Raw genomic sequence first — 72089 nt, forward strand, 5'->3', positions numbered from 1 at the left:
TTGCTCCATCTCTAGTTCATGAGTTTTCAAAATTTCGTAGATCTCATCTAGAGGAGTTTCATCAAGTTCATAGTTATCCCTTATTGATGCGACCTTATAGTCCCACTTTTCAGGGAGAGCAAGTAGGAACTTCAGGTTTGAGTCCTCCAAATCATATTCTTTATCGACAAGGGATAAGTCATTCAGCAACTTCTGAAATCTGTCATAGATCTCAGTTAAGGACTCATTATCCCTTGAGTCAAAGTGCTCATATTCTTGAGTAAGTACTGTCCTCTTGTTCTTCTTGATAGCAGTTGTACTTTGAAACTTTACTTATAAAGCATCCCATATCTCTTTTGTTATCTTACATCCAATGAATCTATTAGACATAACACTATCAAGACTGCTGTGCAGGATGTGTCTGACCTTAGCATCCTTCATCATAAATGAGATATCTTCAGGAGAGTAGTCCTTCATGTCTTTCTCTATAATCTTCTCTGGTTCTCCTGCAACCAAAATAGCTACCTTCATTGGTTTGTGAGGACCATCATAGATCCTGTTCAGATATTCAGGATCTGTGGCTTCCAAGCACATGGCCATCCTGACTTTCCAGATTGGATTATCATTCTCTTCCAGGATGGGCACCTTGATTTCTTCATACCTACTCATGTTGCTGCTTATCTTTGATGTGGCTGGGGGTAGTAGCTTCGGATCCAGATTCTGTGTTTCTTCTTCTCCTTTGTCTGACATGGTTGATTAATCTTCAAATCTTAAATTGTTTGTACGTTAACAGCAAGCTCTGATACTAATTGTTAGGCCCTTAATCAACTGTAGAGGGGGGGTGAATACAGTTAATATAATCAATTCGACAAAGTTTTAACAAAATCAACAGTTTTTATATTAATCTTATAAAAACTTATTACAATCGTACTCTCTCAAAAGGATGAACAAATATCCTTGAGAGCTGTTAGGTTATAAAACTTATTACAATCGTACTCTCTCAAAAGGATGAACAAATATCCTTGAGAGCTGTTAGGTTATGCGAAAGATATAACAATGTCACAATGGTTATATCATGAACCCAATCTATGCTTTATATATAGCACAACTACCAATGTATAAGGAATCTTATTCTATTAACAAGGAAACCTATACAATTGCCTCTGAGATAAATTCCTTCATCGAATTGAGTTCATGTTTCCTTTTCCTCCTCAAAGATCAACTGATGTGATAAATACTGATTTCATCATCCGTTGACATCATCATCCGTTGATATCATTATCCTTCGAATATTAACATCCGTCTATGTCATCATCATCCCTCGATGCTTGTAATCATCCGTCGATGCTTATAAATATCATATGTGGATGCTAGTAATCATCATCCGTCGATCCTTCTGATAGTTTCTGTTTGATATCATCAATTGCTCCTAACATTTGATTATATACAGTTTAGAATATTATATATATATACACTTTTATGTATAAGAATAATATTTGTTAATTTATATATATAGATTTTTTTATTATCTGGCTGTATCAGGTGGATGTTGTGTTGGGTAAGTTCACTAACCTAAAACTTTATATGGTCTATTACAAAATGGAATGGGAGTTAGTGTAAGAGTTTTGTCTTATAAGAATTAACTAGCGTAAACTTCTGTGCGAGACACAGACCTTCATATATATTGAAATATTATCTCAAACAAATTTGTATTTATACAAAAATAATTTTTTAATACGATAAATGATTATTTTAACTTTTTATTGAATTGTCTTACTTCTTTTTCTTTGCATATATACTATTAAAGTGGTATTACATAACTTAAGTGGTGAAATCTTATTTTTATCGTAGAGTTCGGTTTTAACTTATCCCGAGAATTTTGACACTAGATATTTATTGTAAGCTACATGTTAATAAAAAAATTAAAAATTATATCATTATAACAAAAATATTTGAAATTTATTTGTAGGGATATGCATTGCGTCACTTTGGGGTAGGGGAGTACAATTCACGCCCCCCATTCCTGAACACACTGTTATACCCAAAATTTGGCATTGGATTGACTCGGGTCAAACGCGGGCTAATTACAGTCAAATTCAGTATTGTGTTGTGAAAGTAAGGACGCGTCCAAGCTTACAGGATGCGTCTACTTGGGAAGGGATATGTTATGAGGCGAGAAGAGTGCATGGTCAAGGAAGGACGCGCCCAAGCTTTATGGACGCGTCAATATTTATGAAAGTGCTTGGCAGATGAAATCTTATGGTGATGGGTGCTTTAGGACGCGCCTACTTTAGCAAGGATGCGTCATTGAAAGTGAAATGTTGTGCACGATGGTTAGAGGGTACGGTGCAAGTCTAATAAGGTTAAGGACGCGCCCTATATTTTAGGACGTGTCCTGTGACTTTACATGTTATAAGAAATAATTAAAGCAGAGTTGGATTTATGGAGGTTAGGACGCGCCCACTTTGTTAGGACGCGTCCTGTGTCTGATCTATATACTTTTGATGTTGAATTCAGGACAAAGCTTGCATGGAGAGGAGCAATGGAGGATTATTTTTGCTAATGTATTTGTTGTAGGTACTCTCTGAAGAATTCCCTCCTTGAGACGGTCAAGGAGGGGGATGTCCGTGAAAAGCTTGAAGGCCTCCAGGGGTGTGCCTGATGATTGAAGGCCTCCTCCTGTATTCAACAGGTGTCCTCGTTGGGGATGCAGGGTTTAACTTTGGTGTGTGCTTTGGGAGCTCTGTTCTTGTATTCAACGGGTGTCCTCGTTGGAGAACTTTGGAGTCATCCTGCACTTTGCACCCAAGAGCTTGGGATCACCTGTCCTGCTATCTGGTGGGTTATCCTCATTCGGGGGACAGGGACGCGTCTGGCACTTGGGATGAACCGTGGCTATACCTGCGTTCGTAAATCAAGGGAGATAGCTGTAGTGACGTGTTATCCTTGCGCAGGGAGATGCACTATCCGTGAAGTCCTACGATTGCGGACGAGCCTTGGGCCTTTGCGGTTGGGCCTCATAGTTGGACATTCCTAAAGCTAGCAGAAGATGGATATCAGATGGGCTTCTATTGGGCTTAGGAGTAAGAAGTCTCAACGCATTAGACTTCTTGTTCTACGAGAACTACGTCAGGCTTGATCCCTATATAAAGGGTACGTAGGCACATTGAAAGGGTAAGAAGTTGAGAGCCGATAAGAGAGCCACCACTTACTCTGATCAATCTCAGCCTAAAACAACCATAAACCACCACACACCGCTTAAGTTTCCGGTAAAGAACCACCGTCACAGATCTTAGTTCCGGCGAGAAACCTCAATCTTTGTTGTTACCAGATTCCTCCGTCAACAAATTGGCGCTAGAAGGAGGGGAGCTAATTAAGGTCGCAATCTTAGGAGGAAAAGATGTCTTACAATCGTGATGGAAGTTCTTATGATGGAAGTGACAGCAGGTCTGAAGGGAGAAGGCGGGGGGCGCTATACTCGCCACGAACCTTACGTTCCCAGAAATATGGCGGATCCACCGAGGGCTCCGAATGTGGGGGGACACCTCCCGTTCTCATCAGCAACGCTGATATATTGGAGCAATTGTATCGCATGGGGGATACTCTTAACAGTTTTAACTCAAGACTGAACACGGTGGAGCGCCGAAAGACGAGGAGAGGTCGTCGTTTCCCCCAGTCACGGTCATGCCTTGGGGAAAGCCCCTATAGTTGAGGATAGATACCCAGGGGAGCGGGGATAACCCGCCAATCACTCCAGCGGACGTTTGCAGTATTCTGGATGATGTAGAAGCCTATTGTAGGAGCTTGCGGATGAGGACACTGAGGACGGAGAAAGGACCTCAGCCTGGGCAACCAGCTAGTGCCACACCCAGCATAGGTCTGGCGTACGATGGACGAGTGTCAGCGTGCGGAGGACACTCAAAAACAGGACGGAGGAGGAAGGGATCTTTCAGCCTTGAAAAGAAGGCTTGGCATAAGGTTGGAGGACGACGACTTGAGGATGTTGCTGGTAGAATGGCAAAAGGAAGGAAACACCGGAGAAGCGAGGGCCCGTGATACGACGCGTGTGCCCCCCGCATTCCAAAGGGATGCCGGGGTGCGGCACCGCGAGCACGAGCGTGCCCCTCCGCGAGGAAGGCCCGGGAATTACTACCGGGGATTTCAGAGGAATGGACGAGGGAGAATGGGACATCAATACGGAAGAGCCCCTTACAATGGTAGGAGAGGTGGAGCGCACTCCGCTGGAGAAGCCCCCGCTGTTATTCCTGTAGCTTCCCACAGCGCTACTGATAATGGGTCTGGGGCGCGTCCTCATGACCAGGACGGCGGGCGAATTCAAGTAAGAATGCAGAACAATGATGAAATTCCATGACGCGGTCAAGGTGAACCTCGTGTACGGGAAAATGTACAGGACCAAAACGGTAACATGCCACCGTTGCAGCCCCAGGGCGAGGGGCGGCGAGATCCTCCGCCACACCCGGGGGGTAATCAAGGGGAATTTCAGCAGGTCACAGAGCAACCCCAACAACCTAATGTTCAAACCATTCCTGGGGTAGGGACGTTTAATGTGAACGACCTCAAGCGGTTGCTCAACCATCTTGAGAGAGGAAGAGTAACGGCGACTGCGCAAGCTCCTTCTCCTTTTGCTGCTGTTGTGAGGGAGGCGCAATTGCCCGCAGGATACCGGAACATAACCAATGACTTGCGTTTCCACGGGAACTCTGATCCTGTGGAGTTCTTGGGGCGTTTTAACATTGAAATGGATGTATATCAAGTACCTGATTTGGGTCGATGCCGTCTCTTGGCAGCCACCTTCAGAGAAGGCGCTCAGCAGTGGTTCCAAAAACTTGGTCCAGGTGTAATTACATCCTGGGAACAGATGAAAACTTTGTTTTTGACACAATTCCAAGCCGCGGTGAAGTACAGACCACCTGTTACCACGCTGGCTAATGTGAAACAAAAGGAAGGAGAAAGTTTGACTTCGTATTTCAAGAGGTTTAACGCAGAATCTACTTTGGTGAGGGGTGCAACTGATGAAACGTTGAAAATATTGCTTATAGCTGGGTTGCATGTGGGGACGGATTTCTGGAAACACCTACAAGGGAAGGACCCAGTGTCATTGGCTGATGTGCTCGCGCAGGCGGAGTCGTTCAAAGCAATCGAGCAGTCACTTGCAGAAACAAAAAAGAATGATAATACCTATAACTCCAAGGGGCGATCCAAGAGAAGGGACAGATCCGTGAGCCCGGACTATCGGCGAAACGCCAGAAGCCCTAACAGGGTAAATGCTGTGAGCTCGCGAAGAGAATGGAGCCCACCATCGAACTACGAAAGAAGAGTCAGCAATTATACACCGCTGGCGGCGTCCATTGATCATATCTTCGAGGTAAATAAGGATAGGGGAATCTTCAAGAAGCCCGACCGTCTAACTTCATGGCAAAGCAGAGATAAAAAGAAGTACTGTGACTACCATGAGTCTACTGGCCATGACACCCACTGAGTGTCGTCACTTGCGGGATGAGATTGAGGAATTGATCAAGGCTGGACACCTAGGAGAATGGATTGACAAGGTGAAGCGACGCAGGGGACTTGATGACAAGGGTAAAGATGAAAGACAGCCCCCGCGGGCGGAGGATGTTGAGAAAACAGCAGAGGTCAAGTTTCAGAGGGCCGGCAGTATTAGGGCAATTTTTGGAGGACACTCTTTCGTTGGTGATAGTAATCGAGCACTGGAAAGAAACTGCGAGAGAAGCGAGACATCCACCGCTCACCAACATCCACAGCTTGGAAGACAGACCCCCGAAGGTCTTTAAGGGGGAGTCCGCTGATATTACATTCAAGGAAAAAGAATCTAGGTGGGTGCATCATCCTCACAACGATGCGCTGGTGATTACCATGCTTATTGGGGCAATGAACGTACATCGAGTTTTCTTGGATAATGGGAGTTCTACAAACATCTTGTACTACAGCACCTACAAAAAGCTGGGTTTCCCAGATAGCGACATGTATTTCGAAGATGCACACGTCTATGGCTTTACTGGGGAAGCCTGTGAGAGTTATGGGTTCGGTCAGGCTTCCCGTCACGCTCGGGGAAGGAGCTTTGTCGGTTACTCAAATAATAGATTTCAAGGTGCTAGATCAGGATTCCGCGCACAATGTGCTGGTCGGCAGACCTTGGTTGCGAGCGTTCAGGGTGATAACATCGATACATCACTTGATGATAAAATTCCCAACGCCAAACGGAGTTGGCAGTCTGAGAGGGTCACAGTATGAGTCGCGCGATTGTTATCACAAGGCTGTCAAGGAATTTCGCAGAAGAAGGTATGAAGGGAAAGGTCTCCCATTACGAAGATATAGAAGATATTCATACAAAACCAAGTGGAGAGGTCCATGCCCACTATTTTGTTGAAAACCCCGGGAAGGAAGAAACCAATACCTCTGGGAACTCTTTCGTGACGCAGGGACGTGTTTCGAAAATCCGTAGTATAGAAGAAGTGGTGGTGAGTCATACAGAGGGAATCACACAGAAAGAGGTTAACGGGGAAAAGTTGGAAGGAAGAAGTGAGATTTTGCAAGGTCTCGGCAATAACTTCAAGGTTGATGCTCCTCAAAAGAAGGAGGCGCCCTTGAATGAAGGTGAGGTTGATGCTCCTCCAAACGAGGACGCGCCCTCAGATGAAAAAGTGAAAGTTGAAGACCCCCAAGACTTTGATTTCGATTTGGATCCCAGGATCCCTATGCCCACCGAAAAAACGGGACCGGCCGAAGACACAATATCTATCCCAGTTGATAAAAATGACCCGAGCAAGGTTTTGAAAGTGGGATCTCAGTTGGATGATGAGATGAGAGGAGGTCTCACCCGCTTTCTAATTACAAATCTTGATGTTTTCGCATGGAGTCATTCAGATATGATAGGGATCGACCCGGAAGTAATGTGTCACCAGTTTGAATATCCTCCCGAATTGCAAGGGCATACGTCAGAAACGCCGCCCAGTAAGTGGAGAAAGGGCGATAGCATTAAAAGAAGAAGTAGACCGGTTGTTGGAGGTGGGTTTGATCAAAGAATCGTTCTACCCCGAATGGCTTGCAAATCCAGTACTGGTGAAGAAACCGAATGGGAAGTGGAGGACATGTGTGGATTTCAAGGATCTCAATAAGGCCTGTCCAAAGGATAGCTTCCCGCTGCCAAGAATCGATCAGTTGGTTGACGCGACTGGCAGGGCATAGCTTGTTGAGTTTTATGGATGCATACTCCGGATACAATCAAATTCCGATGTATGGCCCCGATCAAGAACATACATCCTTTATTACGGACAGGGGGTTATACTGTTACATAGGAATGCCGTTTGGTTTGATTAATGCTGGCGCAACCTACCAGCGGTTGGTAAACATGATGTTCAAAGATCAAATCGGGAGAACCATGGAAGTGTATGTGGACGATATGCTGGTGAAATCTGAGGTGACGACTGACCATATCAAAGCACCTGATGGAGATGTTTAATATTTTGAGGAGGTTTCGTAAGAAATTAAACCCGCAAAAATGTGTGTTCGGCGTGGAGTCGGGCAAGTTTCTCGGGTTCATTGTCAACCACAGGGGAATTGAGGCCAACCCCGTGAAGATCAAGGCATTATTGGATATGAAGTCACCTACCAATGTGAAACAGGTGCAGAGTTTGACTGGGAGAATCGCCGCGTTAAATTGATTTATTTCCAAGTCGTCTGATAGATGCAAGGAGTTTTTCAAGGCGATTAAATTAGCTGGGAAAGACTTTGTATGGACGTCAGAATGTGAAGAGGCTTTCAAAAGAATCAAGGAGCAACTGGGACATCCTCCCATGTTGTCAAAGCCGTTGGATGGGGAAAATCTAATACTGTACCTCGCAGTGTCTGAATATACGATCAGTGCAGTTCTGGTAAGAGAGGAAGATGGGCAGCAATCACCAGTGTACTACGTGAGCAAGCGGTTACACGACGCTGAAACTCGCTACACAAATATGGAGAAACTGGTTTACGCCCTGATTCTTGCGTCAAGAAAATTGCGGCCGTATTTTCAAGCCCATAGAGTTGAAGTTCGTACAGCGTACCCGCTGCGACAGGTCCTGCACAAACCAGAGTCATCAGGCAGAATGCTGAAATGGGCTGTGGAGTTGGGACAGTTTGATTTGGAATATGTACCTCGAACAGCGATAAAAGGGCAAGCCTTAGCCGATTTCTTGTTGGAATTTGATTCTGAAATCGATGATAAAGCTCTGGTAATGTTACATACACCTCATGCTGGGGAGTCTTTGGAGGAGCATTCCACATCCTTGGTGGATCTTGCAGTGTCGATGGGGCGGTTAACAATGGAGGAGCAGGTGCGGGTATAGTACTTGTGTCTCCGAAAGGCCACCATCTGATGAGCGCCATTCATTTCAAGTTTTACGCAACCAATAATGATGCGGAGTATGAGGCGCTAATCAATGGCCTGAAAATTGCTTTGGAAATGGGGGTGCGAAACCTAATTGCGAGAAGTGACTCAGAGTTAGTAGTGAATCAGGTAAACGGGGGATTTCAAGCGCGAGGTCCGCGAACAGAATTATACTTGAGATGTACACAGCGCCTGATTGGAATGTTCAAAGAAGTTAGATTGGAATGCGTTCCGCGGGAGAAAAACAGTAATGCGGATGCTCTGGCAAAAATGGGGTCGCAACAAGAAGCTGTGTTGTTAGGATCCATCCCTCTTGAAATCCAGGAGATTCCTAGTATCCCAGAGATAGAAACTATGCAAGTGGATGAGGCTCCTAAGGAAACATGGATGACGCCCATTCTAGCTTACATTCGCAAGGGAACACTCCCCGAGGATAAGTTTATGGCTCGTCGACTCCGTTATCAAGCTGCAAGATATGTGATATACGATGAAGTCCTGTACAAGAGAGGGTTCAACCAACCTCTGCTCAGGTGTGTTGAAGAAGAAGAAGGAAATTACATCCTAAGAGAGGTGCATGAAGGAATCTGTGGCAATCACTCGGGGGGTAGCTCGTTGGCAATGAAAGTGTTGCGCCAAGGGTATTATTGGCCCACGATGAGAGAAGATGCTACAAATTTCGTCAAGGCATGTGATCGCTGCCAGCGTTTTGCAAACTACTCGTCTATGTCGGCTACACTCTTGACGCCTATGGCAAGCCCATGGCCGTTCGCCATGTGGGGAATTGATCTTATCGTAGAATTGCCGAAAGCTAAAGGAGACGTCAAGTATGCAGTGGTTGCGGTCGATTACTTTACTAAATGGGCGGAAGCTATGCCACTGGCTACTATCACCGCAAAGAAAATCAGGGATTTTGTTTTCAATTCAATCGTATGTAGGTTTGGAATCCCTTACAAGCTTGTCTCCGACAATGGAAAACAGTTTGATAGCAAGGAGTTGCGGCAGCTATGTGAGGAGTTGAGAATTAAGAAGGAGTTTGCGGCGGTCTATCATCCTCAAAGCAATGGACAAACAGAAGCTGTTAACAAAATAATAAAGCATACCCTCAAAACCAAGCTGGAGGAACGTAAAGGGAATTGGCCTGAAGAACTCCCGAAGGTGATGTGGTCATACAACACTACGCCGCGATCTACTACGGGAGAAACGCCGTTTATGCTGACTTACGGCTACGAAGCTATGGTTCCCGTGGAAGTTGGATCGGGATCACTTCGCAGGGATTGTTACGGGAAAGAAGACGCTGAGGTTAATCAAAGGCTTCATTTAGATCTCTTAGAGGAGACGAGGGAAAATTCTCAGCTAAGGCTAGCAGCATATCAGCAGCGCGCCGCAAGGTATTATAACAAGAAGGTAAAAGGACAGTTGCTGAAGGTGGGGGATTTGGTACTTAGGAAGGTGATGCCCAATACAAAGAACCCCCAACATGGAGTGTTTGGAGATAATTGGGAAGGACCGTACAGAATAAAGTCTATCCTGTGGAAGGGGACTTATCACCTTGAAGATATGGACGGGAAGCTAGTTCCGCGAGCTTGGAATGCGGAACATCTCCGGAAGTATTACCAGTAAGGCGTGGCTTTGGCCCCTTGCATATGTCTTTTATCATTTTGGTTTATGCTCAGTTTATAGGCTAGAATTAAATAAATTTCTCTTAGCCTAGGGGGGTAGTGCATGTACTACTTACCTTGGGACTAGTTGAAGGGTCATTTTTTGGAAATAATTTCCCCACAGAGCATAGTAGCTGTGGGACTGGTGCGCTTTTGACATCAGAGCGCATTATAAATAAAATTTTGAAACTTTCCTAAGGGATATTTGCTCAGTTTGCTTGGTCTCATGACGCGTCCGAAATGTAGGACGCGCCCTAAGTTAGGGTTTTATATAATGAAACTCAAGACAAAATGTACTATTTTCGAGGACGCGCCCAAGTTATCTTGGTTGATGCTCCTTTAGACTGGGTATTAATGTGATATTGACAACAAAAGTAAAAAAGAAAAAATGCTTATCAAGGACGCGTCCTGCGTGAAGGATGATTTATTTTTTATCAAAGGAGAGGCGCATCTTGATTGATAGTTCTATGTGGATATTAACTGAAGTAGTGGCTGCTAAAAGGAACAATAGAACTTGAGTAAAAACAGTTAGGACGCGCCCCATCGTGCCTTGTGCATTGGTTAAACACACAAGTACAATGTATTGCCGTGCTCATGAACTTTCCAAAAAAAACAAAGACGCGTCCAACTGGAGAGGACGCGCCCACAATGGATATTTGCTTGACAGGAGAAAATGATAACAAATTAGTCAAAGGCGACGCGCCCTAAACACCAGGCGCGCCCATGTAAATGATTGAGAAAAGTGCAAGTGAATGGAGGTCAAAAATAGTTTTTACAACTTGCAAGGCTTCAAAGGGCCCGCGCCTGTAAAGAGTTTAGAAAGAGTACATGAAAAACATAAGACGCGTCCTAGGCAGGAGGCGCGTCTTGGGGCTTGTCCTGGTCATTTGCAGGGGAAGGCTGAGTTTGGAGTGGAGCAGGTTCAGGGGACGCGTCCTCTTCCTCTAAGCCTAGGAAAATCCTTTTGTTCTTGATGGATTCTGCAGCCCTAACCCTGAAATCGTTTACCCATATCTGGGTATCTGCATCAAACTTTGAGAATGTATACTCTGGGTCATTGGCAATGAACCCAGAGCACCATTCTTCAAATCCAGCCTGGAAGCCGTGCTGATAAACCAGTTTTTTCTCCTCTGTCCATCCATGCAGCCTATCATCATTCAGGATGTCAAGCTCCAGCTGCATGGTAGAGTTCAGGGCGATGACGCTGTCCATTTGCTTTTCCATTGCAGAGACATTGCCTTCCAAAACAGCTTTTTCTGTTTCTAGACGCGTCCTCTCGCCCTCCAGGCGTCTGATTTCAGCATCTTTTTCTTTGGTGAGCAGGGTAATGTGTTTTTCCAGGGATTTGACCTTGTCTTCGGCCTGGCTCTTTGCAGTGTCTGTAACAGCAAGACGCGCCCTAAGCCTGGCAGCCATGTTAGCGCTCTGCCTGGCATGCAGGTGAAGCTCGGCTGCAGCCTTGACCATGGCCTCCTCTGTTTGTTGCTCAGTCCTGAAGGTCCAACCTCTCACTTCGTCCTCAGAAAAATCACCCACTGAGGACGCGCCCAGATATCTGAGAACAAAGGACTGATCATCAGGAACAGTTTTTTGACGCTTTGAGGGCACGTCCTCTACCTTCTCAGGAATGTCAGACATGGTAGTGTCTATTATCTTTGGTGGAGGAGAAGGAGTTGCAACAGGAGGTGGGGTTTTTGCCTTTGGATCAACTTTTGTAGGAGCCTGTTTCCTTGCCCTTAGTTTTTTAGAAGCCCCAATTGCGAATCCTTTGGGGAGTGAAGCCATATCTGCGGTATAAACATAAAAAGGAATTAGTTATGTACAAAAGACGCGTCCTGAAAGTAGGACGCGCCCATAACGTGATATAAAAATCTATATGCAGGACAGATATAGATGAATGCAAAGATGTATAAATGGGTGTGAGAATGACGTGTCTTAAAGATGTGATACGTATTACCTAAGAGGCACGCCAGGGGGGTTAGGACGCGTCCAAGGTGATAATGCATATATAAAGTAACGCTTATAGGTCAGGCTAAATATGACGCGTCCTACAGCCGTGACGCGTCTTATATGTAATGATTTCTTACCTTGCTCTAAATCCACTTTCTTGTTGACGTCTGGCTGAATAATTTCTGTGGCTTGGAGCCCTTTGGATTTTTCAGAAGTGGTGAGGACGGGTTTCCCATTGTGGAAATCTCGAAATTTGCAGAGAGAACCCACTCGTGGGGACAAAGCTCCTATTTTCTTCAAATTCTCCTCGGTAATCATATCTTTGAGGTTGAAATGCATTTCAGCATACTGCAAAACCTTCTCTGCTCTCTTCTTCTTCTTTCCTGTAAGCTCTTTCTGGGTCCTTTTGTCTAAAAGAGGGGATGATAGGTTACAACAAGGAAAATAAAGAAAAGGATTATAAAAGAGAAGGCGCGTCCTGAAAGGGAGGACGCGTCCAGAGCATTGAACTCACTTGGTTCCAAATTGAAGCGAACGCGCGTCCTTTTGACGTCATAAATATAGAAAAATGGTTCCTTCCAGTCTCTCTCGTGGCTGATTTTGCCTTCATTAAATCCTTTGTAGTTCAACCATTTGTTGACTACCAGAAAATGGTATCCGGGAATTGATTTCCTGATGCTGTAAAAGAAGTTGAACTCTTTCATTGAGGGCGCGCCCAGCCTCAAGTTATGGTACATAATGTACAGAGCCCAGGCTAGTTTGTATGAATTTGGTGATAGTTGGACTGGAGCCACGTCGTACCATTTCAAAATTCTCTTAATGTATGGATGCAAGGGCGCGCCCACGCCTAGGGAAATCAGCTTTGGAGTAAGCACCATTCGGGGGATCCTTTGATTCCCGATGTTAAAAATGTGTGGCCTCATAGTTCGAAGAGGGCGCGCCCAGATGCCCTCCATGTCATAGTACTTCATGTGCCATTGAATTTCCCAGTCGGTTGCAGTTGAGTCAAGAGCTACGCATGCCAGCTTACCCTCTCTTTTCCTTCTGACATTCTTCTCTGCTTCAGTAAGGGTACCGAGCCTCGCCCAGTCACAATCTATTTCAACATCTGAAGGTTCCCAATGCTCTAGGGGAGGATCAAATTTTTGAGGAGATATGGGGTACGTTTCAGGGTCAGGAATCCTTCTTTCGAATTCACTTACACTGTGTGAGGACGCGTCCCCAGAAGATGACGCGTCCTGTGTGTTTGACGCGTCCATATCAGAAATAGCCATTCCTTGAGGTTTTTGGCTTGTAGTAGGGATAATTTCATCGTCCGTCCAATCTTCGATGGCGGCCCTTGAATGGAGAACTGGAGTTCTTTGCCTTTTAACTCCCTTCTTTTCCATTCTTGAAATTATGGGAACATGGTCCATGGAATCAGAGCTGGAATCAGACATTATTGAGTTTTTTGATTTGAGGGAACGGAAGACGCGTCTTTCTGCTCTAAGGAAGGAATTTGTCCTGTGGATGTTGGGAAAGTCGGGTTTAAAAGCTATCAGATGTGGGGAGTAGATTCTGAGGCGTTTGTTGAGGGCTTTGAATGGATGAAATGGTGAGAAGGAGGACGCGTCCTCCAGCTGCAAAAGAATGAATAAAAAATTTGAGGACGCGTCCATTTTAAAAAAAAAAGGAAAAAGAAAGGATACTGGAAGGGCGTGTCCTCTAAATCTACCGCAGTTGGTGTGCTACAATGACGTGTCCTAATAAACCTTTGGCCCTATATATCTTTGTTTGGGACAGCTTAAACATGTCTTAAGTTAGGAGATACAGGACGTGCCCTATAGGGAGGACGCGTCCAACATGGTTATAATCGTGGAATGTTAATCGACTGTTAACAATTTGGGGGAAATATGATGGAATCCTAGAAATATGTGATTGGAAGATCAGGGAAACTAAACGTGTTATATTTACCTATACATACATATATACATACAAATGAACATGAAGGACAATTGATATGAATAAAAAGCATACGAACGGTTTCTTGCTCATTAAAATCAATGTATTAGGCCAAATAAAGAAATAAGTGGAGATTTATGTACCTTTTGAGTTGAGGAGTGGATTGAGCTAAAGAAGTAGGGAAATGGTTGGATAGATCGCCGGAACTTAGACCTCGAAACTCCTGCTTGAAAAGGCGGCAATGGCGGTTGTGCGAGAGAGAAAAAGAATGGTGGTGGTGGTATGGTGCAATTAGGGTATTTATAGAAGAAGGACGACTCTAAGGACGACAGCTGTACACCACATGCGGAAGTTGAAAGTAAGACGCGTCTTCCTGTCATGACGCGTCCACATATTTTGAGCCAAATTTCGCTTGGAAAGAAATTCCAATTTTGTTTTTAACTGCAAATGGAATTTGGGGGGTAGTTGTTATACCCAAAATTTGGCATTGGATTGACTCGGGTCAAATGCGGGCTAATTACAGTCAAATTCAGTTTTGCGTTGTGAAAGTAAGGACGCGTCCAAGCTTACAGGACGCGCCTACTTGGGAAGGGATATGTTATGAGGCGAGAAGAGTGCATGGTCAAGGATGGACGCGCCTAGGCTTTATGGACGCGTCAATATTTATGAAAGTGCTTGGCAGATGAAATCTTATGGTGATGGGTGCTTTAGGACGCGCCTGCTTTAGCAAAGATGCGTCATTGAAAGTGAAATGTTGTGCACGATGGTTTAGAGGGTACGGTGCAAGTCTAATAAGGTTAAGGACGCGCCCTATATTTTAGGACGTGTCCTGTGACTTTACATGTTATAAGAAATGATTAAAGCAGAGTTGGATTTATGGAGGTTAGGACGCGCCCACTTGGTTAGGACGCGTCCTGTGTTTGATCTATATACTTTTGATGTTGAATTCAGGACAAAGCTTGCATGGAGAGGAGCAATGGAGGATTATTTTTGCTAATATATTTGTTGCAGGTACTCTCTGAAGAATTCCCTCCTTGAGACGGTCAAGGAGGGGGATGTCCGTGAAAAGCTAGAAGGCCTCCAGGGGTGTGCCTGATGATTGAAGGCCTCCTCCTGTATTCAACGGGTGTCCTCGTTGGGGATGCGGGGTTTAACTTTGGTGTGTGCTTTGGGAGCTCTGTTCTTGTATTCAACGGGTGTCCTCGTTGGAAAACTTTGGAGTCATCCTGCACTTTGCACCCAAGAGCTTGGGATCACCTGTCCTGTTATCTGGTGGGTTATCCTCATTCGGGGGACAGGGACGCGTCTGGCACTTGGGGTGAACCGTGGCTATACCTGCGTTCGTAAATCAAGGGAGATAGCTGTAGCGGAGTGTTATCCTTGCGCAGGGAGATGCACTATCCGTGAAGTCCTACGATTGCGGACGAGCCTTGGGCCTTTGTGGTTGGGCCTCATAGTTGGACATTCCTAAAGCTAGCAGAAGATGGATATCGGATGGGCTTCTATTGGGCTTAGGAGTAAGAAGTCTCAACACATTAGACTTCTTGTTCTACGAGAACTACGTCAGGCTTGATCCCTATATAAAGGGTACGTAGGCACATTGAAAGGGTAAGAAGTTGAGAGCCGATAAGAGAGCCACCACTTAGTCTGATCAATCTCAGCCTAAAACAACCACAAACCACCACACACCGCTTAAGTTTCCGGTAAAGAACCACCGTCACAGATCTTAGTTCCGGCGAGAAACCTCAATCTTTGTTGTTACCAGATTCCTCCGTCAACATTTGCTATCAAACTCTTATTAACTCCCCCAAGGAAGTACATAAAAGTAAGTCCAATAATATTTTAATTTTTTGTCCTGAACTATAATTTGAGATATTTTGAATAATTAGATGTTTTAACAATGTCTGGTGGTCTTAATATACTAGAGCATTCATCACATTTCACATGCCTCATGTCTAGGCTCAACTTGGCATGACTTATTTTAATTTTTTCAATAAAAAATTTGCTTCCCTCTCTTTTTACATGTATTTTCTCTCTTATTTTTTCCATTCCTTTCAAATATAATTCAAATATAATATTTTTTTAATTATAAATTACAATTATAAGACATTGTTGTTGAAGTAGGTACATGATAATATTATCATAAATTACTAGGATATTATATTTTTTAATACTACAAGTACATGGCGTAATCCATGCTCGATCAAACAATATTGTCCACTAATTTGTTTAAGGTTAATTCATGACAACAAGGCATGTTATGACATAACCAAAAAAGCTGAAGTAATCCGGTTAACATTTTTTACTTGCATGATTGATTAAGAGAAACAAACGTCATTTAATTAACGATTTTTTTATTGTGTGTATATAATAAATACAAAAAATTTTAAATTTAAACCATTTTAAATTTTAAATTTTTCTATTGTTTGATTAATTGTGATTAAAAAAAATTGTTTGATTACTATACTCCATTAGCCCTTAGGCGTCGATGTGTGTGTTTGATAAAAATTAAATTATCCTATTAAAATAGGTGGCTGGCGATTGGCGAACGCAACCAGACGTCTATATATAATACTTCGGCGGACCTAGGTGAGGCATGCCGTTGCATAGTTTAGTCAACCTCTTTTTAAATTATAATTTCTAGCTATTCATGATCGTGCGTAATTTATATTTAGCAAGTCAATTAGCTATGTACAGTTGATTTGTGAAAACTACCGAATGGATGGCTGACACGTCATTAAATTAGTAGAATATTTTCTTATTTTTAGAGGAATCGCAGATCTTAGATGGTTATTACAAGAACATTTTCAGTGAGGGTATCAAAAAATAGTATCAGATTGTCATGTGACATGTGACACAGTTTTTGTTGGCTATTCATTGAAGTTTAAGAGCATCTCCGGCTATATGAAATTCTTAGTTAAAAAATTTAACGCATATTATAAATAAAAAGTATAAAGATTATGTAAAAAATTTCATCTCTAATAATACATTCTCCTTATTTAAAATATAGTCAACATCTTGAGATTGACTATATTTGTTGAACCACTACAGACCTCTAAGAAATCTGTAAAAAAATATAATCATTTATTATCATATTGAAGTAATATATTATATTTATAACAACATAAAATTTTAATAAAATACTATTTTTAAAATATAGCTAACCAATATAGTTAATATCATCGAAATAAATTGTCTTACAGGTGCAACAAATTTTACATATTTTCCTACAGGTCCAATTTAGCCAATCAATTATAGTTAATACCATTGGAGATGCTCTAAGTGATGCCAAATAAAATAGCCAACTTTTTACACTCTTCCGAAATGAAAACAATGTATTAATTACTTACTAAAGTCACTTACCTTCATATTTATTTTTAATTTTACTTATATATGAATATTTCGATAAATTTAAGTGCTAATTATTATAGTAAATATTTTAAGAAAGTGCTGAAAATATAATTAAATAAAATAATTATAATATATTAGTATTATTAATAAGTTGGACAATATTGACAATTTTAATTTAGCATGCTCGTTAAAAGATGCTCCGAGCAATATCAACTTGCCACCTTTGTTTACCTGGCTGATATGTGGAATTGTGCATGCACAGACAATAAAACATCTACGTAAATTCCTAATTTATTTTTTTGAACAAGTCATTCATTGAAATCCAAACAAAACATCATGATGTTTGCCATGATAATATACGTGTTTAAATTCAATACATGTACGAAAGTTACTGTCAATATTGTACGTCTAATCAAGTATGCATGTAATGTATATTTTGTTGAGCTTGCTCGTCCAAAGTTTTTTCAAATCAAGATTATTTTGTGATCAACGAAGGAGGTTGTATCATAGGAGGGCATACGCTGTCATTGTTAAAAAATGTTGTTCAGTATTAATATTGGAAAAAATTATAATGAATCACACATGTTCAAGAGTCAAATTAGTGATCGCGCAAAACTTAATTAAAACATTCAATATAACAAGACTCTAGCTATTATTAATTAAATGTTTTTATATTGAAACCCAATATATAACCTAGGTAATGTATAATTAATTTAACCTGATAACCATTTTTCTCTATATTCAATTCTTTCCACGAAAACTGTTATATTGTTTTCATTAAAATTGATATTAACCTTTGAGCATTTATTAAAATTTACTGATTTTTTATAATCTACAAATAAAGTTAAATAACTTTAAAGTAATAGGTTTGGAATCATGAAAAATATTATTTTAACGAGTTTATTACATTATCGGGAGTAAAAATACACTGCAAGAAAAACGTGCATTTCCTACCGACGAATCAGTAGGAAATGCACCAAAATCGGTAGGAAATGACTCATTTTCTGCCGTTAAAGAACGGTAGGAAATTCCTGGGTGGGAAATGAGTATGATCACAGTCAACATGTGCCCCATATGTTGATGTGGACAGCCACATGTTGAGGACCCACATGCCAAGTAAGATGTCACGGGGAAATATAAATTTTCTATTTCCTACCACTGGTGGTAGGAAATAAAGTGCAGTGGTAGGAAATTAGGCCACTTGGTCAGAAATATACTAGAAGGTCATGTAAACACCATTTTCTACCAGTCATTTCCTACCATCCTCGGTAGGAAATACCTTATTGAAGACGGAAGGAAATAGTTTGAAGATGGTAGGAAATAGCTTGAAGATGGTTAGAAAAAACCTTTAACTCAAATATCGGTAGGAAATGGTTGGTAGGAAATGTGTCGATAGGAATTGTTCGGTAGGAAAAACCCGTGATATAATATATACATAATGTTAAGATTGGAGACAAATATTATTTTAGCAAGATTATTATTTTATTGAATTCAAAGCCTAATAAAAAAATAATAATTTCTTTTGTATACCATTTTACTATATTAAATATATTATTTGAATTTTACAAAATTAATCAAATTAACCTAGAAAAGTCAAGAAACACCATTTAAGTAGGATCAAACCAAAGCGTGCATATATTAAAAGAACAATGATTTCATCAACTAATGGTTTTCAGCTAAATTCCCCTGGTTCAGAAGTTGAAACTGAATGCACACTAGCTAGATGTGGTCTACTAACTATTTGTCATTATGCCCATGCCGGCTTATTTTTTAAAGTTTTTATCATACATGCATCAAAGACAGAGACGAATTAATAAATAAAACCTTGGCGTCGTTGACGTTGATATTGTATTACATTATTCGGATCGGACCGGGTAATAAGGGAGTATCTGCAAGGGTATGAGGCTATCTATATATATAAGCCATTCATTTTGCTAGATCGTGCAGCTCTCCTCTATATCTCTTACATATCTTCCGGTTTGTTATAATCTCCATTGATCTTAAACACACACATTCCTAGCTTTTATGTTCTGTTTAAAATATATTGTGTCTAGCTAGGGTTTCTTTTAGTTAGGTTTTGTTTTTCACTACTTCTTTAGGATTTTACAACTACATATATGGGCAAATCCAACACATCTGCAACACTAATTCCAATAGTAATGTCAATGCTCAGTTTGGCCTACGACAGAGGCTGAAATTACTTAAAACTACTGCCCTAAAGCAACCAAACCCTAGCTAGCTTAACTGTGTTCTTAATTTGTATTCATTTCTTTCATCTTCTTCTCCAACCTCATCCGTATATTTACATTCATGGATTGCGAAAAAGGGAACTATAGTAAGAAAAATCTGATCACCAAAACATGGCAACGCTGTCGATCCATCCCCGGAAGCCGAGGCAAATCATTAGCAACACTTTCAAGTCTTCCTGATCATCCTCTTTCAACAAAAGAAAACAAACCTAAATGCAAAGTTGCTCCGCATGGTTGTTTCTCGGTGTACGTTGGACCCGAGAAACAAAGATTCGTAATCAAGACCAAGTACGTGAATCATCCGTTGTTTATAATGTTGCTTGAAGATGCCGAGAAGGAATATGGCTTTATTAGCGACGGTCCTATTTTGCTTCCGTGTGATGTCAATGTTTTTTACAAAGTTTTAGCAGAGATGGATAGTAATGTAAGTGCTAGTAAAGAGTACACAAGGTCCAAATCATGTGGACTTGCATACGGGTCATATAATCCGTTTAGTCCGACCCGGCGATCGTATAGAAGTGGCGAAATGGGTAAGGGTTTTGGCTCGTATGGCCTGCTCACTCCATCTCGGCTCATTAGAATGAATTAGTTAGATGTTTGGGATACTTGTCCAAGAAGAACAAGACAGATATGATGATGTATATATGTTGTTGGTTGTATTTTGTAATATATGTAATTTGTATTTCACCTACATAATCCAATGTTATATTTCTCAATAATACAGTTCGGCTTTGTCTTTCAAACGTCACGTACGTTATAATAATTTAATTTACGGAGCTCTCTCATGTATCAAAACTGAGATGGATAATATTGACAATTACGCTATGTTATTATATGCAGGGTGATCAGTGATGATGCATAATTAGAAGAAGGGTGCACAAGCCCGTCTCAATTATTTTGGAGCCCTTGCGATAAATAAAATTTTAGTAGACATATATAAATATCGAAAAAATACATATAATAAACTACTCTTTTCGTCCCAATTTATCTGTCTTTTTTAATATTTTACGGTCAAATTACCGAATTTTGATTAAAAAAATCAGTATGTTATCGAAAATATTTATAAAAATTATATCATTAAAAATTATGTATAATCTACTTTAATATATATTTTTCAGTTTTTAAATAATGAAAAAATAAATTTATATTTACGGTCAAAATTACATCAATTTGACCATTAAAAACCAAACAAAACATATAAATTGGGAGGATGGAGTAAAGTTTATTAAAAATGTATTACACTGAAAAATTTATGACAAAGTATTTTAAAAGTGTTTCGAAGTAATCACATACTAAAATATATATATATATATACATTTGATTTTTTTGAAGTTATGTGGCTTAGGGTCACTTATACACCCTAATCCTAGGTGGTACCTTCTTCATATAGCCGTCCAATAGCATCTATCTTTCAAAGATATCATTGTTAGGTGAATTTTAACAAAATATTATTAATGAAAGGTATTTTTGGAAGATTATAAGGCACGTGTCACAGCAAAAAAAAATAGATTTTCATGATCAATTGATTATAACTAATACAATTCAAATTAACAATCTTACATACTCAACTAATTTTAACTAACAATTTTATTTATAATATTTTAACTAAATCAGTTTACCATTCTTGGAGATGCTCAAAATTGCATGGACTTGACCCATGGGTAGCTTATAGGGTCTCAATTTGTTTTTTTGTTTTCTTTCAGCTACTTTGAAATTGTCACAAAAACATATTTGCACAAATTTTATACATAAATAGGTAATTTCGTTTCGATATGATAGTGCAATAGAAAAAGAAAACCGAGGTTTTATATTAAAATAAATTGCTAAAACTGGGGATATATGTAGGTACCGGCCAGTTGACAGTTGTTGGGAAAAGTTGGTAATTTTCTAACCATATCTCTCTAGTGACGAAATAAGAGTTGGACCCCGAAACCTAACCTCCAATGACAAAGTCTTGCTTAGCACACATTTTCATTTTTTATATACCAAAAAAGTGACTGCCCAAACATTATAGATACGTTTGTTAGAGTTATCAGAGTTCAGGCCGACACAGAAGTTATGTGTGATTTCTGTCATTTTCAACATTTTCATAATTTATTATGAACACAAAATATAAAGTTATGCTCTAAAAGTTGGGCGATCATGATTCACTATTCAATTCATAAATAAACTTTCGAGTGAGTGGAGCGTTAAATTACTGTTAAATTACTAATATAAGATCCTGAATTGAGTCTTACTCTAACACCTTTATTATGAACACAAAATATAAAATTATACTTCAAAATTTGGGCGATCATGATTCAATATTCTATTCATAAACGGATTTTTGAGTGAGTGCAGTGTTAGATTACTGTTAAATTACTAATATAATATCCGGAATTAAGTCTTACTCTAACACCTTCAAATTTCAGAATGATTGGTTTGTTGACAATATCGTTACGTAAACAGTAGTAAATCTTCATTTTTATATAGGATTAATTTGTTATCTTGTAGTTTATTTGTTATCATTACGGGATGTATGAATAATTTTGCAGATAAAAATATCAATAAAGATATGTTGGAAGAGAAAATGAAACATAATATTTTTCATAATTTGTTATTATTGACAGTTATCATGGGGTCGAATAAGTCTAATCGGCTTTTGTTAAACCATGGGGATCCAACCCAGCATCCACAACCAAGTTTTGTCCAGTGACAAGCTCAGAATCGTTACAAGCAAAAAACAAAACAGCATTTGCTATGTTCTCTACTCTCAACGCTCCACAACCCTTTAAACGATTGATCTCCATGAAAAAACTCTCACCCTCTTCCACACTATCAAATTTCGACGCTCTGCACGTCAGGGGTGTTGGCACACCCCCTGGGGATACGCAATTTACGCGTATCCCATACTTTCCCAGGCCTTTACTGGCGCACTCAACTAAACCCAACACCGCCTTTTTCGACATCACATAGTCGATAGACTGTGGCAGAGCAAATGAAGCTAGCACACTCCCTGTGCATATTATGCTCCCTCCTATCACGCCTCCTCCTACCATAGCCCGCGCTGCGTGCTTAACGCACGCTACCATGCCACGCGTGTTAATTGCAAAAATACGGTCGCTGGAATTTAGATCAAAATCAAGAACGGTTTGACTAAATGTTTCGTTTATTATGCCTGCGTTACTAAACATGATATTAAGCTGACCGAAATTTTTAACCGTAGACTCTACCAGTGCCTCCACTTGGTCCTCACAAGTTACATCACAATGCATGTAGGTGCACTGTCCGTTACCGATTGATTTCGCAACGTTTTGGCCTAATATATCTTGAATGTCGGCTATCACGATTGCGCGTGCACCATGTTCAGCAAAGAGACGAGCAGTGGCTTCTCCGATTCCGCTTGCGCCCCCTGTGATTATGGCTACTTTGCTCTCAAGTTTTTTATGATTCGGAGAATTAGCTAATTTTTCTGTCATAATGTTGGTCTGTGTTTGATTATGTGTTTGATTATCTGCTCGAGCATTGTTGTGTAAAAGAACTGATAGTGCTTACTGCTATTTAGCTGGCGTATCAAGAAAAAAAACATGGCTGCTGTGATTTGAACTTATGTTTAATGTTTACATTTCAAAATGTGTCAAACATGCTCTAAATGCTTCACTTGCGTTGGTTAGGTTTGGTTTGATTTAATTAGGTTTAATGTTTATATTTTAATGAATAATCTAGGTGCATCATAATGAATACAATTTACCTACTAAAATCCAATTGTCGTATGCTATAAGAAGATTTTGTTTGACGTAACGATCTATTTTTAATTGTTATCGCTAGACAATGTGCTTGTGAAAAAAAGATTAAGACAATTAATCTAAATCTTTATGTGCCTAAAATGGTCCAAACTAGTAAATGTTCTTTTAAGAGATAATCAAGAAAATTTCATGTATTACCATTTTGAAACTCTTATTTTACATTGAATCTTCAAACGCAGAGATTGTAAAATCTGAAGGCCAATGTATTCGAATTAGCTAGAACAGAGTGTCTTGATTCGTCCGAGAGAAAAATTACAATAAAAATATTAGAACATAAAATGCATAATAACAGTGAAGAAATGCAGCATCTCCCAACATTTTCAAGTACTAAATGTATCAAGTTACTAGATGTCCATTGATTCTTCGAAACTTTTCATAGCAGAAGCTGGCAAACCAAGAAGCACATTGATGCTTTTACGCATATTTCCGTGTGACAGAAACAAGATCACTTCTTTCTCTGGCAATGCGACAGGCCCTGATAGAACAGGCTCGCCCCATCCAAAATCGGTTGTGTGAAAAGCTAGCCTAGACCACGTAGTGATCAAAAGAGTTGCATCTAGAGAAGGCCTTGCTCTTGTCACTTCAAAATAGTCTATTGCTGATTTCATGTAAGTGTCTGTAACCAGATTTACTGCTTCATGGACTAGCTTAACTGTAAACGACAATGGATTCTCCACGAGCTCCCCTGAGCTACACAGGGAGTTTGTTAACACAATGCCATTGCCAAAGTACCCTTCTGGAAGTGGTGGATTGAATCTAGAGCGTCCATCAACCGCAAATAGAAGCTTTGTTTGTTGATCAGGATTTAATTTTAAGGCCTGACTTCTAGCCCTCCAGACAAATGCTGAAAGGGCTTCAAAGGTTGTGCACTTTTCAAGAGTACCATCTTCCAGAGCTTTCTTTTTCAAGTAATCAAGCTTCTCAGGACTAAAACAGAAAGATCTGTAATGCATTTCTTCTTTATAGAGCTCAGCAGTGTCTGAAATGTCATTGATTTGTGCAAATTCATTGTGGGAAAATTCAATTTTTGGCATGTTTCTGGCTTTCAGTATGCTTCTGTCAAGAAATGGTACGACTTTCATGGGTAAGTTTCTGGCAATCTCACCCCACGAGTTCACAAATTCCATTGCACCAAGCCCGTCAAACATACAATGGTTCATGCATAACCCAAGAACAAATCCTCCGCATTGGAATTTAGTCACCTGGAAAATTAATTTTTGAACCACTTGACATCAGTAAAGATTTAGCAAAAACAGAAGTGCTTAGTGACTTGGTTATTATGAACATTAGTTAGTAGCGAAGTAAGGAAATAAGTTACCTGAGCAACCAAAGGAGGAATCTCTAACACATTTTTAGCGCCAGGGACATTATAAACTAGTTTACCTAGAGTGACAGGATCAGGCTTTGTAATATCACCAATCTCTTCCAATGCACCGTTAGCCTCTGCCTCAACAAAAACAGCACCTTCACTGCTACAATCTATTATAAGTTTTCCCTCCGGGCTAATTGTTAACCGCCCAGCAAGGGGGTAATAGTGAACAAGAACCTTTGCTAAAGCATCTTTAATCACCTCTACAGCATTCTCATTCCCTTTCTCCTCTGACTTGAAACAGTAAATGGTACGAACAATTACAGCAATGTTCTGATCAAGATTCGACAGGAAGTAAAGACCCTTTTCAATCTCCTCTGCAGGAGGAACTAGCATTGGCTCACCTTGTTTTACCACTAGTTCAACCAAATCAGCACCGGAGTTTCCCATGACTCAGACTCCTGAATTTCCAAACCTGAGTTAAGATGAAAGAAAAAGATGACAAAGTGCAAGATAATGAACAAGAAAATGTTGAGAAACTTATAATGAGGAGTGAAGTATACAGTTTGTGCTTGGAGTGAAGTAACAGAAAAAGTATAAGATATTTTTGTAAAGAGTTTGCAGTTGTTTATATAGGAAGATGTTGATTACAAGCTTTAGAAACCTCGAAGTTTTGGTTAACAAAGATTTAGTTATGAAAGGGACAAGGTTTGCTACATTTTTAGAGCTTGGTCATCCACAATGCTATTTTAATGTAGGTGTTTTTGAGGGAGAAAGAAAAAGAGATTTTCAAACATTTCCATTGGAAGAATCTGATAATGTCATATGGTGATGGTGGTGGTAGGCTACTTGCTACAAACCAAACATACCAGTCAGAGATATGCTGGAGTGTTTGGTAAGGTTGGCATCCAAATTTTGTTGATTAACCTAACTGATGCATAATGCAGAAACAGGTACTATGATGCACAGATTATAACTTCAATTAAGCAAAGAATTTATAAATACAGCTTTATACGCGGTAGCCAGTACTAACCTTGTAAATGGAGATGATTACAAGTCACCCATGCCGGAGTTCAAATAGTCAAATCTGGAAATTTAGATTTCCAGAAACAGATGTTTTCCAATTTGAGGAGAATGAATATCTAAAATATGATGAACTTTTCTTACAGTTAAAACCACTCAGATATATATTTTAGCTGAGACTGCCTAGTAGGATTAGACAATGTGTTTAACTCGATGATTGGAAAACGTCGAGAGGGTTGCAGCAATCACAGATTGAACAAATCTTAGCAGAAAGAATTCCTGCAATCTCTAACCACAGGTCTACATCTGTATTTTAATCAATTATATACAATGCATGAACTGCAGAAAATTAGTTCAGCTAAGTTTACCCAGATTTGAGAACATTTTAAAATCTAATATCCCGAACAAACAGTCTTCTTGACAGAAAAACGAACCAAATCTTCATTTTCAGCTCCCTGATGAAGAACATGGACCCTGGTGCTAAACTACTAAAAAACAGATTTGAGATGCATAGAAGCACAACCTCGCCACTAAATCAAAAAATGCATAAGATCCGATCTTTATTAACACATTCATACATGCAAGTCTAATACAGCACGTCAGCACCATTTAGTCTGCACTAACAGCTGCTACTTGCAACACAAAACAGGTAACTAAACACAAGCAGCATAAACAAAATATAGGAGTAATAGGTCTTAATACCAGAGCACATGAAAAAGTGGATATAGCATGAGATGAATGTTGGACAGTTTTAAATTAGCCTCCCTGCTACAAATTCATGAACTCATAGTATAGACAGTTTAAGGAAAAATAAAATTGATGATGCAATCCCTTTGGCATCCAAAGGCAAAATCTTAAGGTTAAACAAGTGAGACTAATGCTATTAATTATCCTAACTAGGCAACTATGTTGGATATCAAAACCAAAGAAATACCAAATGAATATCACATTTGTGAAAATATCAGCTAATGATAAGTTAAGTACAGCTAACAAAGGAAGGCGAGATATCAAGACATGCAAATGAACTATAGTAGCATCTCCCCTGAAGTCCCTAATCAAGGAGCAAATGTCTTTTGAAACCAATAAACCTAATTTTGGCCTTCACTAGGGGGACCTTTCCCATTGACTCATTACACAACTTAGATTAACTGGTTCTTCCTAAACTCTGTGCCGCCTAAGCATTGTTATCATCTTCTCCATCCCCTTCCGCATCTTCTCCGGTATCTTCCTCCCCGTCATCATCCTCATCAGTCATGTTGCTTATAACATCAGTAATAATTAACTTCACCTCAGCTTTTCTGTGTGTAAGATCTAGATCGAAGTGGGTACCTAATTAAGAAAATTTAGAAAATCAAGATTGACAAGTTAGCTGATGACTCGAGGAGGGTACAAAAAAGCACTTGTATAACTCTCGCTTACCAAGCTGTCTCAGTATATCAGATAAAGTTGCCTGCATAGTCAGAGATACAATGATGATATAATTAGTGAAAATCTACGAAACCTCACATAGTAATAATCTTAATGAGAATCTTGTTACATGCGAGCAAAGCAAAGATTACTTACCGTGTTAAAATCAACTTCCTTCAGAATACCTGCAACAACTGCATGCATCTCCTCTTTACTGGGTTCAGGCTTTGCCTTTTTGCTACCCTTTTTGTTTCCTACTGTCAGCAAAAATTGATATAAAATATTACTGAATGCAAGAAACTATTGCAGGCTCAAACAGCAGAGTAGTGGAAAAAATCTAATGAATATTTGTTATTAATCACAATTTACATCATGTATGAGATAAGAAGTTTTTGATGCCATGTCTTTTGTTCTCAAATTTTAACAATATGTAGCCTTGGAAAATTAGTCTATCACTGTGCTTCAAATAAATAGATGGTGGTATACATCATTCACCGCAAGAAAAAACCAAAAAAATGCAATTTACAGGATACAGAATGTAATGTCATATAGTGCACAGATATAAATCTGCATAATGGAAAATGAATAAGATACTAGAGATGTCAGTTATCTTCAAAAACTACATTCAAAGATGTGATGCATCAGAATTCTAAAATGTTGCTTAACAAGAAGAGTTGAAATGGAGCTATTGGTTTGGGGGGGTAAGAACATAAACTTGCACAGTCAAAAGAAGACATTAGCTAGTAAGTTAAGGAATATATAAGCAAATAACACACCTTGATCTTTTTCCGGCACCTTAGTCGACGACTTACTCAATTCTTTTTTGCCTGAGGTTTTGACTTTTGCAGGTAAACTTTGGTCCTTCTCATCTTCCTTATCCAGCTTTTGTTTCTTAGTTGAAGACGCCTTGGATTTACGAGATGAGCCAGAAGCTGCACTAGTGTCATTCTTTTCAGCAATGTCCATGGACATTGAAGATTTCTTAGTTGACTTCGGACTTGTTTTGGATGATTTTGTAGGGCGGGCTCTTTTGACAGATTTTGATTTGTCAGCAGTTTTAACCCCGGAATCATTCTTACTAACTGCCTTGGAAGAACTCTTTGTAATTTGCCTTCTTGGTTTACCTTTTACATTCTCTTCCTCCTCTTCAGACTTACTGTCCTGACCGTTCTCCTCTTTTGCATCTGAATCATTTTTCTTTTCCTCTTCTTCCGACTTAATGTCCTGATCACTCTCCTCCTTTACATCTGCATCAGTTTTCTCTTCCTCTTCTTCAGACTTAATGTCCTGATCAGTCTCCTCCTTTGCATCAGCATCATTCTCATCATCATCCTGAGAAACATCTCTGCTTTCTGACTGTTCAGCTTCTTCATCATCTTCTTCAGCATCCTTAGACGGGTTCTTACGTTTCTTCCCAGATACAGACTCTAGCTTTTGTTTCTGTTAAAAAGGACAAGATTATTTCTATCGTTGGGTTTATTATAATATACAAAACAAATAATCAGAGAAGGCTTCATGCACATCTAGCTAAAATAAATATGGTGAAACATAAAAAATTAACTAACCTAACTAAATTTGGAATTCAAATGTCTAAAAGGAAATTACAAATGCTATGGTGAAATATTAACTTCAAATTGTAAAAAATAGACAAGCTATTGATTTAATTATAATTTGCATTACTATATATTTTAACTACAATTGTCTTCGTTTCTAATTATTCATTGGCATCATACAATTAAAAAAATAGGGTAAATGAAATTATATATCTGAAGCATATGGCTGATTACAACTACAAAGTAACCAGCAATTCTTATAGATCGCAGATCGTTTCCACTTTTCAGCATCCTGATCCTTGCACATTTGGAAACACAAACAAAATATATTTATACATAAAGGTAGTACTCTATTTTGAATTAATGGACATTCTAGGAGTAAGACATTGTTTTTACTTATACAACGTTATCGATTTTTCACGCATAGTTAAGTTTATATTTTTTGACTACACTTGTATTATCTACACATCTACTCTTCATCTGTGTAACTAGTACTGTGTAGATATATAAGCTTTTCAAGGTTAAAAATGTATAAGAAGCTTGTATTAAATGCAAATTCAACAGTTCTTGTTATGTTAAAAAACGTCATCAAACGTCTATTTATCCAAAACAGAGGGAGTATGTTATAATGCATTGACAAGCTTACCCCGAGAGGGGGCAGAAGGAAGGAAAAAAATACACTTACATTATGACAATCATACAAACCTAATTAAGACAAGCCAATCATGCCAACTTGACATTTGACACTTTGGTGAAGATACAGATTAAAACTCTTACAGTGCAACACAATTAAGGCCTCATAATTTTTTGTGCATTCAAACCATAGAATTAGCTAGGGTGCAACATCAAGGTTCTCAGGTGACAATATAAACAGAAACCAAAAAACATATGCAAACCTTGGATGCTGTCTTTACAGCCTTCCTCCCAGATCTCGATGACTTGCTAGATTTAGCCTTCCTCTTCAGCTTTTGAGCTTTCTGTAAATAATAAGCACAAGAATTATAATAAACAGACACAGACCCTTATTTATTCTTTTATTTAGGTTGCATTATCCTGTAACTGCCTTCAATAAATCATGTACAAACAGACAGGGAAAAAGGTTAAGCAACAGAAATGACATCTACACATATGACATGCTTGGAGTGTGCGTGTGTGTGTGTGACATAGAGGGAGGGGGAGCGCACTTCACTGTCAGCTAGCAATAATTCAGTTGTAACATGTGGAGATTCCAAAAACTCTAATAGTTTCACAGAAAGATCTTCCTGAAAAAACAGTGAAGTAATAATTAGAATACTACATCAGTGCATGTAACCTTAATTTCAGAACACCTTGTTTGCTAGGACTCACCTTCTTAGCAGTGCTTTTTCTAACAAATGGTATATTAAGAATATCACAAAAAAGCGCCAATTTGTCCCTGACACACTTATCAATCCTCTCCTTAACTTTGATCCTCTGCTTTTCCTGATGAAGGTGGTCAAACAATTTACTAAACAAGTAACACTACACCAATTAAACCTCAAAACAGACATCTATAGTAAGCTTAAGTAACAATTCCAAGCCAAGCCAAAAAAATACAAAGTGACTCCTCCATCTGTCCATCTGATACTAAACTGACCAGACATATCTATAGTCTTAGCAATAAAATATATACAACTTCTCTGGAGCATACCTCATTTGCATCCCACACAAAGCCAGAAAACAAACCAATGTTTCTTTTCAATAGATGCACCTGCAATATAGCCTAATGGTTAATAACAAGGTTCCTCATAATACATTAGCTTAACCCTAAAATAATATTGATTTGTTAAAAACATGTGCATCTATTCAAGGACTATTCAGTAAAGAAGAAAATGATAATCAATATAAGAACTTTCAATAAGAAATAAAAGGACTACCTTCATCCTGTTACCATAGAGAACATAATGAAGTAGCTTCAAATTTTCATCAGCCCTCATCTTCGACAGCTTGTAGGCCACTGAAATGTTAAACAACATCAAAGTACAAAAATTAAACCTCTTTATGCTACATTATTGCAATTGGTATTGAAAGGATCAAAAACCAATGTTCATTAAGCAACAACACAGATGCCTAACTTTTACATGTAGATGGTAGTATATAATCTGCAGAAAAAAAATCTCAAATATAAGAAACTGAGACACGGAGAGGTTTTTGGTTACAGTACAACTTTGATTATAAAAGCCTACTTTCATATCAACTATATAATAGATAAACCAGCTACAAGAATTCACAAGCAATCAGATACTTAGATAGGTAGGAATATTTTAAAATTACAGAAACATGGTATGAAGGCACAGTCAATAGTGTTACACAAATACATACAAAAACTGAACTATACCAAACATATTACCTTTACAAAACAAATTACTGAACATTGCAAAAAAATACAAAATTCATCAAGTAGTACCAAAACTAATGAATTTCGATAACAATTAAACAAACTACACTAAAGCAATCTTAAGCATCATAAATCATCAACAAAAAATATTAAAGCATACCATTCGGAATGTCCTTAAGCGGAATCCCTTTCCCCTGCATTTCCACAAAAGAAACTCAAATCAATTACACAGGACTAATAAAATAATCCGTAAATCTAATAAATCAAAGCAATTACTAAATTTAATCAAACACCTTCTCAATCAACACAGCTTTCCCAGCAGAGCTTTTCAAATCAGACAGTTCCATATACCTCTCCACCGTCTTTCTCTCCCTACTCGGCCTTCCATTCGGAGTAATCGGAGCCTCACTCACACTCGATCTCCTTCTCCGCTTCTTCACCTCTCCTTTCTCATCTCCCCCTTTCTCCTCCTCTTCCTCTTCCTCTTCCTCATCTCCCCCCTTCTCCTCCCCTTCCTCTTCCTCCTCACTCTCCGCCTTCTCGCCATCACTTTCCGCCATCTCGACATCTTTCTCCTCTTCCCCCTCCTCTTCACCTACCAATTCCACATCTTTCTCCGCCTTCTCTCCACCATTCTCACCATTCTCAACTACCCTCTTCTCCTCTCCCACAATTCCATTCTCAGAAGCCATTTATCAAACACTTCAACTACAAAAAAAAAATCAAGATTTCAAAATTCAACTTCAATGGGGTGCTAAAAATCGAGAGGATCTAATTAAACACCCAAAAGGGTACTCAAGAAACCCTAAAAGATTGAATCTTGAGCGAGAGAGATGGCGCTCTAGGTTAATTGGAGAGAGATATAGAGATAGGGTTGTGTATGTATAGATCTAAATATATATGGAGAGACAGAGTGAGAGACGGCAGCTGGTTAATACGAAATTTTCGGGGGGCTTTGAGTTGGGCGGGTTAATTTTGCATTTTTCAAATTTTTCGTTCCAATTTTTTCCCGGCATTTGGTGCATGAATATTCGATTTGGATTTTGGACCGTCATAAATCTAATTCAATATAATTATTTTAATTATTTTTTTACATATCAAATTATAAATATTAGAGCGTATGTCGGCGCTACGCACGTGATATTTAATATTTCCAGAATCAATATTTTATTTTTTATAATTTGAAATTTTCATAATTTCGGAGCTTTTATATTACTTTTGTCACATTATCAAAACTCTGTTTAAAAAAATATTATTTGAATAATAATTATTATTATTATTATTATTGGAATGAATAATACAGAAACATATGCACAAAATCAATAATTTATTATATGTATGATATTATGGAAATTGACTAACTAATTTACCCATGAAATTGTCTACTTTTGATATGTTAACATTAACCTAAGATTTTTTTTTGCCACAAAAGGAAGAAGTATTATTAATGCTGCAAATCCTTTAACAATACATTGAGAAATTCATAATGGATATCTACCAACTCCCAACTACGATCAGCAATAGAACTGGAGTATCTCGCTAGGTAGTGAGCTACCGAGTTTGCGGATCGTTTCACAAATTTTAGAGTTACTTTATGAGCCTCTAAGTCAATAAGAAGTTTCTTGCAATCATCGATCACTCTCCCAAGATATGAGAAATTAATCGAGGAACACCTAATGGCTTGGATTGCTCCAAGGCAGTCCGATTTAACGAAAACTTTCTGCTAGTCTTTGGATTTAATCCAGCTTAATGCTTCCCTTATACCAATGGATTCAGCTATTTATGGATGAATTTTTTCTTGTGTACAACTTGACCTGGCTTCCATCATTAGACCTTCATGATTACGGGTGACCATAGCGTGATTGTAAGAATTAGAATCCTCGAACAGGGTCGCATCAGTGTTTATCTTAACTGTACCCATCTGTGGTTGCTGCCAGTGCGAGTCACCATCCGCTTGAGTTATAAACCCAATAGATTTATCGAATGATCTATCTTGCGCACTCTCCCAGTCGTTAAGAACATGTATTGTTGATGCAACTATATCTTTGGACTCTCTTCCTTTTGGCTGTCATATCACCTCATTCCTGTTTTCCAAATGGACCAAGCTACCATGAATACCTTGTTGCTCATATCTTTTATACCTTGCTGAATAACTCCTTTTAGCCATGTATCCAGTTGTAAATCTGTAACCATATCATACTTGTATCCAATCTGACTTCAACATTGAGCTGCTACTGGGCCTGTTACTAAGGCATGAAAGGTAGTTTCATCATAGATGTTACAAACATGGCAGATACTGCTTACTTCCACCCTCTTAATAATTAAGTTTTCTCTTGTAGGAAGACAACCCCTTGCAGCTCTCCATATGAAATGCTTAACCTTAATAGGTATTTGTAAGTTCCAGATTTTATTCCAAAAAGATGAGTTGTTATCTGTTATGTTTTCAGTTACAGCTTCTCTTGCTACTCCATATGCACTCTTTACTGTGTAATGCCCCAACCTGTCTTTCCTCCAGAACCAAACATCATTGTCTGCTCGTCTAACTGGTATTGATAAGATTAGGTTAGCATCTCTATCATCAAAAATATCTCGAACCAAATCTACATCCCAGCTGTCGTTTGACTTTGACATCTAACATGAAATCTTTTGATCTATAATAGCATCATGGACTGTATGAATATACGGGTCATTATCACAGGGCAACCATTGGTCCTTATTGATATCTACATTTAAACCATTCCCTACTCGAACTACAATCCATGTTTTTAACAATTCTTGAGACTCGAGTATACTTCGCCATATGTAACTGGGGTTGCTTCCTAGTTTTGCTGATAGGAAATCTCCGTTGGGGTAGTATCTAACTTTATAAATCTTACTAACCATGCTGTCTTGCTTCGTAATCAGTCTTCACCCCTGCTTCCCAAGGAGAGCCAAATTGAAATCATGGAGCTTCCTAAACCCCATGTCACCTTCCGATTTCCTTGCACATAAACATTAACCTAAGATTAGTTAATAAATGTGTATACTTATTAATTTATATGATATCAACTACATTTTTGAAAATTTATTTTATTATAAATATATCTTGCGAGTTACGGTTGCAGTTGCGATTTTGCGATTTTCAAGAATTTAAAACCGCATCTAAACCGCGAATTAGCGGTTTTTAAAATTTGAATCCACAACCAACCCGCGTTTCGCGATTATCCGCAAAATGTGGTTCGGTTGCGAGCGGTTGGATGCGGTTGAGCGGTTCGTTTATACACCCCTAATGTTCACTATGAACATTGATCTTCACCCAAACAAACTCAGGAAATTCTCACACACGCTCTATATGTTCCATCTAGACAAATTCCTTGAAACGATGATATGTGATTGTATAATTGTCTGATATGTTAACTACAAAGTATGACTGTAATTGAACATATATTAGAAAAATGGTAGATGTGATTAATGGTAAATGTACATGACTCCTTAAAGTTGGTTTATGTTGAAAATAGTGGAATTTGTTAAAATAAATGATTATTATTCTGAATGAACAATTAACTAGTGGTAAAACAACTTTAAAACAATAAGTAATTATAAATAACATAACTCTTATCACATAACATAGATATAAATTATAAGAGATATAAATCTATATATTCTCCTAAGATCATTAACACAGGCATAATCTATACTTTCTCCTAAGATCATTAACACATGCATAATCGATGTTGATAAAAAATGTTGGAGGAGTCACATGTGCTGATTTGTAGTGAACATGAGTCAAAACATACATTACTCACATTATATATAATTCTTAGATGAACTGTTTTTGCAACACATTAGAAGTTTAAGCAATAATAAGTTTTAATTACCGATAAATGCACAAACATCAAAATTGCGGGGTTTGACTGTAAACATTATCACAATAGTTGGATAAGAATTGCATCATTGGAACAAAAGGTGCAAGATTGTGGACATGCTCATCCCAAACCACAACTAAAACATGATTGATGTAGAGAGTAAGTTAACATTGCATTAAATTTATAATCCGCACTACCTTAAACAAATCTTCATGATTCAACATTAGTTGGCCAGTAGACATCATCTCAAATGTTGGAATGACAATAGTTTCCGAACTCTGGCCATCATCATTCACAGACGACTTGTAACCATCTTCTTGAAGCTTTGGGATAAATATTAGGTTATTACGTAGGCTCCATATGGTTGTTACAATGAAATATATGAAAAACCATCAGGAAAAAGTACAAAACATACTCTTATATGTTTTCAGTTTAGTGCTTGTTAAAATAGCTATGACAAACTTCTCCAATTCAACAAAATATTCATTATTAACAATAATTTTGGCAAAGTCTCCCCAAATAGCAACTCTATCATGAACACTACATTAAAATATAGGGAAATAAAGCATGTGGATTCATAACAATTTAATCTAATAACCATAACAAAGTAATCAATTACTCAACATACGTAGCATCATTTAACTTAAATCGGAAAATCTCACTGTCTCTGTATGTAAGTGTAATAATCCTCGTCTTTTTAGATTCATCAACTACGCCAATAACATCTAAATCATTTTAAAAATCAAAATATTACAAAGTCAACTTAACATGAATACGACAATACAAAAAATAGCATGAAACTAATTATTTATATAAAACTAATGATTTATATAAAATACATGCGGCATACTCCAGATTTTTATTAGGCTCGCACATAGCAGTCTGGCTTTAAAGATCTCCAAAGTCAAGGAATTCAAATTTCTGCATGGGTATCATCGAGTTATCAATAGTAAGTTCAAATTTAGTTCCATTATTGAACCTTATAGTATGCTTCGATGATATATGCTTCAAAAGGCCAATCGAATCCTTGACAACAAAATCTTGTATGACGTAAACACCATCCTCTCTCACGTTCTTTCCAATAACATCCCAAATGTCATCATAGGCAAAAGCATGGACGCATGTGTTCTAAAAAAATGAAATCATCAGTGATTTATGTTATCTAACAATGATATGTTATTTTTTTTTCAAACAATAATATAAAGAAAATGAATCATAGATTTACAACTTTGGAAAATGATAATACTCACGTCACCGTCTAAGAAAATAAGATTATGACTTTTGATAGTTTTATTATCGGGAAAAGCAGTTAGTGTTATGAATATGTTGTAGTCTTGATGATAACTCACGAAAACACCTTGAGTAGATTTGTTTTTATGTCATTTAGAAGCCTTCAACGGATAACCACGATTTATCTATTCGTTGAAGGAGTAGCTTATGTTAATAAGTATGTAGCATATTTTGTACACTATGATAGTTAAGGAATTTGTTAGTTATTGTAGTTTCTAAGTCATGTCGACTACTATTAATATATATAAAATAGGTGGGCTAAGTGTAAATATAAAATGTCTTGTAATTTTGTATAAGTGAAAGAGTATCAAATGCTAAGGAAACATCTTCAACTGCTAAACTACAAACTTCAATGGATGACTTTACAAGCTTCAACAGATAACTCAATATGCCTTCAATGGATAAGCTAGTCAAGAGGTCTTCAACTGATATCAAATAAAACTTCAACGGATGTTAACAAGAAAGCTTCAATGGATGACACTAATACAGTGTCAACGGATGACAACAATAAAGCTTCAACGGATAACATCAATGAAGCTTCAACGGATAACATCAATGAAGCTTCAACGGATGATCAACAAGATAGCAGCTGATAGTGACTTGACAGACACTGACAGAGTCACATGAGTTGATAGTGCACAAAAGGAATGTGTCAGCGTGCTTACATATTTTAGAAGAAAATGAAGCATTTCCATTTCCATGCAAGACAAGGACGTTCAAAGATGTTATATCTTTCTTGGATTGCATTGGACAGAAAAATGAAGAAGCATGTGCATGGACCTGGCTGATAGGAATATTATTCTTGTTTTATTGCACATGTAAACTTGGTTTATATATAAACCAGGTGTAACAAGTAGTTTAGAACAACAAGCACAACAAGTAGAACAAGAAAGAACTAGAGAGTTTAGTAAGTTGTATCCTTATAAATTACTCTCAAGTTCTAAGTTGTACTAAATCACTTGTAAGCAGTTGTTTGCATTTTGCATCACAGAGATTTCTTCAAATATACATCTCTGGTGGAAAGACAAATTCACCAGAAATTTTTTAAACTGTGTGTTTATTTACTTTGTGTTAGCAGAAAATGAAAAATAAATATTGAGTTTGATTTAATATATTTAATTATAGAACATTACTTGACATTGTGTCACACCCCCGTTTTGTATTTTAATATTTGAAAAGTTACTAATATTGAAAAAATGAGTTAAGAAAAATAAATTGATTAGAATAACGGGTGATGACCATAAATATTTTTTTTAAACTCATGAACCAAAATGTTCATAGTTCAACTCGTCCAAAATAACCACTGTACACTCCATTGTACTCCACTGGTACATAACTATCTCACCAACACTCTTTTATCAGTTAAGTATCAGGCGTGATACTCCATGTCGAGTATCATCTATAATACTAAAATTGTTGAATAAGATTTGCACTTAAATCCGGGATCTGGCGCCTATAACCTAAATTAAAGTGTCTTATATTTATCTTTTTCAATAATTTTAAAACCCAAATAATAAAATATTGAAACCTAAATTTGAAAAATCTCTTTAAATGGGTTAATGCTTAAATTTTTAAAATTGTTGATTTAAGTTCCACACTAAAATTAGGGTGTAGGCTCCCGGATTTAGGGCCTAGGTCCCAAACCCTGAAGCCTTAACACTAAATAGATTTGTCTTTTATTCATTTTTTTAGAAATTTCTAAAAGCCAAAATAGGAAATTTAATCTTAAAATATTAAAAATTATAAGAAAATGTATATGCTTAAATTTAACGATTATCAAATAAACATTTAAAAATTTAAAAACATAAAAAATTACATGATACCCACTGATAACACCCGATACTCCACCGTTAATGAGTATCACACCTGATACTTCACCGAGAAGGAGTATTAGATCGGATACTTCACTGATAAAGAAGTATAACGCGACTCACGCGTGACACTTTACTTGATATGTCATTTAACCTAATACTTTTTTGTTCACCGGAAGTGGAGAAAATGTGAGGTATCACTTGATACTTTAGCTGACGTGAATAAATTTAGTTTGTACATATCGTGTATGTTTTTTATTATGTTTCACGCATAATTGTGGAGACGTTACATATATTTGGTAACTGCATGAATGAGTTTAAGTTTATTAATGTTTGTTAAACACAACATGAATAAGAGTGTATAAGACTAATTTGGAACGTTAGAGAATTATTGTTATAGAACACTAGGATGTAATTTTCACATGTTTCAGTAACAAATATTATTTATTTTAGATACATACGTCAGTTTTTTAATTTTTTATGATAATTCTTATAGATCTACTAAATGTAAAAATAAATTTACGTAATTGATTTGTTATTTAAATTTTGATTATTTTGTCTCGTCGTGACTCAGTAAATTTCAATCCCTGTCACCCATTTTCCCAACGTAAAATTCTTTTTGTTTTTTTTAATATTTAATAAAATTTTAAAATATATAAGTTTTAAAAATCATACTTATATATAGATATTCAGAATTTGACTCAGTAATTATAACATAGTAGGTTATTCGACGTCTACTCACATCGCCGTCTCGAATCTTATTGATGAAATATATTTCAGATTAGTGGAGTAATTTTGTGTTACTGAGAATAATGATGCGAAAAACTTTAAAATTGTTTTTATTATAAATGTAATTGATTCATTGAAAAAATATATTATATTTTTATCGCGTACACCAATATTTGAGAGATAATCATTTTTATATTAAGTGACAGAACACCATTAAATCTACTATACACTTGAAATTTGATTCCAACGCATAATACTAATCATATATAAATTATTTAAAATGTTTAACACCTAAAAATTATAAAAAAAATTGATTCTATGATTAAATACTTTTATATTAATATGATTCTATAACATAATAACTTTTAACTATTTCATTAATTTTTTGTAATTTTTGAAGGAAAAAATTAATGAAAAGAGGGATCTTGAGATTAACTTATGAAATAATCTCTAAGATCATGCAAAAAATACACGCGGATAAAGATTGCCATTTATTATTAGACATTACCTTATCATATTTTTTTGCTTTATTTTTAAATGAGGAAAATAACAAATTAACTTCTTTTAATATAATGTCTCATGGTGAGTATATGTCTCGATTAGTTTATTGCAAGAAAATTATTTATGTAAGCGTATTTTAAGAATTAAACTAAATAAAGAAAATTTTAAATATTTTAAATAAAGTCAAAGATTTAGTTTTCAGTAAAATATGTTTAAAATATCATTTTTTATTATACATGTAGTCTTAAAATCAGATGTTTGGTTAAACTTGAAAGATATGCTAATCATCATATCCTTGTTTATTCTCTTTAGTAAAACTAAATAGTACTTTGATGACTGAGTAGTATTACCTAAGGCTTAATTTAATCAATAATATATATATTTACCCAAAGTCCTTATGTTCTTCAATAATTAACATTCTTCAATAAAAAAATTTCGAAATAAATTTTTTATTTCATTCATTAATGAAATTACAGAAGCGGACCATGTTTCATTATGACAATACAACAAACATATTATTTTTTAGCATAATGAACATATATATCATTCATATTCTGGAGTTTTACCTGCAGCTACCAACTATGTTGCCCACTTCCAGCAGATTACAAAGTAAGTGATTGAAGCATAAACAATGGGGAGTCGGTTTAGACAATTAAATCTTTATTTTGGAGAGAAGAAATCCAAAAATACCTCATGTATGATGTATCCCAACTGTTTATGCTACAAACACTGAGACCGCTCTTTTGAACTACATGGGTTTTCCTCTCAGAAATATTTTAGCTTTATCTCTTAGTAGCATACCAATAACAAAATGACTCTTAGTCTATTGAAGCATCAATATTTTTTTAAGATTTCCATGTGGAGGTGCTGACCACCTTTGGTTGTTAACTTGAGTTGTGTCCCGATGTATTTTTTGAAATCTTTGATCTGAGCTTTTTTATATACCACCTAATTATATCTCCCATTATAATTTAATTGGACCGGGTATTAGGTATCCATTTATTAGGTTCATACAACAAATTAAAATCTAATTGAGTTTCTTATTTGATCACTTAATTTAACCCAACATAATAAATAGAAAATATAATTGATATATTTATACGTAGCATTAAAATAATAATAACAATCTCCCGCTTGGCTGGGCTTTATATGAATCCAGAATCAATTATACAAAACTTTAGTGTGCAACTTTATATTTTTCATCACTACAAGAAAAAAGCTAATAGACATCGGTTTCTGGCCAATGTCTTTGTGTTTTTTGACCGATGTCTTAGTCGCCGATGTCTATTCTAGACATCGGCGAGAAACCGATGTATGTACTAGCATAAACATCACTTTTTAGTAATTTTCTGATGTCTAAGGTCCCAATTTATACAAAATATGTTAAACATAATTATTTTTATGTTATAATTACATTAAATATATGATATTGAACAACTACTAACATAACAAAAAAAGGCTTAGACATCAGTTTTTAAAACAGTAGTGATGTTTCTGTAAACCTTAAACATCGCCTAAAAGAGATGTCTTTGAGCTTTTAGACATCATTTTTAAAAAAAATACTGATATCCAAAGGTGTATTAGACATCGGTTTTGGACGATGCCTATTTTCTTCAAGACATCGATATTTTTCCAAAAAAAACGATGTATTTGTGCTTCTTAGACATCACTTTTGCCCGACGTCTTTGTCTATATAGACATCAGTTTTATTCTTAAAAAATGATATTGATTAAGATGTTAGACATCAGTTTTGGATGATGTCAATGTGCCTAAAGACATCGATTTTATTAAAAAAATTGATTTGTATTTTTTTCTTAAACAGCAAATTTAACACAGTAAAAGTGATGAATATTTTTATTTTTGGGTGTTACACTACTTATATACTAAAATAACCAAATTACTTTTGCTCCAAAAGTATAACTAAAACTGAATTCGTTATTAACAACAAAAATTGAATGATATCATTCTCATAACATTAAAATAAATATAACTTTCATACTATTTTGTCATAACCAAATTGTCAACACATTGATCCGTAAAACTATACGACTAAAACTAACACATTTAAACCTAACTAAATATCAGCCCAAACTTATTAATTTTAGAAATAGGACGAATAAATTCTTCCATCAACTTGTCCCACCCTGTTTCTAGACCAAAGTCATCTACAACTGCACCATATGCATTCATTGTGTTTTGTCGCATAATTCTAAATTTTTTATCCGGACCCAATGCTCAAAATGCTCTACCTATGCAATCAGAACCTGATGAGAAAACATAAAACTAAACTACAAAGCAACTGAGGAGCATATCAGTGTTTGAACAACTATGAAATATACTAGCACTCACCAACTTTATATACTAGCAATTACCAACTTCATTAACTATCCGCTTTATTGCCATCTTTTCAACTCCACAAGCCCATAATCGGTGACCAAGCTACTCTCAAAAACTTTAGATGTCAGCCCCCACCAAATTATCAGCTGTAAAGAAAACTATCCAATGACCAGAAGACGTAAACAATAAACATCTCGTCAGCTAAATTAAATTTTGACTTTAGTCAACTCAAACAAATGCAAGCAACAAAAATACAAATTCAAAATCTTGCAGAACATAGATCACATGATTGAATCCCTTTTAACGTATGCGTAATTTATATCAACAAACAAGTCAAGAATGTATAATACGTAAGCCATTATTGGCTGAGAAACTAACAAAGGAAAAACTTGTTCCAACCAAAGATAATGTCAGAGCCGTATAAAAACAGTAGCAAGGCGAAAGAACAAAATTTATACGTCAAAAGCAAAATCACTAAGCAAGCAACTACCGATTCGTTGATGGACCCAGAAATGGAGTTCAAAAGCTGCTGGCACTTCTCAAAATGGTTGTTTAATTCATTGACATTTCCCATTTAACCAAATAATTCACAAATCAAATACAATTACGTAACCAAAAAAATAGCATTTCGATATCCGCAAAAATAACAGATGACAAACCAGAGCAACAGAATGCTGATTGCGAGTCCCGTTCTGAAAAATACTTACCCTCAGGCAGCTGCTAAATGTAGAATCTCTCAGCATATCTGGAAGGCAACTTCTCAAAGCATCGCAAGCCTTGCACGACAAATAATAAGATATAGACAGCTAGAACAAAATAAATATATTTACCATTAAGGAACAACATTCTCGTATCTGGGTGGGAAGCCACACACTGTAAAAATAATAACACGAGTAAAAGGAAAATCAGAATATTAATGGATTATGGCAACTAATATCAAAATCAGCTAGTACGATTCTGTTGTCAAAAGGTTCAAGTAAATATTAAACAATTCCTAAAATAAATTAATAGTCACATAAGTAAAAGGAAAATCAGCTAGTACGACTGTTCAATCATTTCCGTAAATTCAATCCACTAAACCAAATAGCAGAACTTAGTTTATTTTTCTCAATTTCTAGAGACTAGACTATGTCTATACATTTTGGTTCTGGTTAATTTAACATGAAATGAAGAACTCAGTCACCTTAGCATCTTCGATTTCTTTTTCATCAATTGTGATGTCACCAGACAATGGTTTAAGCATACCCACAAACGTTAAATCTAATTTCTCAAAAGCCACAAGTTGAGCATGCCTTCCCATTGCAAAAAAATATATTTTCTCAGAGTCCATTTAAAAAAACATTATCTTCTTAAGTTCATATAACCTCGGGTAGCATAAAAATATTAAAGTTTGACCTGAAGGCAACCATTTCCAGGAATGTTTTGTGCAGATGGAAAAAGTAGTAATTAGCTTCAAGGTATCAAATAAAGAGTGACAAAGAAAATTGGATGTACAATTATACCGGTTTCTTCTTTCACTTCTCTAATGGCTCCATCAAATATTTCTTCAGACTGCATAGTCAATAAAGAGAAGGCACTGTTAAATAGCTCAGATTTTAGGATAGTTATTATTATAACTCATCAGAATTGACACAACTAATCAAATATCAAAATAGAAAAGCAAATTACAGACACTGTAATCAGTCTCGACCATAATCAGTCTTAGATATGATTTAAAGTTTTGGTAGTAGTTATTGATGTATATGCTTAATATTGTAATTTAAGTTTGACGGATGACATGTGACCACATGTATAAGCTAGCTTGACCTAAAAAGAGACTCCAGAGAAATGCAAAGAGTCAAAATTAGTAGTTTCATATACTCGATGAATCTTAAAGCGAGCACGATGCAAGTGGTTAGGGCTTATCTTTTATCGTTCAATACTCAACTATAAGGCATTAAGCCTAATTATTCAAAAAAATATATATAGAATCTTACATTGCTACAAGCCCAAATGTAACAACTATTTAGCCTTGTAACAACTAAAACACAAATTAATAGCTAAAAATCGACAAATACGCAATGTAAATATAAAAAAAATCAAAAATAAATGCAAGAAAAACATACCCCATGGATTCGCTTTCAGGTAACAGGGCATTTAGGTCCACTAGCTCTCTTCTTAGTTGTCTGATAAACCAGCTTACCTCCTAAAGTTTCATCAAATTTTAAAATATCACCATTTACATAATCTGAACCTTAACATTTCCCAAATCTAAACAATCACTTTTAGAACTAATTAAAAAAATAATTAATAAAGATATATACATAACAATAAAGTATATAATATAAAATCAAACAACATAAATATTCTTAAAAATCAATAACTAGTAAGTAAAAAAAAAATCAGAAATAGAAAAGGGGTTTTTGAAAAGAGTACCAGGGGTTTTGACAATTCGGTATTGGTTGGATTTGGTGGCATAATTGTGGCGTTTGCGATGAGTAAGACCCTGAACCATCCTTCCTCTGCTTTTGCTTTTAACGGCGACTCTGGATGAGATAGTAAACCAAAAGAGTGTTTTATAAGATATACAGTGGCTATATATATATATTCACTATTGTTTAAAAGTAAATTAGGGTTTCGATTTGAAAAAATCCCAATTTACAAAATTAGGGGTTTGATTTAAAAACTGCCCAATTTACAAAGTTTGTTTCGATCAAAACATCAACACTAGTTTCATTCCACGTTACCGATTTGAGTTTCTAATCAAATAAGCTTACCAGAGGTAGGTGAGAGGTTGAGCACAAAGTCGAGAGAGGGAAGATGTGAGCACAGATGCGAGGGAGAGAGAGAGAGGTTCGAGAGAGATGTGAGAGAAGTTGAGATGGTGAGATGGAGATTGTGAACGGAGAGAGGTTCGAGAGAGAGAGAGGGGTTCGTTCGAGAGAGAGAGATAGAGGAGTTTGAGATTCAATTTTTTAATTTTTAGTTTTTAATTTTTTGTCTCAAGATTGGAATGAGGGGAATAAAAATTTGGTTAAGGGGGGGAAATTTTGGGAGGGGGGATTTTAAAATTAAAACTGAATGAAATTTTGACTAAGGGGGGAAATAAAAGGTGGGCACGATTTTTTTTTGGTGAAGTTTAGACATCGGTTTAATTATAACCGATGTCTACAAAGAACAAAGACATCACAAAAACACGGGATGATGTCAATACCTCTTTTAACATCAATGGCAAAGTTAACCGATGTCTAATGTGTGATGTCTATTGACATTATTCTTGTAGTGTATCATCCTTAGATTTTACTCAAACAATTCGGTCCGTCTACTATATTGCATGAGATTCTGGCGGCATTCGTCACAAACTTTACGTGACTAAACCTTCCATGGTCACCACAACATATCTTGAGTTTCACGATTGAGTTTATCTAGTAACCAAGATGACGCGTCCTCCATCATTCCCATGTTATATAAGAAAGCCATGTAGCCTGCTTAGAAAACTTATACTTCAACTTACAAAACAATACACTCTATAATGTTCTTTTTCTCATGTACGTCTGGCTGCCACACTATGCATAAGCTCATCAATAGCCAAACCACCATTGTTCGCAGCTTGGTCTAAGGTACCAAACGTGATTTCCTTTATAAGATCCAATATACAATATATGATTTAAATTATTACTGGATGTCTGTCTAGTAATATTCTTTATGAGATCCTCTCAGTGACCACCATTCTCATGTTATATAAAAAAGCCATGTAGCCCGCTTAGAAAACTTATACTTCAACTTAACAAAAAAAACACTCTATAATATTCTTTTGCTCATGTACGTCTAGCTGCCACACTATGCATACGCTCAACAATAGCTAAATCACTATTGTTCACAGCTTGGTCTAAGGTACGGAAAGTAATTTCCTTTATAAGATCCAAATTTATAATATATGATTTAAGTTATTGATGGATGTGTGTCCATTAATATCCTTTATGAGATCCTCTCAATTACCCTGCATTCAAAATTTTAGCAAGAAGTTAGAGACTTTTTTCCACATCAAAACAACCACAAAGAGAAGTGCCTAGATGTTGCAAGATAATGGCCAGTGAACACTAAATACTAATATATAGCTTTCATGGTTGACATGCCATAAGGAAATTATATGCCACAGACTCATTGTAAAATAAAGTGAGTTTGATTCCCCTTTTAACTTAAAAAACAAAGCCTTGGACGAGGATAAAATGGTGACAATATGTAAATGCCATCTCCTTAAGGACATTAACATTAATTATGCTACAGAATTTTTAGTTGTTCTTTCATTCTTCTTCTTCTTCCCTTCTGCTTTTGATGTGGAGGTGGGACATGAGAGGGGTGAAAACCCAAACACCAGGAGATATACTACATGTTGAAAGAGCAAATGAATGAAAGTTTTAACACCCTAAGGATGATATTACATTCACATTCATGTGTAAAAAGCTCTTAAATTCATAGTCATATTTCAATTAACTAACAAATGTGTCAGCTATGCTCGGCCAATTTATGAAAATTCGAAAGAAGAAAACTATTTATCAAACAACTTTCCAAACTAGGAAAAAATAATCCTGGCTAATGATGATTAACAGCAATAAGTAAAAAATCATAACATTACTGGATGAACGTACCAAGTATATAACATACCATGTTCAAGCAAAACTACGATATCACTCATTGTCGTACATCATTTCCCGATTAAAGTCATTTCCTAAATTTCTGGATTGGCATCTAGCTCTAGCATTGATCTAAGTCTCTCTTGCAAGTATACTGTAGATTAGGCGAGTCCTCAACTTCCGAATTCTTGGACCTAATTTGAATGTCTTTAGTAATAGATTCATCGCAACAGAATTCTCCATAATTATCCAAGTCCCCGCATTTACTTTGAGCATGTAAGCTAATCTTGATATCGATCTTACCTAATAAAATAACATATATCAAGAACAATACTGGTATAATTTTTACCTAGTACCGGTATTTATTTGGCCAATTAAGTCCCGAGGTTGTTCACTGTTGGAGGCGCTGGAATCTCTCGCGTTGTTGGGGCCTCTAATATAACACAGCCGGAGACGAATGCTAAGTTACAAAAATAATTAAAAAGGTATCTTAATACAACACAGTATGGTTCACCGTGTTTAAAATCAACCAATTGTATCATATCAAAACACCAACCTTTACCATAATAACCAGAATAAAACCATCGTCTAGATCTACATGAGGCCTGTAAAAATACTATACTTCAACATATTTAAATGTTTATTTATCTAAAATTAATATAAACCAATAGGAAACTAAAGCACACCCAACAATTTGCCATATTATTTTTATTTTTGTCAAAACAGCTTGCCATATCTTGAAATGTCCAAATCTACCGAAACATCTTTTTATTATTATTAAAAAAAGTATGCCACGTGTTAGGTCACACAACACTATAGAAGGGGGTTGAATATAATGTTTATACAATCAAATCGATTTCGAACACAAGTATGTAACAGTAATCAAATATATTCAATATAATAAACTCTTTTACAATAGAACAATCGTTCTCTCTCAGTGATGAACAATATTAAGAGCTGCTAGGTTACAATGTATAATCTTCCTCGTGAATGATAACACATATAGTGTAAACCCTAAGCTGTGTTTATATATTACACAGTTACAAGATATCTTCTAATTGATATGGAATATAATTTTGTCTCCTAAAATATGTCAATCAGATATTATCTTCTACAAGTCATCTAGTCTTCTAACTCTTCATGCATATCTTCTATTGTTTTAGTCACGATCATTTCCTGTAAATCAGTTGCTTCCCTTATCTGAAGTATCTGTACTTAAGTCCTGATATAAATCCTGACGGCCTTAAGTTCTGATATAAGTTCTGACTTCAGTAAGTCCTGATTTCCAGTAAGTCCTGATATTAAGTTCTGAAACTAAACACAACAGATTAGACATGACATCACAAATATTTCTAACAATCTCCCCCAACTTGTAAATTATGAAAAATATACAAGTTAATAGATTTGATGATGTCAAAAACATTTAAGTACAAATGCAATGAGAGTTTAATTAGACAACTAACTACAACTTACAGTCCTTGTAGCTTTTACCAAATTTACTGAGTCAATTTAAATCTAAATTGATTCTTGACAAAGTTTGATATTAGCTTTTCTTCTGCATTCCTCAGGACTTGAGCTAGTGTAGCTTTGACTTGCTTCAATTCTTTACCCTGACTTCCAATCTGGTAGATTGCAGTCATAAGTGCTGAGATATGGTTTCTTTCTAAACCATCAGCAAGTATGATTACTCTTGGATGAGTTGAATCTTCATTATAGCACAGACATTTCTCTTTCAGAATGACTTCAAGTTTAGCAGAATCCTTCTTCATTGGAATTTCACTTCTATCATCTTCAACTATATTTGGAATGAATTTTGTAACCCTTGATCCAGAAATTCTTGCTTTATCCCTTATGGTCTTTATTATGAAATTTGACCATTTCCTAGTAATCTCAGACTTTATCTCCAAAAGATAATGAAAGAATTGAAGTTCTTTCAGAGATTTGTTCAGCACATCTGATTCTGACATAATGTATGTCCTTCCATCTTTAAGAAATATAATCAGTTTTTCTTTGACATTACTTTTATCATGAGCATCCAGTACCACTTGAACAGATATAACCTTATCAAGGTGTTTCTGTGTAACTTCTTCAAGAGGTTTGTTAGTCAATAAGAATGGATCTCTTGTAAGTACTTCAACTCCTGTCTTGATCTTGGCTTCTTCAGAACCTAATCCAGCTCCGTCTCTTGCTTCTCTGGCTTTCAATCCAACAGTCATGAAATCAGATAGCAACTGGCTTTTCTTAGGATCTGATGGATTAACATTCTTCCATAGGAGTTTTTTCTTATCAGTAACTATCAATTTGTTCAAATCAACTTGAGCACTGTCAAAGGTTGATGTCTTGATGACTTGATCAGAATTTGTTGTTTCTTCTGTAGCTTGTTGTTCTTCACTCTGAACAACTTGAGCTGTGTCATAGGTTGTCTTGGATTTTTCAGTTATCTTCCTTCTTTTCAGAGTTTGAAAAGTTTCATCTACTGCATCAGCATCATCAAATACTTGAACCAGTTTGCATACAAGTTTCATCAGGATTTGAGGAATCTTCATCTCCTGTGGCTTTGTTGGTTCATCAATCTTTCCTTTCCCTTTATCCTTGGGATCAATTTTAACTTGTGATCTTGTCTTGGGCTTTGAAGCCTCAAAGCTTTCCTTGATCACAATGCCTTTTACCTTAGGCCTCGGAGGTTCCTTTGCATTAGAAGCTTTAGACTTGAGATTTGTCTTCTCAGCTGCAAATCTAGCTTCTTCCTCCTTGAGTGTCTCTAAATCCATTCCAGGATTATGCTTGAGAAATAGTCTTCTAGCAATTTCCTCATCAAGTGTCTGAATCTTGGGATCTTTATAGTAGACTGTAGTCTCCCTTCCCTTGAACTTCAGAGTTTGCAAAAACTTCTGAGAGTCTTGACTATCACCTTGAATGAGAAGATTAGAACTTGATATCAGATTTTGATTATCAGAACTTGCTATCAGAGCTTGAGCATCTACAGCTTCAGAACTTGTCTTCTTCTGTATAGAAGATTTGCTAGAGTCAGAAATTAGTTTCCTTGAAGAAACTTTGTTGTTTTGCCTGCTTTGCCCTTGACTTTGACCCTTGCTTGGGTTTCCATGGTCATATTCCTTATCATCTTTTTTCTTCAGTACTTGACTAGTTGAGCATTTGGACTTCATTACCTTCTCCCCCTTTTTGGCATCATCTGGTATGAGTAAAGATAGAAGAAGTTCTATTGAAGATTGGATTTCATTCAGTTGAGTCTGTTGAGAAGCTTGATTCTGCAGGACCTCAGTCAGTTGAGCCTGTTGCCTTTCTTGAACCTTCTCAATAGCTTCTACTTTCTCATGAATAGGTCTGATAAACCTGTTCTTATCCAGCTTGATCATCAGGTCCAGCTTATCAGCATTTTCCTGTAGCTTATCAACCTTAGCACGAGTAATGGAGTGTTGACCTTGAAGGCTTTTAGTACTGAGAGCTGTGACTTTAAGTTGAGCTTTAAAGTCAGAGTTTGTCATCAACTCATCAGCTTTAGTAATATGTTCTGATATAACTTTAGAGCTTGGAACAACATCAGATTCATTCCACTTCTTGGTCCATTCAACTCCTCTGTGAGTTTCTTCCCAAGGAACAGGAGCATCTTGTTCAACAAACTTTTTAATTAATGCATCATTTCCAAGAACTTGAGTTGGTGTGTTAACTGGAGCTGACTCTCCAGAACTTGTAAGAAACTCTTCATCTTCTGACAACACAAGTGTGTGTGTGGTTGTTGGAGATTCTGGTACAACTTCATTTGTTTCCACATCCAGAATGGGAGTATTTGGAACTTCAGCATGTAGTGGAGAAACAGGTGTAGTTGTCACTTGTCCTTGTGGAGCTTCCAGAAACAGGACGGAAGGTATGATCAGCCTATGAAGGTCAATTTCAGGACTTAATCCTGAATCCTAAACTTGAACATTTTCTTTTACTGGAGAGACATGAGGTGTGATCACTGTATCCTGAACAGTGTCTTCAGCCTGAGGTGGAGGTGGCAAAACTTCAATCACTATTGGCTTTGATGAGATCAGAGATTCTTGATCCCATTCCTCAGCTTCATTAGTATCCTCAGATGGAGGTTGTGCCAGATGCCTTCCTGCTCTCTTCTTCTTTGGTCTTTTGGATGGTGGAGGTATTGCTTGAACAGCATCAGAACTTGAAGTTCTTTTCCTTTTGAAGATTTCAGAACCCTCAGCTTCAGTTTCCTGCTGAGAAGTTATCTCTTTCTGAAAAATGTCTTTTTCAGTTTCTACCTCCTTTTGAAAAATTACATTTTCAGATTCTATCTCTACAGGTTCTGATGTGGGAACCTGTACCTGTTCATCTTCATCTGATTCATCCCTTAGAATCATCCTTCTTCTCCTTGGTGGAGATTTAGGAATTGATTTTGCTATTTTAGGTTTGGGTCTAGATGCTGTAGCAGATGGTTGTGGTTGAGAGGATTGTGCAGGTTGGAAATAAGTTCTGATGGTAGGTTGTAGTTATGAGGCTTGAGCTGGTTGAGTATTTGTTGTAGGTGCTGATGGAGGTTGAGATTGTGCTGGTGCTAGAGGTGGCCATTCAATCGGGCCGTGCGGGCCGGGCCGAATAATATCTAGGCCGATTTGATTAGAGCTTAATTCGTGAACGGACCGTTATGAAGTGCGGGCCGTGCCGGTTCGGGTCGAATAACGAGAAAAGTGAATCGTGAACAGACCGCGAATTGAACGAATAATACGGTCAATTGAGAAGAGCCATACATGTGCGAATTATTCGCGGTTATTCGGTCGAATAATACTCTTTATAAGAAGAGTACGAGTTGCTGACAGAGTGAGTGACAGTTGAGCAATTTATTGGTTTTTTTAATGACTTAGCAGTTAGCACATAGCACAGTTAACTGAATTTGCAATTCATTTATGTTTGTTTATTCATTCTCTGTCCGATCTTTTTCTTCTTATGTACACCTTCTTTAACTTGGATTAATTTATTTTCATAAATTAACTGATTGATGTAACTAATTAATAGAAAATTAAATCAATTTCTTGATCCGGGTCTCCAAAAAAATTGTGTTAATTTTCTTTCCCGAATTTGTAAAACTTTAAAATAAAATAAGGAAAAGTGGACGGTACCTCTATAAATTTTATTAATTCAAAAAAATGTTACAATTGACAAATTCTAAAAATACATGGCAAAAATATTTTATTAACTATTCAAATTCTTCTTCTTCTTGTGGATCGTTCGCTGACGTGCCGGATTCCGATGAAGTATCCATCATCATCCAAGTATCCTCTTCACCGTCTGAGTCATCTTTTTTCTTCCCTTGTTGTCTCTTTGCCGCTTGATCCCAATCCTTTTTGCAAACACATATCTTGACCACATCCGGTGCAAGACTTGATCTCTTCTCGTCCAACACTCTTCTACCGGCACTGAAAGCGGACTCGGAAGCAATGGTAGAGGCGGAAACTACTAAAATGTCCCTTGCAATTTTAGCTAATACCGGAAATTGGTTCTCATGATTCTTCCACCACGTTAGTATTGAAAAATCCTCATCAAACTCATAGTTATATGAAAAAAACTCTCTAATCATGCTAAATGAAGTTGTAGGTGTAGATGCATTTTCGGGAATTCTACCCTTTTGTTTTTTAGTTAGGATACCAAGCAATGTGGGATTAAACCTACTAGACTGACTAGTCTTAGGTGGTATAATATTTTGAGTTCTAGGAGTATATAGATCTATAAGACGGTGTAACAAGTCTAAACAATTTTGAACATAAAGCACGTGATTATATGAAACTCCTAATACCGAGTAATAATGTTCTAACATATTTTCTAAACCTTCTTTTCTAACACCGGGATCAATAAGACATGCAACACCATAAATAAAAGGAAATTCGGTAAAATATTCTATCCACTTTTTTTTCATATCAACAATAATTGCACCAAAACAATTATCTTCTTCATATGCTTTTAAAGTAGTAATAATATTAACACACTCAATAATAACAAGATGTACATTTGGCTCGTAAACGTAAGAAAATATCTTAGTACCACGTGCATAACAATCAAGCAAATCTCTTACCCTAATTGCCAAGTCCCATTCATTTTCGGTAATAAGTCTATCCTCCACTTGATTTCTTGGATCAGAATTATATAACTCGGTGATAACTACCTTATATTTAATTGCCTCACATATTAATTTATAAGTCGAACTCCATCTCGTGGGATAATCAATTCCCCACTTTTTGGGTATTAATCCATTTTCTCTACACAATTTTTTATATTGTCTCTTTAATGTGTGTGCGATACGTAGATACTTAATTATTTTTCTAATAGGTGCTAAAAATTCGGTTATTTGTTGAATACCCTTTTGAGCCGATAAGTTGATTATGTGTGCACAACATCTAACATGCAAGAAAAGACCATCTAAAGTAGTAGGAATATCTTGTGCAATATAGTAAATAGCTTTATCATTTGCCGAAGCATTATCTAAAGAAATAGTAAACACCTTGTGTTGCAAATTAAATTCGTTAATTGTTTCGACTATTCGTGTCTTTATGTTATAACCCGTGTGTGACCCATAACATCAAAGGCAATTATTCGTTTTTGTAAAAAATAATCGGAATCAATCCAATGAACGGTAACACAAATAAAAGGCTCACCGCAACTCGAACTCCAACAATCACTAGTTAAAGAAACCATGCCATCATAATCACGAAAAAATTCAATTAATTGTGCTCGTTGACTATAATATTGTTTTTGTGTGTGACGTTTTAGCGTGTTCCTAGGAATTCTTTTAAATGCCGGATTTATTGATTCTTTCATCATGTGCTCTAAATTCGGACTCTCACCGTGAGAAAAAGGTAACTCGTCTAGTGTAACATAAGTAGCAAAAGACTCGATCATTTTATCTCTACTATAGTGGAAATGCATACCTCCACCGGGAGTCGATGTCACGAAACCACCAATTTGTGTTTGTTGCGGTGATTGTCCACGTGCCTCTCCACTTTCGTGACTTTGTTTAGAAATTCCGTGATTAACTTTCAAGTGTCGATCAAGTGTACCCGTACCGGCCCCTTTAGAGTGAAGAAAAGGAGATTGATTTCGGCCACTTTGAATACAAAGCAAACAAAAACATTTAAATCTGTTGGGTTCTTCCGTTGCTTGTCTCGAAAAATAATTCCAAACGTGCAAGGATTGTCTCGAAGAAGTACAAGTGGTTCCTGCATATTTTTAATATAAAAAAAATTAACAAAATATTTGAATACAGAAACTCACAAATAAGGGGATAAAACATTAAGTGAGTCATAAATGAGTAAATAAATTTTAAACCCACATAATATGAGTGAAACCGAATGTTAATGAAAATGATCCATACATTTAAAATTAAAAATAATATAGACAGCTAATTAAGTCCAAAAATATTAATGAACAATCTTTATAAATACGCCCTTAGATCTCAGTTACCCAAACACTTGCAATTGCAATTTGCAAATAAATAAAAACCTATTTCAAAACAGATTTAAAAAAACAAAAATTCATAGATTTTTTACCAGTTTCGGGTCGGGGGGGTCGCATCGTATGTGCTTGACTCGATCCTTGAGATGATTGTGTGCCCCTTCCTTCTTCCATTTGCTCGAATATGCTTGCCTGATTTTTTTTCGGTTTCGCCAGAATATTTCGCCGGAAAATTGGCTTCTTCATATTGTACCGTGTGATTGTGAATTTGTGACTTGTTTGTGATTGTTGTGAGTCGTGAACTTGTGATTTGAATGTGTGAAACTGTGAATGTGAGTTGTGAGTTGCCAACTTGCAGTTGCAACTTGCAGGCTTGCAGCAGTTGTTTGCGAATTGTGATGTAACAATAGTTGCAGCAGTTGCAATTATTTATAGGTAACAATAGCTGAAGAACGTTAGATGACCGTTGTGTTGTTGTCGTTGGAGAGCAGAACAACAGGGAGGCAGGTGACCGTTGAAGCTTGGAGGCGCGTGCACTGCAGGCGAGAGGCGGGTAACGATTAACCGCGGGCCGGTTAACCGCGAATTAATCGGTTATGGTGCTGTTGGTTCATGGCGAATTAACCGGTTCGGGCCGGTTCGGTTCCGGGCCGGTTCCGGTTTTTGACAATTTTATTCGTATTCAGTTCGTATAACTTCACGGTTTGTGCGAATAATTAACCGTTCGTCTGGCGTGCCGAATAAGACGAATTTCAACGATCCGAATTGTGAACGGGCCGAGCCAAACCGCTCGTTTGGCCAGCTCTAGCTGGTGCTATATCAGGATATATGGTACTGTATGTGTGAGGATCAACATTTACTAAGAATTGTTTGACTGGTTGAGGAATTTGGAGGGGTCTTAGTACATTCTTCTTATTATCAGTAGATAATAAGTCAGTGAAAGTTCTTTTGTGTAACTTAAAGGGTTCAATCAACTCACTAAAGATGTGTGGTGTATTAGGACAACATATATTATAAATAAGTTAACAAAATCTAGCAAAATAGACTATATTGCTATCTTCTTTCATCCTATCACCAATAAACGCTAAAACAACACTTGCATAATCAAAATGTGTTTGATTCAAAAGGGCATACCCGATTTGCTGACTCATTATGGGTATATCATCAAAGTTTGAGCACTTGTTGGCAAAAGCTTTTGTAATACAATTAAAGAAAAAACTCCACTCCCTCCTGATGTGGGGTCTCTTCAATTGTCCCAGCTTTGCCAAGGAATTTTCATAGCCTAGATTTTCCATCATTTGTTGAAGAGCTGGCTCCTCAACTGTTGAATTGAAAGTGCAATCTTCTGGAAAATGCAGTGCTTTTCGAACAGTTGACAAGGTCACCACATGCTCATCCTCCCCTATTATAAAGATAATACTCGGGGACCCAGCTTTCATAAACACCAGTCCTCCAAAACTCCAGTATTTGCTTGCCTGAGAGAACCTGTGGTTGGGTCAGTGCATAGCCTATTTCACTTCAAGCAAGAAAGTCTTGGATGAAATGAAGTTCTGAAGAAGCCTCGTACTTAGAAAGAATAGCCATGTAGTTATTAGGAACAAACTTGGCTCCATCATAGATTAGATCTTTGGGTGCCATTTATGTAAAGAAATAAGTGAGAAAATGTGTGTTCACAAGGTGTTTGTTAAAATGCCTCTAAGAAAGTCCGTCAGAAAATAGAGAGTAAAAGAGAGAGAGAGAGAGAGAGAGAGAGAGAGAGAGAGAGTAAAAGAAATAAGAGAGTAAGTAAGAGAGAAAGTAAAAGATTTGGGTAATCTTTTGTCTCTAATATTTAAATTCTTTGCACTCAACGACTCTTTTTGGAAGTAAAACATACACTTTACACCTGTCATCCAGTAAATATTCAAAGCAGTAGTTAGTGGGCACGGGAAATAAGCAGTAATTATTGCACACATGCATATACAAAAACCAACACGCAACCCATTGACCAAATGATTAACATTGTTTTTATCTCACTTAATTATTTTTTTTGATAAAATATAACCATTACAGTAATACTAAAAATAATCCAAGTAATTATTTAATGCCACGTAAGCATCAGAGTTTTCATCAAGATTTGTATCAGAACTTGACTATTATCAGAATTTAACGTTCATCAGAACATGGCTTCTGTACTCAAAAAAATGAATGTCTGTTTCTGTGATTCTTCATACAAATACTGACTGGTTTCTTCAGAGTTTAATCATCAGAACTTTCATCATAACTTGTCCTCAGAATGTATGCAAATAATACTGAACTATTTGTCAAAAACAACTTAATCACCACAGTAATTTTCATCATTCATATGGAGTGAGAGTGTATGCATTTGCAAATAATCAGAAAATGATTAAAGTCTGATAAACATCAGTATATCTCAGAAATAAAGCATAAATAAGAAAAGCGCTTAAAATCCATCTTTAATTTTGAAGTCTACTATAGAACAAATTTATGCAAGAGTCCACCTCAACTGTTTGTGCTCATTTTATGCATCTTTTGACATTCTTTTTACAGTGGCTTCTCAGTGTAAATGAGTCACAACTACTATCAGAATTTATGCTATTATCAGAGTATTTCTCCAGTAATCAGAGAATGTGAAAAGTCACCAAGAAAAATTTATTTGCTTTTCTAATGCATACAACTTAATACCAGCAATGCACTTGGGTCTTCCCTTTCACATATTTACTCTAAATCTCAAAGGAGTACTTGACTTCAATTTTCTTTTTCTCTTATTTTCTTCAGATAAGTGAGGCTTATCAAGCATGTAGTTCATCCTTAATATTTACTGACATCAGAATTTGACAGATAAGAAGCAAAAATCTAGTTTTTGACTTAGTAATAAGATACACAAAGTAAATTTGACTAAGATCAAAATGAGAGTTTGCTTGTGTTATGGATTTCCACATAAATAACTAATTCAAACATGGGATACACATTTTGTTAAAGACTACTAAGTCAGCATCTAACAAATAATCCTTATTGGGTTGAATAGTCACAGAACATTCAAAACACTATGAGAGTATATAGAATCACATCAGATAACAATCAGTAATTAATATATTACAGTATTAGCACAAATTACATAGAGATAAGATAATCTGTAAACACTGATCATAAAGTCTGATGTATGAGAACAAAAACTAAGTTGATTTTGAGAAAGAACCTGAAACCATTCCAAGTTCATTTACTAGTCTTGTAAAAGTAGCTTCACATAGTGGTTTTGTGAAGATATCTGCTAGTTGTTGATCTGTTGGGATAAAATACAATTCCACTATAGCTTTCATCACATGTTCCCTTATGAAATGGTACCTTATGCTGATGTGCTTTATCATTGAATGTTGAACTGGATTTCCTGTCATAGAAATAGCACTTTGATTATCACAGTAAATGGGTATTTTAGAAAATTCTAAACCATAGTCCAGTAGTTGATTCTTCATCCAAAGAATCTGTGCATAGCAGCTTCCTGCATCAATATATTATGCTTCTGCAGTTGATGTGGAAATTGATTTCTGTTTCCTGCTAAACCAAGAAACCAATCTGCCTCCAAGAAATTGGCAGCTTCCACTAGTGCTTTTCCTGTCTATTTTGCATCCTGCAAAATCTGCATATGAGTAACCTATTAGCTTAAAGTGTGATTCCCTAGGATACCACAATCCTAGATCATCTGTACCCTTGAGGTACTTGAAAATTCTTTTCACAACTATTAGATGAGGTTCTCTTGGATCAGCCTGAAATCCTGCACAAAGACAAGAAGCATACATGATATCAGGTCTACTTGCAGTTAAATAGAGTAAAGAGGCAATCATACCTCTGTAGTTAGTAATATCTATTGATGCTCCTGTATCTTTATCTAACTTGGTTGCAGTGGCCATGGGAGTGGATGTAGTTAAACTGTCTTGCATTCCAAATTTCTTGAGTAAATTTCTGGTGTACTTGGATTGATTTATGAAAGTACCTTCTTCATTTTGATTGACTTGAAGTCCCGGAAAATAGCTAAGTTCTCCCATCATACTCATTTGATATCTTGACTGCATTAGCTTTGCAAACCTTTCACAGAGTTTGGCATTTGTAAACCCAAAGATGATATCATCAACATATATCTATACCAAAAGTAAGTCCTTTCCATGGTTGAGGTAGAACAATGTTTTATCAATTGTGCCTCTGTTAAATCTACTTTCCAGAAGGAATTGAGCTAAAGTTTCATACCATGCTCTTGGAGCTTGCTTAAGGCCATAAAGTGCTTTATCAAGCTTGTAGACATGATTTGGAAATTTTGGATCTACAAAGCCTGGAGGTTGTTCAACATATACCTCTTCTTCCAATTCTCCATTGAGAAAAGCACTTTTCACATCCATTTGAAAGACTTTAAACTTCTTGTGAGCAGCATAAACTAAAAAGATTCTTATGGCTTCCAATCTAGCAACTGGAGCAAATGTTTCATCATAGTCAATACCCTCTTGTTGAGAGTAACCTTTAGCAACCACCTTGCTTTGTTTCTTGTAATTATGCCATCACTGTCAGTTTTATTTCTGAACACCCATTTTGTGCCAACAATGGATCTGTTCCTTGATCTTGGCACTAGGGTCCAGACTTTATTTCTTTCAAATTCATTTAACTTTTCCTGCATTGCTTGCACCCAATCAGCATCTTGAAGAGCTTCTTCCACTTTATTTGGTTCAGTCTGAGATAGAAAGAAATGATAGAGACATTTATTTGATGTTGTTGTTCTAGTTCTGACACCCGCTTCAAGATCTCCAATTATTAAGTCAGATGTGTGTGATTTAGTCCACTTCCTTGCAGATGGAAGTTGATCTCTAGAACTGGATCCTCCCCCATGATCCATGCTATCTCCATCAGCATTTTCTGATGCTCCCCCTGAAGTTATGCCCTCTGAGACTTCAGAATTTGAGTTGGATCCTTCAAGAATTGAAGAATCAGAGTTTCCAGAATTTCAGAATTTGGCTCATTAGAACTTGAAGAACCAGTGACAGGTTCTGATGCTTCTTGAGAGTCTTGATATGTGGTAGGATCATTAGCTTTCTCCCCCTGAACAGGTGCATTTTCCTTTGGAGTAATTACCACAGTTTCAATGACATCAGAATTTAACCTGTCAGAACTTACAGGATCAGAATTTAGATCATCAGAATTTACAGAATCAGAATTTAAATCTTCATTTTCAAATCTCAGCTGATCATGATCATTGAAATCTTCAAGTCCAGTAATCTTTTTATCATCAAAAGATACATTGATAGATTCCATGACCACCCTTGTTCTTAGATTATAGACTCTGAAGGCTTTTATGGAAAGTGGATATCCAACAAAAATTCCTTCATCAGCTTTTAGATCAAATTTTGACAGCTGTTCAGGATGAGTCTTTAGAACAAGACACTTGCATCCAAATACATGAAAGTATTTCAAATTTGGCTTCTTTTACTTCACCATCTCATATGGTGTTTTTCTATGCTTGTTTATGACTGTGGCATTCTGTGTAAAATAAGCAGTCTACACAGCTTAAGCCCAAAAGTAGGTTGGTAGCTTTGCTTCATCAAGCATAGTTCGTGCAACTTCAATGAGAGTCCTGTTCTTTCTTTCTACAACTCCATTTTGCTGTGGAGTTCCAAGTGCAGAAAATTCCTTTTTTATTCCATGCTCTTTGCAGAACACTTCCATGATTGAATTCTTGAACTCAGTGCCATTATCACTTCTTATTATTTTAACAGATGATTTGACCAACTTATCCAGCTGTCTGACATGATCAGTTAGAGTGGATGCAATTTCATTCTTCTTGTGCAAGAAATACACCCAAGTGTATCCTGTGAACTCATCCACTATAACCATAACATATTTATTCTTTACAATGGACATGATATTGACTGGACCAAATAGATCAACATGCAGTAAGTGATAGGACTCAAGAATTGAGGATTCAGTTTTGCTCTTGAATGAAGATTTTTTTGTTTTGCCTTTTGACATGAATCACAAAGGCCATCAGAAGTAAATACTGATTTTGGGAGTCCTCTCACAAGATCTTTCTTTACTAGCTCATTTATGTTGTTGAAATTTAAATGAGAGAGTCTCTTGTGCCAATTCCAGCTTTCTTCAATTGATGCTCTACTCAACAGACAGATTGCAGAACCTTCAGAGTTTGTTGAAAGTCTAGCTTCATATATGTTACCATGCCTGTAACCTTTCAGAACCACTTTGCCTATAGAATTACTTACAACTTCACAGTGTTCTTCAAAGAAATCCACATGATAACCTCTGTCACAGATTTGACTCACACTTAGCAGATTATGTTTAAGTCCTGAGACAAGAGCTACTGTTTCAATTATGACATTCCCAAGATTGATATTACCATATCCCAGAGTTTTTCCCATATTGCCATCTCCATAAGAAACTCCTGGACCAAGTTTCTCCATAAAGTCTGATAGTAGGGCTTTATTTCCAGTCATATGTCCTGAACATCCTCTATCCAACACTAGGATATTTTTCCTGTTGCCCTGCAATCACAAAGACCACTATTGGTTAGTTTTAAGGACCCATACTTGCTTGGATCCTTTGGCCTTTTTAAGTTTGTTAGCATTTACAGTGGATTTAATTTCAGAGTTTGTGCTAACTTGCTTCTTATCAGACTTTATATCAGAATTTGCATCATAATTTACACTAGAAGGAATTACACTAAATTTCTTCAAAGAAGGTTTTATTTGATAATAATCATAGTATAAACTATGATATTCCTTACAAGTATAAATAGAATGCCATAAACTACCAAAATGAAAACAAGGATTTTGTGGTTTAAACCTAACAGACTGACTCTTGACTCCTGATCTAGGAGGTAAAGAGTTTATATCTTTATTTTTCCTGCAAAATGAAGCAAGATGGTTAGAGTTTCCACAGTTATAACATTTCTTTCTAGGAGCATTAGGAACATGCATATAATTATTGCTTTTATTCACACCTTCCTTTCCATTCCTATTTTTCCTAGCTTCCTTTACCTTGTTCACATTTCTAATCTCTTTCAGCTTATGCTTAAGCTGCTTCTTTGTCATTAAACCTATGTTTACTGAAGCTGGATTGTCCTGTTTTAATTTGTCAGAAGTTAACTTTTCTTTGACTTCTGTTTTAGAATCATTCATCTTTTCAGACTTTGGCACATCAGTTTTTGCTAGAAATTTAACAGGATTAACTTTAGGCTTTTCAGCTTTCTTGGTAAAGTTTGGTTTAGATGACACAATTTCCTTTTCTTCATTATCATCTAGGTAACCTAGACCTTCTTTCTAATTTACATTTTCTAAGATTTTGTGAGTTGTTCTTCCAGAGTTAGTCCAAGTTTTGATTATCTCCTTTTCCTTTTCCAGTTCAGATTTAAGAGATTTATTCAATTTTAGCACTGCATCTCTAACATACAAAGCATCATCTCTTTCTTTCTGAGTTTGATGGAACATAACTAACTCTTTTTCTAAATAGTCATTTATGTTTCTAAGAGCAAGACTTTCAGATGTTAATCTTTCATTTGTTAAAGTATGATCTCTAAAACTAATTAACATGGTTTTCAGATATAATCTTAGCTCAGAAATATCATCAGTATGAAAAGCAAGAGTTGATTGAGGTACCTTTAATTCAGCAACATCAGTACTGCTATCAGCATTTGCCATCAAGGCATAGTTCACCTCATCTTCAGAATCTGAAGTGTCTGCCCAGTTTTTCTTCTTTGTGATAAGTGTATGTCCTTTATCACCTTTTCCTTTTTTGAAGTCAGGAGATATGTGGCCTTTTTCACCATAATTATAGCATTTGACATTTGAGTTATCTCCTCTATCAGACCTTCCTCCTTTGTCTTCAGATTTTCTGAACCCTTTCTTTTCAGAACTTCCACCTTTCCTTGAAAACTTCTTGCCCTTTCTGAATTTCCTGTAGGCTATCTTTATGATACCCTTCACCATAAGAGCACACAGTTGCATCATATCTGCATCAACATCAACTTCAGATAAATTTTCAGATTCTGAATCATCATCATCAGAATTTGATGACTCTGAATTAGACTGTATGATGAGAGTCTTTCCTTTGCCCCTTTTTGAGACAACCACTTTAGGAGATTCCTCCTCATCTTTGAGTGCAACTGTCTTTGACTTTCTTCCATGTCTTTTGCTCCTTTGATCCATCTCAAGATCATGAGTCTTGAGCATGCCATAAATTTCATCAAGAGTAGTTTCAGTAAGGTCATAGTTGTCTCTTATGGTAGTAGACTTCAAATCCCAATTTTCAGGAAGAGCTAAAAGGAACTTTATATTTGAATCTTCAGGATCATATTCCTTGTCCACCAGTGACAGATCATTCAAGAGTTTAGCAAACCTGTCATATAAATCAGTTAATGACTCATCATCTTTTGAGTCAAAGTGCTCATACTCTTGAGTGAGTATAGTCTTCATGTTCTTTTTAATTGCATCAGTTCCCTGGCATCTTGTCTCCAAAGCATCCCATATCTCTTTTGCAGTCTTGCATCCAATTACCCTGTTTGACATGACATTGTCAATTGCACTATGCAGCATATGCCTTACTCTTGCATCTTTGGCAATATATGAGATGTCTTCAGCTGTGTACTCACTTTTCTCCTTTAGTATCATCTTTGCTGGTTGATCAGCAACTGCAACAGAAAGCTTTGTAGGCTTATATGGTCCATCATTGATTCTATCAAGGTATTCTGGATTTGTGGCTTACAGAAACATAGCCATCTTCACTTTCCATATAGATTACTCAGATGCTCTTAGTATGGGAACCCTAATAGTTTCATATCGACTGTGGGTTTGATTGTGATGAGTTTCTTGAGTTTTGGTGGGCTTATGTGGAGTTTGTGTTTCTTCAGACATGATTGTAAACTGGATCTCACTATTTGTATATCAACAGGGAGGCTCTGATACCACTTGTTAGGTCACACAACACTATAGAAGGGGGTTGAATATAGTGTTTATACAATCAAATCGCTTTCGAACACAAGTATACAACAATAATCAAATATATTCAATATAATACACTTTATTACAATAGAACAGTTGTTCTCTCTCAGTGATGAACAATATCACTAAGAGCTGCTAGGTTACAATGTATAATCTTCCTTGTGAATGATAACACATATAGTGTAAACCCTAAGCTGTGTTTATATAGTACACAGTTACAAGATATCTTCTAATTGATATGGAATAAAATTTTGTCTCCTAAAATATATCAATCAGATATTATCTTCTACAAGTCTTCTAGTCTTCTAACTCTTCATGCATATCTTCTATTGTTTTGGTCACGATCATTTCCTGAAAATCAGTTGCTTCCCTTATCTGAAGTATCCGCACTTAAGTCATGATATAAATTCTGACGGCCTTAAGTTCTGATATAAGTTCTGACTTCAGTAAGTCCTGATTTTCAGTAAGTCATGATATTAAGTTTTGAAACTAAACACAACAGATTAGACATGACATCACAAATATATCTAACACCATATCTTGATAATTTTCTGAAATTATTTAATAATTTTTTTACCCATAATGTTAATAGTAGCAGAAATTAAACGCTAAGAGGATATGTTGAATGCACAACCTATTTTATGTCCCCATTAGAAAAAGCACAATCCTCATAGTGAAATATTGAGGATTTGCTTAAGAGTCCAAAGTACTATACTATGATTTTCGTCATTGCAACCCAATTAACTGAATCCATTCTCCTACTATGCAATGCCTCCATCCTCTTTGATGTTGACATCATGCAAAAGAGTATCCTTACACTCATCCAACTCCATTGGTGTCATTGGGTGAGAAGGCCTTGGTAGGAGTATAGCCTTCTGTTGGATATATTTGAGATGTCATGTCTAATATATTTCATGTTTAGTTTTCAGATCTTAACTAACAGGAATTATCATTTCTTACTGGAATCAGGACTTACTGGAAGTCAGGACTTAAGGATATCAGGACTTAGATTATCAAAAGATAATATTAGAAGATGGATATCAGAACTTAAGTATTGGAGGACTAACAGTTAAGAAAAGAAGCTGATTTACAGGAAAGAAGATCGGGACTAATACAAGAAGAAGATATGCATGGAAAGAGTTAGAGGACTAGAAGAATTATATAAGATATCAGATTGATATATTTTAGGAGACAAAATTATATTCCATATCAATTAGAAGTTATCTTGTAACTGCGTGTCTATATAAACACAGACATAGGTTTACACTATATGTGTTACGATCATCAAGAAGATCATACATTGTAACCTATCAGCTCTCGTGATATTTGTTCATCACTGAGAGAACAGTTCCATTGTAACAGGGTTTATTATATCGAATACATCTGTTTTCTGTTACTTGTGTTTTAAATCGATTTGATTGTATTCTACACTGTATTCAACCCCCTTCTACAATGTTGTGTGACCTAACAAGTGGTATCAGAGCCTATCTGTTAACACACATACAGTAAAGATCCAAAACAATCATGTCCGAAGAAGCAAAAAATCCAACCAAGCCCGCCAAAACTGAAGAAACTCCAAAGACTCAAACCCACAGTCGATATGAGACTATCAGGGTTCCCATATTGAGACCTTCTGAGTATCCCATATGGAAAATGAAGATGGTTATGTTTCTGGAAGCTACAGATCCAGAATACCTTGACAGAATTTATGAAAGACCACATAAGCCAATCAAGCTCTCTGTTGTGGTTGCAGATCAGCCAGCAAAGACCATACCAAAGGAGAAAAGTGAATACACAGCTGAAGATATCTCATCTATTGCCAAGGATGCAAAGGTAAGGCATTTGCTGCATAGTGCCATTAATAATGTCATGTCAAACAGGGTAATTCAATGCAAGACTGCAAAGGAGATATGGGATGCTTTGGAAACAAGGTGTCAGGGAACTGATGTAATCAAGAAGAACAGGAGGACTATACTCACTCAAGAGTATGAGCACTTTGACTCAAAAGCTGATGAGTCATTAACTAGTTTATATGACAGATTTGTCAAACTCTTGAATGATCTGTCACTGGTGGACAAGGAATATGATCTTGAAGATTCAAATCTTAAATTCCTTTTAGCTCTTCCTGAAAGTTGGGATTTGAAGTCAACTACTATAAGAGACAACTATGCTCTTGATGAAACTACGCTTGATGAAATTTATGGTATGCTCAAAACTCATGAACTTGAGATGGATCAAAGAAGCAAGAGGCATGGAAGAAAGTCAAGGACAGTTGCTCTTAAAGCTGAGGAGGAATCCCCTAAAGTGGCTGCCTCAAAGAAAGGCAAAGGAAAGGCTCTCATCATAAAGTCTGATTCAGAATCATCAAGTTCTGATGATGATAATGACTCAGAAACTGAAAGTTTACCTAAAGTAGATGCTGATGAAGAGATGATGAAATTGTGTGCTCTTATGGTGAAGGGTATCACAAAAATAGCCTACAGTTAATTCAGAAAGGGAAATAAGTTTTCCAGGAAAGGAAGAAGTTCTGATAAGAAGGGCTTCAGAAAATCTGAAGGCAAAGGAGGAAAGTCTAACAGAGGAGATTACTCAAATGTCAAATGCTACAATTGTGGTGAGAAAGGCCACATATCTCCTGACTGCAAGAAAGGAAAGAGTGACAAAGGCAAGGCTCTTGTCACAAAGAAGAAAAACTGGACAGACACCTCAAATTCTGAAGATGAGGAGAACTATGCCTTGATGGCAAATGCTGATAGCAGTTCTGATGCTGCTGAGTTAAAGGTACCTCAAACAATTTATGCCTTTCATATTGATGATATTACTGAGTTGAGATTATATCTTAAAACCATGTTTATTATTTACAGAGATCAAACTTTAAGATGTGAGAGATTAGCTTCTGAAAATCTTGCTTTTAAAAAGAGGAATGATTATTTAAAAAAAGAGTTAGTTATGTTCCATCAAACTCTGAAAGATAGAGATGATGATTTCTATGTTAGAGATGAAGTGCTAAAAATGAATAAATCTCTAAAAACTGAGTTACAAAAGGAGAGAGAGATTATCAGGACTTGGACTAACTCTGGAAGAACAACTCAGGATATACTAAGTAGTGGAAACTAGAAAGAGGGCTTAGGCTATGGAGATGAGAAAAGTGAAAAAGAAACTGAACAAGTTAAGCCAATTATTGTTAAACAGACTACTAAGCCAAAGGTAAATCTTGTTAAGTTTGTAGCTAATACTGTAAAGTCTGATTCTGAAAAGATGAAAGATATTGAGACAGAAGTGATAGAAGAGTCAACTTCTGACAAATTAGAACATGATAAACCAGTTGAAGTTAACATAAGCTTAATGACAAAGAAGCAACTTAAATATAAGTTGAAAGAGATTACCAGTGTAAGAAAGGTAAAGGAAGCTAGGAAAAATAGGAATGGAAAGGAAGGTGTAAATAAAAGCAACAATTATATGCCTGTTCCTAATGCTCCTAGAAAGAAATGCTCTAATTGTGGAAACTCTAATCATCTTGCTTCTTTTTGCAGGAAGAATAAGAATATAAACTCTTTACATCCTAAGTCAGGAGTTAAGAGTCAGTCTGTAAGGTTTAAACCACAAAATCCTTGTTTTCATTGTGGTAGTATATGGCATTCCATTTATACTTGTAAGGAATATCATAGTTTGTACTATGATTATTATCAGATAAAACCTTCTTTGAAGAAAGTTACTTTAATTCCTTATAGTGTAAAGTATGATGCAAAGTCTGATACAGTAAAACCTGATAAGAAAAATGTTAGCATAAACTTTGATGTTAAATCCGCTGCAAATATTAACAAACTTAAAAAGGCCAAAGGATCCAAGCAAGTCTGGGTCCTTAAAACTAACCATTAGTGGTCTTTGTGATTGTAGGGCAACAGGAAGAACATCCTAGTTCTAGACAATGGATGTTCAGGACACATGACTGGAAATAAAGCCCTGCTATCAGATTTTGTGGAGAAAGCTGGCCCAGGAGTTTCTTATGGAGATGGAAACATTGGAAAAACTCTGGGATATGACAAGATCAATCTTGGGAATGTCATCATTGAAACAGTAGCTCTAGTCTCAGGACTTAAACACAATATGTTGAGTATAAGTCAAATCTGTGACAGAGGTTATCATGTGGATTTCTTTGAAGAACACTGTGAAGTTATAAGTAATTCTACAGGCAAAGTGGTTCTGAAAGGTTACAGGCATGGTAACATTTATAAAGCCATACTTTCAACAAATACTGATGGTTCTGCAATCTGTCTGTTGAGTAGAGCATCAATTGAAGAAAGCTGAAATTGGCACAAGAAATTCTCTCATTTTAATTTCAACAATATAAATGAGATTGTAAAGAAAGATCTTGTGAGAGGACTGCCAAAAACAGTATTTGCTCCAGATGGCCTTTGTGAATCATGTTAGAAGGAAAAACAAAGAAAATCTTCTTTCAAGAGTAAAACTGAGTCATCAATTCTTGAGCCTTATCACCTACTGCATGTTGATCTATTTGGTCCAGTCAATGTCATGTCTATTGCAAAGAAGAAATATGTTATGGTTATAGTGGATGAGTTCACAAGATACACTTGAATGTATTTCTTGCACAAGAAGACTGAAACATCGTTTACTCTAACTGATCATGTCAAACAGTTGGATAAATTGATCAAAGATTTTGTTAAAATCATAAGGAGTGATAATGGCACTGAGTTCAAGAATTCAATCATGGAAGAGTTCTGCAAAGATCATGGAATCAAACAGGATTTTCTGCACCTGGAACTCCACAGCAAAATGGAGTTGTAGAAAGAAAGAACAAGACTCTCATTGAAGCTGCACGAACAATGCTTGATGAAGCAAAACTACCAACCTATTTTTGGGCTGAAGCTGTGCAGACTGCTTGTTTTACACAAAATGTTACACTCATAAACAAGCATGGAAAAACACCATATGAAATGGTGAAGAAAAAGAAGCCAAATCTGAAATACTTTCATGTATTTGGTTGCAAGTGTTTTGTTCTTAAGACTCATCCTGAGCAGCTGTCAAAATTTGATCTAAAAGCCGATGAAGGAATTTTTGTTGGATATCCACTTTCCACAAAAGCCTTCAGAGTCTACAATTTAAGAACAAGGGTTGTCACGGAATCTATCAATGTCCCTTTTGATGAGAAGAAGATTACTGGACTTGAAGATTTCAATGATCATAATCAGCTGAGATTTGAGAATAAAGATTTAAATTTTGATGACTTATATCCTGATCCTGTAAGTTCTGATGGATTAAGTTCTAGTGTCATTGAAATTGTGGTAACAACTCCAAAGGAAAATGCACCTGTCCAGGGGGAGCAAGCTGAAGATTCTATCACATCTCAAGACTCTCGAGAAGCATCAGAACCTGTCACTGGCTCTTCAAGTTCTGATTCATCTAGTTATGATGAGCCAAATTCTGATTATTTTGGAAGCTCTGATTCTTTAACTCCTGAAAAATCAAACTCAAATTCTGAAGTCTCAGAGAGCATAACTACAGGGGGAACATCAGAAAATGCTGATGGAGACAACATGGATCATGGGGGAGGATCCAGTTCTAGAGATCAACTTCCATCTGCAAGGAAGTGGACTAAAGCACACATACCTGATTTAATCATTGGAGATCCTGAACCAGGTGTCAGAACTAGAACTGCAACTTCAAATGAATGTCTCTATCATTCCTTTTTATCTCAGGCTGAACCAAAGAAAGTGTTTGGAAGAAGCTCTTCAAGATGCTGATTGGGTGCAAGCAATGCAGGAAAAGTTAAATGAATTTGAAAGAAATAAAGTCTGGACCCTAGTGCCAAGACCAAAGAACAGATCAGTTGTTGGTACAAAATGGGTGTTCAGAAACAAAACTGACAGTGATGGCATAATTACAAGGAATAAAGCAAGACTGGTTGCTAAAGGCTACTCTCAACATGAGGGTATTGATTATGATGAAATATTTGCACCAGTTGTTAGATTAGAAGCCATAAGGATCTTTTTGGCTTATGCTGCTCACAAGATGTTTAAAGTATTTCAAATGAATGTGAAAAGTGCTTTTCTCAATGGAGAATTGGAAGAAAAGGTATATGTTGAACAACCTCCAGGCTTTGTAGGTCCTCCCAATCATGTCTACAGGATTGACAAAGCACTTTATGGCCTTAAGCAAACTCCAAGAGCATGGTATGCGACTTTAGCTCAATTCCTTTTGGAAATTGGATTTCACAGAGGCACAATTGACAAGACTTTATTCTACCTCAACCATGGAAAGGACTTACTTTTGGTACAGATATATGTTGATGATATCTTATTTGGTTCTACTAATTCCAAACTGTGTGAGAAGTTTGCAAAGCTAATGCAGTCAAGATATTAAATGAGTATGATGGGAGAACTCAGCTATTTTCTGGGCCTTCAAGTCAAACAAACTGAAGAAGGCACTTTTATCTGTCAATCCAAGTACATCAGAAATTTACTAAAGAAATTTGGAATGCAAGATTGTTCAACTGCATCCACTCCCATGGCCACTACAATCAATTTAGATAAGGATACTGGTAAATTAATAGATATTACTAACTACAGAGGTATGATTGGCTCATTACTCTATCTAACTGCAAGTAGACCTGATATCATGTATGCTACCTATCTTTGTGCAAGATTTCAGGCTGATCCAAGAGAACCTCACTTATTAGCTGTGAAAAGAATTTTCAAGTACCTTAAGGGTACAGCTGATTTAGGATTGTGGTATACTAGGGAATCAGATTTTAAGCTAATTGGTTACTCAGATGCAGATTTTGCAGGATGCAAAATAGACAGGAAAAGCACTAGTGGAGCTACCGATTTCTTGGAGGCAGATTGGTTTCTTGGTTTAGCAAGAAACAAAAGTCAATTTCCACATCAACTACAGAAGCAAAATATATTGCTGCAGGAAGCTGTTGTGCACAGATTCTTTGGATGAAGAATCAGTTACTGGATTATGGGTTAAAATTTTCTAAAATCCCTATTTACTGTGATAATCAAAGTGCTATTTCTATGAAAGTTAATCCAGTTCAACACTCAATGACAAAGCACATCAGCATTAGGTACCATTTCATAAGGGAACATGTGGATGAAGGTACAGTGGAATTGCATTTTATTCCAACAGATCAACATCTAGCAGATATCTTCACAAAACCACTATGTGAAGCTACTTTTATAAGATTGGTAAATGAACTTGGAATGGTTTCAGGTTCTTTATCTAAATCTGCTTAGTTTTTGTTCTCATGCATCAGACTTTATGATCAGTGTTTACAGATTGTATTATCTATATGTAATCTGTGCTTAATTTGAAAATTCATTAAATGCTGATTGTTATCTGATGTGGATTTATATACTATGATAAGTGTTTTGAATGTTCTGTGACTATTCAATCCAATGAGGATAACTGTGCTAGATGCTCACCTAGTAGTCTTTAACATACTAGAAATCCCATATTTGAATTAGTTGTTTATGTGGAAACTCATTAACACAAGAAAATTCTATTATTTAGCTTAGTCAAGTTTACTTTGTGTATCTTATTACTAAGTCACAAACTAGATTCTTGTTTCTTATTTGTCAAATTCTGATGTCAGTAAATCTTAAGAATGAACTAAGTGCTGATAAGCCTCACTTATGAAAAGAAAAGAAAAGCAAAGATTTAAAGTCAGGTACTCCTTTGAGATCTAGAGTAAAAATATGGAAGGGAAGACCCAAGTGCATTGTTGGTATTAAGTAATATGCATTAGAAAAGCAAAAAAAATTCTTGGTGACTTTTCACACTCTATGATTACTGGAGAAATACTCTGATAACAGCATAAATCCTGATAAGCAGTCATAACTCACTTATACTGAGAAGCCACTGTAAAAAGGAATTTCAAAAGATGCATAAAATGAGCACAAACAGTTGAGGTGGACTCTTGCATAAATTTGTTCAATAGTAGACATCATGACTGATGACAGATTTTAAGCATTTTTCTTAGTTATGCCTTATTTCTAAGATGTATTGAAGTGTATCAGACTTTAATCTTTATCTGATATTTAGCTGAATGCACACATACTTTCACACCATATGAATGATGAAAATTACTGTTGTGATTAAGTTGTTGTTGACAAACAGTTAAGTGTCATTTACATAAATTCTGAGGACAAGTTTTGATGGAAGTTCTGATGATTAAATTCTGAAGAAAATAAGTCAGTATTTGTACGAAGAATTACAGAACAAGATATTCACTTTTTGAGTACAGAAGCCATGTTCTGATGACTGTTAAAATTTGATACAGTTAAGTTCTGATATTAAATCCTGATGGAATCTTTGATGATTACATGGCGTTTTTCTTTACTTGACTTATTTGTGGTAAAATCTGAAACAGTCATATTTAAATCAGAATAAATTTGGGTTAGATAAAAATAGTCATAATCACTATGGGTTAGTGGTTAACTTGTATGTCCTGAAAAACTGCATGTGCACGGTAATTATTGCTTATTTTACGTGCTCATTAACTCATGCTCTAACCGTTTATTGACTGTTCACACGGTACCAGGTGTAAAGTGTATCCCATGCTTCAAAAATATAACTGTTGAGTGGAGAGAGTATATATATGGGAGTTAAAAGATTTTCTAATCTTTTACCTACTTTTCTATTTTTAATCTCTTTTACTTTCTCTCTCTCTCTCTCTAATATTCTCTGAAGCGTTTTCTTTCAGGACTTTTAACAAACACTTTGCAAACACTCTCTTTCTCACTTATTTTCTTACAGAGATGGCACCAAAAGACGTACTTTTCAATGGAGCTAAGTTTGTTCCTAACAACTACTCCGCCATTCTTAGCAAGGCTGAAGCTCCATCGAAACTTCACTTCATTCAGGATTTTCTTGCTAATTCTGATATTGGGTACGCTCTGACCCAACCTGATGCAGTATCTGGAACTCAAGTGCTGGAGTTCTGGAGAAGTGGAGTATGTGATGATGGTGGTGCTCAAGGGACCCCAAGTATAATCTTTACAACATGGGAGGATGATCATGTCATAACTTTGGCTATAGTACGCCAAGCACTGCAGTTGCCTGAAAATAAAGCCTATACAACTGTTGAGGAGCCTATTCTTCAAAATATGATGGCCAGTCTGGGGTATTAAAAGACATTGGAAAAGCTGGGTCAATTGAAGAGACCTTACATAAGAAGGGAATGAAGTTTCTTCTTTGACTACATCACCAAGACTTTTGCAAATAAATGTTCTAACTTCGATGCAATCCCCATATTCAGTCAACAAATCGGGTATGCTCTCATTAATCAAACTGATTTTGATTATGCAAGTGTTGTCTTAGGTTTCATTGGGGATAGGATGACAGAAGATAGAAATACTGTTTATTTTGCTAGATTCTGTCAACTTATTTATAGTTTTTGTTGTGATGATAAGCCCCAATCAGCTAGTGAATTAATTCCATCATTCAGACTAGCTAAAAGAGCTTTTAATGACTTATTATCTACTGATAATAAGAAGGTTGTGTCATGACCCCTCCGAGTTCCTTT

At 36.5% G+C, this 72089-nt stretch overlaps 4 protein-coding genes across 6 annotated transcripts; 1 reads left to right on the forward strand and 3 right to left on the reverse strand.

Annotated features, from left to right (window-relative positions):
• Positions 1–19596: 19596 nt before the first annotated feature.
• On the forward strand, positions 19597–20124 carry LOC141690621 (uncharacterized). Its single transcript, XM_074495404.1, has one exon. It carries the CDS (start codon positions 19597–19599, stop codon positions 20122–20124), a length of 528 nt encoding a protein of 175 aa, XP_074351505.1.
• A 1981-nt stretch (positions 20125–22105) lies between these two features.
• Positions 22106–23112, reverse strand: LOC141692668 ((-)-isopiperitenol/(-)-carveol dehydrogenase, mitochondrial-like). Its single transcript, XM_074497581.1, has one exon. It carries the CDS (start codon positions 22991–22993, stop codon positions 22166–22168), a length of 828 nt encoding a protein of 275 aa, XP_074353682.1. The 5' UTR covers positions 22994–23112; the 3' UTR covers positions 22106–22165.
• A 320-nt stretch (positions 23113–23432) lies between these two features.
• LOC141689162 (omega-hydroxypalmitate O-feruloyl transferase-like) lies at positions 23433–25353 on the reverse strand. 2 transcript variants are annotated; one of them, XM_074493350.1, is made up of 3 exons: positions 25193–25353; positions 24639–25104; positions 23433–24522 (listed from the first exon to the last, which is right to left on the reverse strand). In XM_074493350.1, exons 2-3 carry the CDS (start codon positions 25077–25079, stop codon positions 23665–23667), a joined length of 1299 nt encoding a protein of 432 aa, XP_074349451.1. In that variant the 5' UTR covers positions 25080–25104; positions 25193–25353; the 3' UTR covers positions 23433–23664. The 2 variants fall into 2 exon arrangements, with proteins under 2 accessions (XP_074349451.1, XP_074349450.1); XM_074493349.1 differs by having other exon boundaries at positions 24639–25353.
• A 1228-nt stretch (positions 25354–26581) lies between these two features.
• On the reverse strand, positions 26582–31897 carry LOC141692489 (DEK domain-containing chromatin-associated protein 1-like). Of its 2 annotated transcripts, none has more exons than XM_074497355.1 (11): positions 31262–31897; positions 31129–31162; positions 30508–30587; positions 30282–30341; positions 29960–30073; positions 29797–29874; positions 29509–29589; positions 27836–28499; positions 27216–27313; positions 27072–27102; positions 26582–26981 (listed from the first exon to the last, which is right to left on the reverse strand). In XM_074497355.1, the coding sequence occupies exons 1-11, from the start codon at positions 31658–31660 to the stop codon at positions 26827–26829; spliced, it is 1794 nt and encodes a 597-aa protein (XP_074353456.1). In that variant the 5' UTR covers positions 31661–31897; the 3' UTR covers positions 26582–26826. The 2 variants fall into 2 exon arrangements, with proteins under 2 accessions (XP_074353456.1, XP_074353455.1); XM_074497354.1 differs by having other exon boundaries at positions 27216–27316; positions 31262–31896.
• Between the last annotated feature and the right edge of the window lie 40192 nt (positions 31898–72089).

Source organism: Apium graveolens, chromosome 10, assembly GCF_009905375.1.
Source record: "Apium graveolens cultivar Ventura chromosome 10, ASM990537v1, whole genome shotgun sequence".
Taxonomy (NCBI): Eukaryota; Viridiplantae; Streptophyta; class Magnoliopsida; order Apiales; family Apiaceae; genus Apium; species Apium graveolens.

Coding starts and splice junctions, on each gene's coding strand:
- LOC141690621 (XM_074495404.1), top strand. CDS start 19,597: ATGGATTGCGAAAAAGGGAACTATAGTAAGAAAAATCTGATCACCAAA.
- LOC141692668 (XM_074497581.1), bottom strand. CDS start 22,993: ATGACAGAAAAATTAGCTAATTCTCCGAATCATAAAAAACTTGAGAGC.
- LOC141689162 (XM_074493350.1), bottom strand. CDS start 25,079: ATGGGAAACTCCGGTGCTGATTTGGTTGAACTAGTGGTAAAACAAGGT. Junction 24,523..24,638: donor TTCCTCCTTTGGTTGCTCAG/GTAACTTATTTC, acceptor TTAATTTTCCAG/GTGACTAAATTCCAATGCGG.
- LOC141692489 (XM_074497354.1), bottom strand. CDS start 31,660: ATGGCTTCTGAGAATGGAATTGTGGGAGAGGAGAAGAGGGTAGTTGAG. Junction 30,342..30,507: donor TCTATGGTAACAGGATGAAG/GTAGTCCTTTTA, acceptor GCTATATTGCAG/GTGCATCTATTGAAAAGAAA. Junction 29,590..29,796: donor TATTGCTAGCTGACAGTGAA/GTGCGCTCCCCC, acceptor TATTATTTACAG/AAAGCTCAAAAGCTGAAGAG.